Here is a 71,157-nt window from a genome sequence, read left to right as displayed (position 1 = left end):
TCTAACCCCAGCAGCTCCTGATCAACATTCCCATCTCTGTGTGTGGTCAGGGTGTGCTCTGTATAACCCCTGCTGCTCCTGGTCAACATTCCCATCTCTGTGTGGCCAGGATATGCACTGTATAATCCCAGTAGCTCCTGGTCAACATTCCTACCTCTGTGTGTGGTCAGGGTGTGCTCTGTATAACTCCTGCAGCTCCTGGTTAACATTCCCATTTCTGTGTGGCCAGGGTGTGCTCTGTATAACCCCTGCAGCTCCTGGTTAACATGGCCATTTCTGTGTGTGGCCAGTATGTGCTTTGTATAACTCCTGCATTTCCTGGTCAACATTCCCATCTCTGTGTGGCCAGGGTGTGCTCTGTATAACCCCTGCAGCTCCTGTTCAACATTCCCATCTGTGTGTGCCCATTGTGTGCTCTGTATAACTCCTGCAGCTCCTGGTCAACATTGCCATCTCTGTGTGGCCAGGTCGTGTTCTGTATAACTCCTGGTCAATATTCCCATTTCTGTGTGGCCAGGTTGTGCTCTGTATAACCCCTGCAGCTCCTGGACAACATTCCCATCTGTGTGTGTGTCCAGGGTGTGCTCTGTATAACACCTGCAGCTCCTGGTCAACATTCCCATCTCTGTGTGGCCAGGGTGTGTTCTGTATAACACCTGCAGCTCCTGGTCAACATTCCCATCTCTGTGTGGCCAGGGTGTGCTCTGTATAACCCCTGCAGCTCCTGGTCAACATTCCCATCGCTGTGTGGCCAGGGTGTGCTCTGTATAACCCCTGCGGCTCCTGGTCAACATTCCCATCTCTGTGTGGCCAGGGTGTGTTCTGTATAACCCCTGCAGCTCCTGGTCAACATTCCCATCTCTGTGTGGCCAGGGTGTGCTCTGAATAACTCCTGCAGCTCCTGGTCAACATGTCCTTCTCTGTGAGGCCAGGTGGCGCTCAGTATAACACCTGCAGCTCCTGGCCAACATTCCCATCAGTGTGTGCCCAGGGTGTGCTCTGTATAACTCCTGCAGCTCCTGGTCAACATTCCCATCTCTGTGTGGCCAGGGTGTGCTCAGTATAACCCCTGTAGCTCCTGGTCAACATTCCCATCTGTGTGTGCCCAGGGTGTGCTCTGTATAATCCCAGTAGCTCCTGGTCAACATTCCCATCTCTGTGTGTGGCCTTAAGTGCTTTGTATAACTCCTGCAGCTCCTGGTCAACATTCCCATCTCTGTGTGGCCAGGGTGTGCTCTGTATAACCCCTGCAGCTCCTGGTCAACATTGCCATCTCTGTGTGGCCAAGCTGTCCTCAGTATAACTCCTGCAGCTCCTGGTCGACATTCCCATCTCTGTGTGTCGATGGTGTGCTCTGTATAACCCCAGCAGCTCCTGGTCAACATTCCCATCTCTGTGTGGCCAGGGTGTGCTCTGTATAACCCCGCAGCTCCTGGTCAACATTCCCATCTCTGTGTGGCCAGGGTGTGCTCTGTATAACCCCTGCAGCTCCTGGTCAACATGTCCTTCTCTGTGTGGCCAGGGTGTGCTCTGTATAACCCCAGCAGCTCCTGGTCAACATTCCCATCTCTGTGTGGCCAGGGTGTGCTCTGTATAACCCCGCAGCTCCTGGTGAACATTCCCATTTCTGTGTGGCCAGGGTGTGCTCTGTATAACCCTAGCAGCTCCTGGTGAACATTTCCATCTCTGTGTGGCTTGGATGTGCACTGTATAATCCCAGTAGCTCCTGGTCAACATTCCCATCTCTGTGTGTGGTCAGGAGGTGCTCTGTATAACTCCTGCAGCTCCTGGTCAACATTCCCATCTCAGTGTGGCCAGGATGTGCTCTGTATACTCCTGCAGCTCCTGGTCAACATTCCCATCTCTGTGTGTGGTCAGGGTGTGCTCTGCATAACTCCTGCAGCTCCTGGTCAACATGTCCTTCTCTGTGAGGCCAGCTGGTGCTCTGTATAACCCCTGCAGCTCCTGGTCAACATTCCCATCTCTGTGTGTGTCCAGTGTGTGCTCTGTATAAACCCTGCAGCTCCTGGTCAACATTCCCATCTCTATGTGGCCAGGATGTGCTCTGTATATCCCCTGCAGCTCCTGGTCAACATTTCCATCTGTGTGATTGGCCAGGGTGTGCTCTGTATTACCCCTGCAACTCCTGGTCAACATTCCCGTCTCTGTGTGTCCCGGGTGTGCTCTGTTTAACCCCTGCAGCTCCTGGTCAACATTCACATCTCTGTGAGTCCAGGGTGTGCTCTGTTTAACCCCTGCAGCTCCTGGTCAACAATACCATCTCTGTGAGTCCAGGGTGTGCTCTGTTTAACCCCTGCAGCTCCTGGTAAACATTTCCATCTTTGTGTGGCCAGGGTATGCTCTCTATAACCCCTGCATCTCCTGGTCAACATTCCCATCTCTGTGTGGCCAGGGTGTGCTCTGTATAACCCCTGCAGCTCCTGGTCAACATTCCCATCTCTGTGTGGCCAGTGTGTGCACTGTATAACACCGGCAGCTCCTGGTGAACATTCTCATCTCTGTTTGGCCAGGGTGTGCTCTGTATACCCCCTGCAGCTCCTGGTCCACATTCCCATCTCTGTGTGGCCAGGTTGTGCTCTGTATAACCCCAGCAGCTCCTGGTCAACATTCCCATCTCTGTGTGGCCAGGGTGTGCACTGTATAACCCCTGCAGCTCCTGGTCAACATTCCCATCTCTGTGTGGCCAGGTTGTGCTCTGTATAACCCCAGCAGCTCCTGGTCAACATTCCCTTCTCTGTGTGGCCATGGTGTGCTCTGTATAACTCCTGCAGCTTCTGGTCAACATTCCCATCTCTGTGTGGCCAGGATGTGCTCTGTATACCCCTGCAGCTCCTGGTCAACATTCCCATCTCTGTGTGGCCAGGATGTGCTCTGTATACTCCTGCAGCTCCTGGTCAACATTCCCATCTCTGTGTGGCCAGGCTGTGCTCTGTATAACCCCTGCAGCTCCTGGTCAATTTTCCCATTTCTGTGTGGCCAGGGAGTGCTCTGTATAACCCCTGCAGCTCCTGGTCAACATTCCCATCTCTGTGTGGCCAGGATGTGCACTGTATAATTCCAGTAGCTCCTGGTCAACATTCCCATCTCTGTGTGTGGTCACGGGGTGCTCTGTATAACTCCTGCAGCTCGTGGTCAACATTCCCATCTCTGTGTGTGGTCACGGGGTGCTCTGTATAACTCCTGCAGCTCCTGGTCAACATGTCCTTCTCTGTGAGGCCAGCTGGCGCTCTGTATAACCCCTGCAGCTCCTGGTCAACATTCCCATCTCTGTGTGTGTCCAGGGTGTGCTCTGTATAACCCCTGCAGCTCCTGGTCAACATTCCCATCTCTATGTGGCCAGGATGTGCTCTGTATACCCCTGCAGCTCCTGGTCAACATTCCCATCTCTGTGTGGCCAGGATGTGCTCTGTATACTCCTGCAGCTCCTGGTCAACGTTCCCACCTCTGTGTGGCCAGGCTGTGCTCTGTATAACCCCTGCAGCTCCTGGTCAATATTCCCATTTCTGTGTGGCCAGGGTGTGCTCTGTATAACCCCTGCAGCTCCTGGTGAACATTCCCATCTCTGTGTGGCCAGGATGTGCACTGTATAATCCCAGTAGCTCCTGGTCAACATTCACATCTCTGTGTGTGGTCAGGGGGTGCTCTGTATAACTCCTGCAGCTCCTGGTCAACATTCCCATCTCTGTGTGGCCAGGATGTGCTCTGTATACTCCTGCAGCTCCTGGTCAACATTCCCATCTCTGTGTGTGGTCAGGGTGTGCTCTGTATAACTCCTGCAGCTCCTGGTCAACATTCCCATCTCTGTGTGGCCAGGATGTGCTCTGTATACTCCTGCAGCTCCTGGTCAACATTCCCATCTCTGTGTGTGGTCAGGGTGTGCTCTGCATAACTCCTGCAGCTCCTGGTCAACATTCCCATCTCTGTGTGGCCAGGGTGTGCTCTGTATAACCCCTGCAGCTCCTGGTTAACATTCCCATCTCTGTGTGTGGCCAGGATGTGCTCTGTATAACTCCTGCAGCTCCTGGTCAACATTCCCATCTCTGTGTGGCCAGGATGTGCTCTGTATACTCCTGCAGCTCCTGGTCAACATGTCCTTCTCGGTGAGGCCAGCTGGCGCTCTGTATAACCCCTGCAGCTCCTGGTCAACATTCCCATCTCTATGTGGCCAGGATGTGCTCTGTATTTCCCCTGCAGCTCCTGGTCAACATTCCCATCTGTGTGTGTGGCCAGGGTGTGCTTTGTATTACCCCTGCAACTCCTGGTCAACATTCCCATCACTGTGTGTCCAGGGTGTGCTCTGTGTAACCCCAGCAGCTCCTGGTCAACATTCCCATCTCTGTGTGGCCAGGATGTGCTCTGTATAACCCCTGCAGCTCCTGGTCAACATTCCCATCTCTGTGTGGCCAGGGTGCGCTCAGTATAACTCCTGCAGCTCCTGGTCGACATTCCCATCTCTGTGTGTCGAGGGTGTGCTCTGTATAACCATGGCAGCTCCTGGTCAACATTCCCATCTCTGTGATTCCAGGGTGTGAACTGTCTCACCCCTGCAGCTCCTGGTCAACATTCCCATCTCTGTTTGGCCAGGGTGTGCTCTGTTTAACCCCTGCAGCTCCTGGTAAACATTCCCATCTCTGTGAGGCCAGGGAGTGCTCTGTATAACTACTGCAGCTCATGGTGAACATTCCCATCTCAGTGTGGCCTGGGTGTGTTCTGTATAACCCCTGCAGCTCCTGGTCAACATTCCCATCTCTGTGTGGCCAGGGTGTGCTCTGTATAACCCCAGCAGCTCCTGGTCAACATTCCCATCTCTGTGTGGCCAGGGTGTGCTCTGTATAACCCCAGCAGCTCCTGGTCAACATTCTCATCTCTGTGTGTGGCCAGGGTGTGCTCTGTATAACCCCAGCAGCTTCTGGTCATCATTCTCAGCTCTGTGTGGCCAGGGTGTGCTCTGAGTAACCCCAGCAGCTCCTGGTCAACATTCCCATCTCTGTGTGGCCAGGCTGTGCTCAGTATAACTCCTGCAGCTCCTGGTCGACATTCCCATCTCTGTGTGTCGATGGTGTGCTCTGTATAACCCCAGCAGCTCCTGGTCAACATTCCCATCTCTATGTGGCCAGGGTGTGCTCTGTATAACCCCTGCAGCTCCTGGTCAACATTCCCATCTCTGTGTGGCCAGGGTGTGCTCTGTGTAACACCAGAAGCTCCTGGTCAACATTCCCATCTCTGTGTGTCCAGGGTGTACTCTGTATAACCCCTGCAGCTCCTGGTGAACATTCCCATCTCTGTGTGGCCAGGATGTGCACTGTATAACCCCAGCAGCTCCTGGTCAACATTCCCATCTCTGTGTGTGGCCAGGGTGTGCTCTGTATAACTCCTGCAGCTCCTGGTCAACAGTCCCATCTCTGTGTGGCCAGGATGTGCTCTGTATACCCCTGCAGCTCCTGGTCAACATTCCCATCTCTGTGTGGCCAGGATGTGCTCTGTATACTCCTGCAGCTCCTGGTCAACGTTCCCATCTCTGTGTGGCCAGGCTGTGCTCTGTATAACCCCTGCAGCTCCTGGTCAATATTCCCATTTCTGTGTGGCCAGGGTGTGCTCTGTATAACCCCTGCAGCTCCTGGTCAACATTCCCATCTCTGTGTGGCCAGAATGTGCACTGTATAATCCCAGTAGCTCCTGGTCAACATTCCCATCTCTGTGTGTGGTCAGGGGGTGCTCTGTATAACTCCTGCAGCTCCTGGTCAACATTCCCATCTCTGTGTGGCCAGGATGTGCTCTGTATACTCCTGCGGCTCCTGGTCAACATTCCCATCTCTGTGTGTGGTCAGGGTGTGCTCTGCATAACTCCTGCAGCTCCTGGTCAACATTCCCATCTCTGTGTGGCCAGGATGTGCTCTGTATACTCCTGCAGCTCCTGGTCAACATTCCCATCTCTGTGTGTGGTCAGGGTGTGCTCTGCATAACTCCTGCAGCTCCTGGTCAACATTCCCATCTCTGTGTGGCCAGGGTATGCTCTGTATAACCCCTGCAGCTCCTGGTTAACATTCCCATCTCTGTGTGTGGCCAGGATGTGCTCTGTATAACTCCTGCAGCTCCTGGTCAACATTCCCATCTCTGTGTGGCCAGGATGTGCTCTGTCTACTCCTGCAGCTCCTGGTCAACATGTCCTTCTCGGTGAGGCCAGCTGGCGCTCTGTATAACCCCTGCAGCTCCTGGTCAACATTCCCATCTCTATGTGGCCAGGATGTGCTCTGTATTTCCCCTGCAGCTCCTGGTCAACATTCCCATCTGTGTGTGTGGCCAGGGTGTACTCTGTATTACCCCTGCAACTCCTGGTCAACATTCCCATCACTGTGTGGCCAGGATGTGCTCTGTATAACCCCTGCAGCTCCTGGTCAACATTCCCATCTCTGTGTGGCCAGGGTGCGCTCAGTATAACTCCTGCAGCTCCTGGTCGATATTCCCATCTCTGTGAGTCGAGGGTGTGCTCTGTATAACCATGGCAGCTCCTGGTCAACATTCCCATCTCTGTGATTCCAGGGTGTGCACTGTATAACCCCTGCAGCTCCTGGTCAACATTCCCATCTCTGTGTGGCCAGGGTGTGCTCTGTTTAACCCCTGCAGCTCCTGGTAAACATTCCCATCTCTGTGTGGCCAGGGTATGCTCTCTATAACCCCTGCAGCTCCTGGTCAACATTCGCATCTCTGTGTGGCCAGGGTGTGCTCTGTATAACTACTGCAGCTCCTGGTGAACATTCCCATCTCAGTGTGGCCTGGGTGTGTTCTGTATAACCCCTGCAGCTCCTGGTCAACATTCCCATCTCTGTGTGGCCAGGGTGTGCTCTGTATAACCCCAGCAGCTCCTGGTCAACATTCTCATCTCTGTGTGTGGCCAGGGTGTGCTCTGAGTAAACCTAGCAGCTCCTGGTCAACATTCCCATCTCTGTGTGGCCAGGATGTGCACTGCATAACCCCAGCAGCTCCTGGTCAACATTCCCATCTCTGTGTGTGGTCAGGGTGTGCTCTGTATAACTCCTGCAGCTCCTGGTCAACATTCCCATCTCTGCTTGGCCAGGATGTGCTCTGTATACCCCTGCAGCTCCTGGTCAACATTCCCATCTCTGTGTGGCCAGGCTGTGCTCTGTATAACCCCTGCAGCTCCTGGTCAACATTCCCATATCTGTGTGGCAATGATGTGCACTGTATAACCCCTGCAGCTCCTGGTCAACATTCCCATATCTGTGTGGCCAGGTGTGCTCTGTATAACCCCAGCAACTCCAGGTCAACATTCCCATCTCTGTGTATCCAGGGTGTGCTCTGTATAACCCCAGCAGCTCCTGGTCAACATTCCCATCTCTGTGTGGCCAGGGTGTGCTCTGTATAACCCCTGCAGCTCCTGGTCAACATTCCCATCTCTGTGTGGCCAGGGTGTGCTCTGTATAATCCCTGCAGCTCCTGGTCAACATTCCCATCTCTGTGTGTCCATGGTTTGCTCTGTATAACCCTAGCAGCTCCTGGTCAACATTCCCATATCTGTGTGGGCAGGGTGTGCTCTGTATAACCCCAGCAGCTCCTGATCAACATTCCCATCTCTGTGTATCCAGGGTGTGCTCTGTATAACCCCTGCAGCTCCTGGTCAACATTCCCATCTCTGTGTGGCCAGGGTGTGCTCTGTTAACCCCTGCAGCTCCTGGTCAACATTCCCATCTCTGTGTGGCCCGGCTGTGCTCAGTATAACTCCTGCAGCTCCTGGTCGACATTCCCATCTCTGTGTGGCCAGGATGTGCACTGTATAACCCCAGCAGCTCCTGGTCAACATTCCCATCTCTGTGTGTGGCCAGGGTGTGCTCTGTATAACTCCTGCAGCTCCTGGTCAACAGTCCCATCTCTGTGTGGCCAGGATGTGCTCTGTATACCCCTGCAGCTCCTGGTCAACATTCCCATGTCTGTGTGGCCAGGATGTGCTCTGTATACTCCTGCAGCTCCTGGTCAACGTTCCCATCTCTGTGTGTCCAGGGTGTGCTCTGTATAACCCCTGCAGCTCCTGGTCAATATTCCCATTTCTGTGTGGCCAGGGTGTGCTCTGTATAACCCCTGCAGCTCCTGGCCAACATTCCCATCTCTGTGTGGCCAGGATGTGCACTGTATAATCCCAGTAGCTCCTGGTCAACATTCCTATCTCTGTGTGTGGTCAGGGGGTGCTCTGTATAAGTCCTGCAGCTCCTGGTCAACATTCCCATCTCTGTGTGGCCAGGATGTGCTCTGTATACTCCTGCAGCTCCTGGTCAACATTCCCATCTCTGTGTGTGGTCAGGGTGTGCTCTGTATAACTCCTGCAGCTCCTGGTCAACATTCCCATCTCTGTGTGGCCAGGATGTGCACTGCATAACCCCAGCAGCTCCTGGTCAACATTCCCATCTCTGTGTGTGGTCAGGGTGTGCTCTGTATAACTCCTGCAGCTCCTGGTCAACATTCCCATCTCTGCTTGGCCAGGATGTGCTCTGTATACCCCTGCAGCTCCTGGTCAACATTCCCATCTCTGTGTGGCCAGGGTGTGCTCTGTATAATCCCTGCAGCTCCTGGTCAACATTCCCATCTCTGTGTGTCCATGGTTTGCTCTGTATAACCCTAGCAGCTCCTGGTCAACATTCCCATATCTGTGTGGCTAGGGTGTGCTCTGTATAACCCCAGCAGCTCCTGGTCAACATTCCCATCTCTGTGTATCCAGGTTGTGCTCTGTATAACCCCAGCAGCTCCTGGTCAACATTCCCATCTCTGTGTGGCCAGGGTGTGCTCTGTTTAATCCCTGTAGCTCCTGGTCAACATTCCCATCTCTGTGTGTCCAGGGTGTGCTCTGTATAACCCCTGCAGCTCCTGGTCAACATTCCCATCTCTGTGTGGCCAGGGTGTGCTCTGTATAACCCCTGCAGCTCCTGGTCAACATTCCCATCTCTGTGTGGCCAGGATGTGCACTGTATAACCCTAGCAGCTCCTGGTCAACATTCCCATCTCTGTTTGGTCAGGGTGTGCTCTGTATAAACCCTGCAGCTCCTGGTCAACATTCCCATCTCTGTGTGGTCAGGGTGTGCTCTGTATAACTACTGCAGCTCCTGGTCAACATTCCCATCTCTGTTTGGCCCGGTTGTGCTCTGTATACCCCTGCAGCTCCTGTTCAACATTCTCATCTCTGTGTGGCCAGGGTGTGCTCTGTATAACCACAGCAACTCCTGGTCAACATTCCCATCTCTGTGTATCCAGAGTGTGCTCTGTATAACCCCTGCAGCTCCTGGTCAACATTCCCATCTCGTTTGTGCCCAGGGTGTGCTCTGTATAACCCCAGCAGCTCCTGGTCAACATTCCCATCTCTGTGTGGCCAGGGTGTGCTCTGTTTAACCCCTGCAGCTCCTGGTCAACATTCCCATCTCTGTGTGTCCAGGGTGTGCTCTGTATAACCCCTGCAGCTCCTGGTCAACATTCCCATCACTATTTGGCCAGGGTGTGCTCTGTATAACCCCTGCAGGTCTTGGTCAACATTCCCATCTCTGTGTGTCCAGGGTGTGCTCTGTATAACCCCTGCAGCTCCTGGTCAACATTCCCATCACTGTTTGGCCAGGGTGTGCTCTGTATAACCCCTGCAGGTCTTGGTCAACATTCCCATCTCTGTGTGACCAGGGTGTGCTCTGTATAACCCCTGCAGCTCCTGGTTAACATTCCCATCTCTGTGTGTATCCAGGGTGTGCTCTGTATAACCCCTGCAGCTCCTGGTTAACATTCCCATCTCTGTGTGTATCCAGGGTGTGCTCTGTATAACTCCTGCAGCTCCTGGTCAACATTCCCATCTCTGCTTGGCCAGGATGTGCTCTGTATACCCCTGCAGCTCCTGGTCAACATTCCCATCTCTGTGTGGCCAGGCTGTGCTCTGTATAACCCCTGTAGCTCCTGGTCAACATTCCCATCTCTGTGTGGCAAGGATATGCACTGTATAATCCTAGCAGCTCCTGGTCAACATTCCCATATCTGTGTGGCCAGGGTGTGCTCTGTATATCCCCAGCAACTCCTGGTCAACATTCCCATCTCTGTGTATCCAGGGTGTGCTCTGTATAACCCCAGCAGCTCCTGGTCAACATTCCCATCTCTGTGTGGCCAGGGTGTGCTCTGTTTAACCCCTGCAGCTCCTGGTCAACATTCCCATCTCTGTGTGTCCAGGGTGTGCTCTGTATAACCCCTGCAGCTCCTGGTCAACATTCCCATCTCTGTGTGGCCAGGGTGTGCTCTGTATAACCATGGCACTCCTGGTCAACATTCCCATCTCTGTGATTCCAGGGTGTGCACTGTATAACCCCTGCAGCTCCTGGTCAACATTCCCATCTCTGTGTGGCCAGGGTGTGCTCTGTTTAACCCCTGCAGCTCCTGGTAAACATTCCCATCTCTGTGAGGCCAGGGAGTGCTCTGTATAACTACTGCAGCTCATGGTGAACATTCCTATCTCAGTGTGGCCTGGGTGTGTTCTGTATAACCCCTGCAGCTCCTGGTCAACATTCCCATCTCTGTGTGGCCAGGGTGTGCTCTGTATAACCCCAGCAGCTCCTGGTCAACATTCCCATCTCTGTGTGGCCAGGGTGTGCTCTGTATAACCCCAGCAGCTCCTGGTCAACATTCTCATCTCTGTGTGTGGCCAGGGTGTGCTCTGTATAACCCCAGCAGCTTCTGGTCATCATTCTCATCTCTGTGTGGCCAGGGTGTGCTCTGAGTAACCCCAGCAGCTCCTGGTCAACATTCCCATCTCTGTGTGGCCAGGCTGTGCTTAGTATAACTCCTGCAGCTCCTGGTCGACATTCCCATCTCTGTGTGTCGATGGTGTGCTCTGTATAACCCCAGCAGCTCCTGGTCAACATTCCCATCTCTATGTGGCCAGGGTGTGCTCTGTATAACCCCTGCAGCTCCTGGTCAACATTCCCATCTCTGTGTGGCCAGGGTGTGCTCTGTGTAACACCAGAAGCTCCTGGTCAACATTCCCATCTCTGTGTGTCCAGGGTGTACTCTGTATAACCCCTGCAGCTCCTGGTGAACATTCCCATCTCTGTGTGGCCAGGATGTGCACTGTATAACCCCAGCAGCTCCTGGTCAACATTCCCATCTCTGTGTGTGGCCAGGGTGTGCTCTGTATAACTCCTGCAGCTCCTGGTCAACAGTCCCATCTCTGTGTGGCCAGGATGTGCTCTGTATACCCCTGTAGCTCCTGGTCAACATTCCCATCTCTGTGTGGCCAGGATGTGCTCTGTATACTCCTGCAGCTCCTGGTCAACGTTCCCATCTCTGTGTGGCCAGGCTGTGCTCTGTATAACCCCTGCAGCTCCTGGTCAATATTCCCATTTCTCTGTGGCCAGGGTGTGCTCTGTATAACCACTGCAGCTCCTGGTCAACATTCCCATCTCTGTGTGGCCAGGATGTGCACTGTATAATCCCAGTAGCTCCTGGTCAACATTCCCATCTCTGTGTGTGGTCAGGGGGTGCTCTGTATAACTCCTGCAGCTCCTGGTCAACATTCCCATCTCTGTGTGGCCAGGATGTCCTCTGTATACTCCTGCAGCTCCTGGTCAACATTCCCATCTCTGTGTGTGGTCAGGGTGTGCTCTGTATAACTCCTGCAGCTCCTGGTCAACATTCCCATCTCTGTGTGGCCAGGATGTGCTCTGTATACTCCTGCAGCTCCTGGTCAACATTCCCATCTCTGTGTGTGGTCAGGGTGTGCTCTGCATAACTCCTGCAGCTCCTGGTCAACATTCCCATCTCTGTGTGGCCAGGGTGTGCTCTGTATAACCCCTGCAGCTCCTAGTTAACATTCCCATCTCTGTGTGTGGCCAGGATGTGCTCTGTATAACTCCTGCAGCTCCTGGTCAACATTCCCATCTCTATGTGGCCAGGATGTGCTCTGTATTTCCCCTGCAGCTCCTGGTCAACATTCCCATCTGTGTGTGTGGCCAGGGTGTGCTCTGTATTACCCCTGCAACTCCTGGTCAACATTCCCATCACTGTGTGTCCAGGGTGTGCTCTGTGTAACCCCAGCAGCTCCTGGTCAACATTCCCATCTCTGTGTGGCCAGGATGTGCTCTGTATAACCCCTGCAGCTCCTGGTCAACATTCCCATCTCTGTGTGGCCAGGGTGCGCTCAGTATAACTCCTGCAGCTCCTGGTCAACATTCCCATCTCTGTGTGTCGAGGGTGTGCTCTGTATAACCATGGCAGCTCCTGGTCAACATTCCCATCCCTGTGATTCCAGGGTGTGCACTGTATAACCCCTGCAGCTCCTGGTCAACATTCCCATCTCTGTGTGGCCAGGGTGTGCTCTGTTTAACTCCTGCAGCTCCTGGTAAACATTCCCATCTCTGTGTGGCCAGGGTATGCTCTCTATAACCCCTGCAGCTCCTGGTCAACATTCCCATCTCTGTGTGGCCAGGGTGTGCACTGTAAAACCCCAGCAGCTCCTGGTCAACATTCGCATCTCTGTGTGGCCAGGGTGTGCTCTGTATAACTACTGCAGCTCCTGGTGAACATTCCCATCTCAGTGTGGCCTGGGTGTGTTCTGTATAACCCCTGCAGCTCCTGGTCAACATTCCCATCTCTGTGTGGCCAGGGTGTGCTCTGTATAACCCCAGCAGCTCCTGGTCAACATTCTCATCTCTGTGTGTGGCCAGGGTGTGCTCTGAGTAAACCTAGCAGCTCCTGGTCAACATTCCCATCTCTGTGTGGCCAGGATGTGCACTGCATAACCCCAGCAGCTCCTGGTCAACATTCCCATCTCTGTGTGTGGTCAGGGTGTGCTCTGTATAACTCCTGCAGCTCCTGGTCAACATTCCCATCTCTGCTTGGCCAGGATGTGCTCTGTATACCCCTGCAGCTCCTGGTCAACATTCCCATCTCTGTGTGGCCAGGCTGTGCTCTGTATAACCCCTGCAGCTCCTGGTCAACATTCCCATATCTGTGTGGCAAGGATGTGCACTGTATAACCCCTGCAGCTCCTGGTCAACATTCCCATATCTGTGTGGCCAGGTGTGCTCTGTATAACCCCAGCAACTCCAGGTCAACATTCCCATCTCTGTGTATCCAGGGTGTGCTCTGTATAACCCCAGCAGCTCCTGGTCAACATTCCCATCTCTGTGTGGCCAGGGTGTGCTCTGTATAACCCCTGCAGCTCCTGGTCAACATTCCCATCTCTGTGTGGCCAGGGTGTGCTCTGTATAATCCCTGCAGCTCCTGGTCAACATTCCCATCTCTGTGTGTCCATGGTTTGCTCTGTATAACCCTAGCAGCTCCTGGTCAACATTCCCATATCTGTGTGGCCAGGGTGTGCTCTGTATAACCCCAGCAGCTCCTGATCAACATTCCCATCTCTGTGTATCCAGGGTGTGCTCTGTATAACCCCTGCAGCTCCTGGTCAACATTCCCATCTCTGTGTGGCCAGGGTGTGCTCTGTTAACCCCTGCAGCTCCTGGTCAACATTCCCATCTCTGTGTGGCCAGGCTATGCTCAGTATGACTCCTGCAGCTCCTGGTCGACATTCCCATCTCTGTGTGGCCAGGATGTGCACTGTATAACCCCAGCAGCTCCTGGTCAACATTCCCATTTCTGTGTGTGGCCAGGGTGTGCTCTGGATAACTCCTGCAGCTCCTGGTCAATGTTCCCATCTCTGTGTGGACAGGCTGTGCTCTGTATAACCCCTGCAGCTCCTGGTCAATCTTCCCATTTCTGTGTGGCCAGGGTGTGCTCTGTATAACCCCTGCAGCTCCTGGCCAACATTCCCATCTCCGTGTGGCCAGGATGTGCACTGTATAATCCCAGTAGCTCCTGGTCAACATTCCCATCTCTGTGTGTGGTCAGGGGGTGCTCTGTATAAGTCCTGCAGCTCCTGGTCAACATTCCCATCTCTGTGTGGCCAGGATGTACTCTGTATACTCCTGCAGCTCCTGGTCAACATTCCCATCTCTGTGTGTGGTCAGGGTGTGCTCTGTATAACTCCTGCAGCTCCTGGTCAACATTCCCATCTCTGTGTGGCCAGGATGTGCTCTGTATACTCCTGCAGCTCCTGGTCAACATTCCCAGCTCTGTGTGTGGTCAGGGTGTGCTCTGCATAACTCCTGCAGCTCCACGTCTACATTCCCATCTCTGTGTGGCCAGGGTGTGCTCTGTATAACCCCTGCAGCTCCTGGTTAACATTCCCATCTCTGTGTGTGGCCAGGATGTGCTCTGTATAACTCCTGCAGCTCCTGGTCAACATTCCCATCTCTGTGTGGCCAGGATGTGCTCTGTATACTCCTGCAGCTCCTGGTCAACATGTCCTTCTCGGTGAGGCCAGCTGGCGCTTTGTATAACCCCTGCAGCTCCTGGTCAACATTCCCATCTCTGTGTGTGTCCAGGGTGTGCTCTGTATAACCCCTGCAGCTCCTGGTCAACATTCCCATCTCTATGTGGCCAGGATGTGCTCTGTATTTCCCCTGCAGCTCCTGGTCAACATTCCCATCTGTGTGTGTGGCCAGGGTGTGCTCTGTATTACCCCTGCAACTCCTGGTCAACATTCCCGTCTCTGTGTGTCCAGGGTGTGCTCTGTGTAACCCCAGCAGCTCCTGGTCAACATTCCCATCTTTGTGTGGCCAGGATGTGCTCTGTATAACCCCTGCAGCTCCTGGTCAACATTCCCATCTCTGTGTGGCCAGGGTGTGCTCAGTATAACTCCTGCAGCTCCTGGTCGACATTCCCATCTCTGTGTGTCGAGGTGTGCTCTGTATAACCCTAGCAGCTCCTGGTCAACATTCCCATCTCTGTGTGGCCAGGATGTGCACTGCATAACCCCAGCAGCTCCTGGTCAACAATCCCATCTCTGTGTGTGGTCAGGGTGTGCTCTGTATAACTCCTGCAGCTCCTGGTCAACATTCCCATCTCTGCTTGGCCAGGATGTGCTCTGTATACCCCTGCAGCTCCTGGTCAACATTCCCATCTCTGTGTGGCCAGGCTGTGCTCTGTATAACCCCTGCAGCTCCTGGTCAACATTCCCATATCTGTGTGGCCAGGGTGTGCTCTGTATAACCCCAGCAACTCCAGGTCAACATTCCCATCTCTGTGTATCCAGGGTGTGCTCTGTATAACCCCAGCAGCTCCTGGTCAACATTCCCATCTCTGTGTGGCCAGGGTGTGCTCTGTATAACCCCTGCAGCTCCTGGTCAACATTCCCATCTCTGTGTGGCCAGGGTGTGCTCTGTATAATCCCTGCAGCTCCTGGTCAACATTCCCATCTCTGTGTGTCCATGGTTTGCTCTGTATAACCCTAGCAGCTCCTGGTCAACATTCCCATATCTGTGTGGCCAGGGTGTGCTCTGTATAACCCCAGCAGCTCCTGGTCAACATTCCCATCTCTGTGTATCCAGGGTGTGCTCTGTATAACCCCTGCAGCTCCTCGTCAACATTCCCATCTCTGTGTGGCCAGGGTGTGCTCTGTATAACCCCTGCAGCTCCTGGTCAACATTCCCATCTCTGTGTGGCCAGGATGTGCTCTGTATAACCCCTGCAGCTCCTGGTCAACATTCCCATCTCTGTGTGGCCAGGGTGTGCTCAGTATAACTCCTGCAGCTCCTGGTCGACATTCCCATCTCTGTGTGTCGAGGGTGTGCTCTGTATAACCCTAGCAGCTCCTGGTCAACATTCCCATCTCTGTGTGGCCAGGATGTGCACTGCATAACCCCAGCAGCTCCTGGTCAACATTCCCATCTCTGTGTGTGGTCAGGGTGTGCTCTGTATAACTCCTGCAGCTCCTGGTCAACATTCCCATCTCTGCTTGGCCAGGATGTGCTCTGTATACCCCTGCAGCTCCTGGTCAACATTCCCATATCTGTGTGGCAAGGATGTGCACTGTATAACCCCTGCAGCTCCTGGTCAACATTCCCATATCTGTGTGGCCAGGGTGTGCTCTGTATAACCCCAGCAACTCCAGGTCAACATTCCCATCTCTGTGTGGCCAGGGTGTGCTCTGTATAACCCCTGCAGCTCCTGGTCAACATTCCCATCTCTGTGTTGCCAGGGTGTGCTCTGTATAATCCCTGCAGCTCCTGGTCAACATTCCCATCTCTGTGTGTCCATGGTTTGCTCTGTATAACCCTAGCAGCTCCTGGTCAACATTCCCATATCTGTGTGGCCAGGGTGTGCTCTGTATAACCCCAGCAGCTCCTGGTCAACATTCCCATCTCTGTGTGGCCAGGGTGTGCTCTGTTTAATCCCTGCAGCTCCTGGTCAACATTCCCATCTCTGTGTGTCCAGGGTGTGCTCTGTATAACCCCTGCAGCTCCTGGTCAACATTCCCATCTCTGTGTGGCCAGGGTGTGCTCTGTATAACCCCTGCAGCTCCTGGTCAACATTCCCATCTCTGTGTGGCCAGGATGTGCACTGTATAACCCTAGCAGCTCCTGGTCAACATTCCCATCTCTGTGTGGTCAGGGTGTGCTCTGTATAACTACTGCAGCTCCTGGTCAACATTCCCATCTCTGTTTGGCCAGGTTGTGCTCTGTATACCCCTGCAGCTCCTGCTCAACATTTCCATCTCTGTGTGACCAGGGTGTGCTCTGTATAACCCCTGCAGCTCCTGGTCAACATGTCCTTCTCTGTGTGTCCAGGGTGTGCTCTGCGTAACCCCAGTAGCTCCTGGTCAACATTCCCATCTCTGTGTGGCCAATGTGTTCACTGTATAACACCTGCAGCTCCTATTCAACATTCTCATCTCTGTGTGGCCAGGGTGTGCTCTGTATAACCCCAGCAGCTCCTGGTCAACATTCCCATCTCTGTGTGGCCAGGGTGTGCTCTGTTTAACCCCTGCAGATCCTGGTCAACATTCCCATCTCTGTGTGGCCAGGGTGTGCTCTTTTTAACCCCTGCAGCTCCTGCTCAACATTCCCATCTCTGTGTGGCCAGGCTGTGCTCTGTATAACCCCTGCAGCTCCTGGTCAACATTCCCATATCTGTGTGGCAAGGATGTGCACTGTATAACTCCTGCAGTTCCTGATCAACATTCCCATATCTGTGTGGCCAGGGGGTGCTCTGTATAACCCCAACAACTCCAGGTCAACATTCCCATCTCTGTGTATCCAGGGTGTGCTCTGTATAACCCCAGCAGCTCCTGGTCAACATTCCCATCTCTGTGTGGCCAGGGTGTGCTCTGTATAACCCCTGCAGCTCCTGGTCAACATTCCCATCTCTGTGTGGCCAGGGTGTGCTCTGTATAATCCCTGCAGCTCCTGGTCAACATTCCCATCTCTGTGTGTCCATGGTTTGCTCAGTATAATCCTAGCAGCTCCTGGTCAACATTCCCATATCTGTGTGGCCAGGGTGTGTTCTGTATAACCCCAGCAGCTCCTGGTCAACATTCCCATCTCTGTGTATCCAGGGTGTGCTCTGTTTAACCCCTGCAGCTCCTGGTCAACATTCCCATCTCTGTGTGGCCAGGGTGTGCTCTGTATAACCCCTGCAGCTCCTGGTCAACATTCCCATCTCTGTGTGGCCAGGATGTGCTCTGTATAACCCCTGCAGCTCCTGGTTAACATTCCCATCTCTGTGTGGCCAGGGTGTGCTCAGTATAACTCCTGCAGCTCCTGGTCGACATTCCCATCTCTGTGTGTCGAGGGTGTGCTCTGTATAACCCTAGCAGCTCCTGGTCAACATTCCCATCTCTGTGTGGCCAGGATGTGCACTGCATAACCCCAGCAGCTCCTGGTCAACATTCCCATCTCTGTGTGTGGTCAGGGTGTGCTCTGTATAACTCCTGCAGCTCCTGGTCAACATTCCCATCTCTGCTTGGCCAGGATGTGCTCTGTATACCCCTGCAGCTCCTGGTCAACATTCCCATCTCTGTGTGGCCAGGGTGTGCTCTGTATAATCCCTGCAGCTCCTGGTCAACATTCCCATCTCTGTGTGTCCATGGTTTGCTCTGTATAACCCTAGCAGCTCCTGGTCAACATTCCCATATCTGTGTGGCCAGGGTGTGCTCTGTATAACCCCAGCAGCTCCTGGTCAACATTCCCATCTCTGTGTGGCCAGGGTGTGCTCTGTTTAATCCCTGCAGCTCCTGGTCAACATTCCCATCTCTGTGTGTCCAGGGTGTGCTCTGTATAACCCCTGCAGCTCCTGGTCAACATTCCCATCTCTGTGTGGCCAGGGTGTGCTCTGTATAACCCCTGCAGCTCCTGGTCAACATTCCCATCTCTGTGTGGCCAGGATGTGCACTGTATAACCCTAGCAGCTCCTGGTCAACATTCCCATCTCTGTGTGGTCAGGGTGTGCTCTGTATAACTACTGCAGCTCCTGGTCAACATTCCCATCTCTGTTTGGCCAGGTTGTGCTCTGTATACCCCTGCAGCTCCTGCTCAACATTTCCATCTCTGTGTGACCAGGGTGTGCTCTGTATAACCCCTGCAGCTCCTGGTCAACATGTCCTTCTCTGTGTGTCCAGGGTGTGCTCTGCGTAACCCCAGTAGCTCCTGGTCAACATTCCCATCTCTGTGTGGCCAATGTGTTCACTGTATAACACCTGCAGCTCCTATTCAACATTCTCATCTCTGTGTGGCCAGGGTGTGCTCTGTATAACCCCAGCAGCTCCTGGTCAACATTCCCATATCTGTGTGGCAAGGATGTGCACTGTATAACTCCTGCAGTTCCTGATCAACATTCCCATATCTGTGTGGCCAGGGGGTGCTCTGTATAACCCCAACAACTCCAGGTCAACATTCCCATCTCTGTGTATCCAGGGTGTGCTCTGTATAACCCCAGCAGCTCCTGGTCAACATTCCCATCTCTGTGTGGCCAGGGTGTGCTCTGTATAACCCCTGCAGCTCCTGGTCAACATTCCCATCTCTGTGTGGCCAGGGTGTGCTCTGTATAATCCCTGCAGCTCCTGGTCAACATTCCCATCTCTGTGTGTCCATGGTTTGCTCAGTATAATCCTAGCAGCTCCTGGTCAACATTCCCATATCTGTGTGGCCAGGGTGTGTTCTGTATAACCCCAGCAGCTCCTGGTCAACATTCCCATCTCTGTGTATCCAGGGTGTGCTCTGTTTAACCCCTGCAGCTCCTGGTCAACATTCCCATCTCTGTGTGGCCAGGGTGTGCTCTGTATAACCCCTGCAGCTCCTGGTCAACATTCCCATCTCTGTGTGGCCAGGATGTGCTCTGTATAACCCCTGCAGCTCCTGGTTAACATTCCCATCTCTGTGTGGCCAGGGTGTGCTCAGTATAACTCCTGCAGCTCCTGGTCGACATTCCCATCTCTGTGTGTCGAGGGTGTGCTCTGTATAACCCTAGCAGCTCCTGGTCAACATTCCCATCTCTGTGTGGCCAGGATGTGCACTGCATAACCCCAGCAGCTCCTGGTCAACATTCCCATCTGTGTGTGTGGTCAGGGTGTGCTCTGTATAACTCCTGCAGCTCCTGGTCAACATTCCCATCTCTGCTTGGCCAGGATGTGCTCTGTATACCCCTGCAGCTCCTGGTCAACATTCCCATCTCTGTGTGGCCAGGGTGTGCTCTGTATAATCCCTGCAGCTCCTGGTCAACATTCCCATCTCTGTGTGTCCATGGTTTGCTCTGTATAACCCTAGCAGATCCTGGTCAACATTCCCATATCTGTGTGGCTAGGGTGTGCTCTGTATAACCCCAGCAGCTCCTGGTCAACATTCCCATCTCTGTGTATCCAGGCTGTGCTCTGTATAACCCCAGCAGCTCCTGGTCAACATTCCCATCTCTGTGTCGCCAGGGTGTGCTCTGTTTAATCCCTGTAGCTCCTGGTCAACATTCCCATCTCTGTGTGTCCAGGGTGTGCTCTGTATAACCCCTGCAGCTCCTGGTCAACATTCCCATCTCTGTGTGGCCAGGGTGTGCTCTATATAACCCCTGCAGCTCCTGGTCAACATTCCCATCTCTGTGTGGCCAGGATGTGCACTGTATAGCCCTAGCAGCTCCTGGTCAACATTCCCATTTCTGTTTGGTCAGGGTGTGCTCTGTATAAACCATGCAGCTCCTGGTCAACATTCCCATCTCTGTGTGGTCAGGGTGTGCTCTGTATAACTACTGCAGCTCCTGGTCAACATTCCCATCTCTGTTTGGCCCGGTTGTGCTCTGTATACCCCTGCAGCTCCTGGTCAACATTTCCATCTCTGTGTGTGGCCAGGGTGTGCTCTGTATAACCCCTGCAGCTCCTGGTCAACATTTCCATCTCTGTGTGTCCAATGTGTTCACTGTATAACACCTGCAGCTCCTGGTCAACATTCCCATCTCTGTGTGGCCAATGTGTTCACTGTATAACACCTGCAGCTCCTGGTCAACATTCCCATCTCTGTGTGGCCAGGATGTGCACTGTATAACCCTAGCAGCTCCTGGTCAACATTCCCATCTCTGTGTGGTCAGGGTGTGCTCTGTATAACTACTGCAGCTCCTGTTCAACATTCTCATCTCTGTGTGGCCAGGGTGTGCTCTGTATAACCACAGCAACTCCTGGTCAACATTCCCATCTCTGTGTATCCAGAGTGTGCTCTGTATAACCCCTGCAGCTCCTGGTCAACATTTCCATCACTGTTTGGCCAGGGTGTGCTCTGTATAACCCCAGCAGCTCCTGGTCAACATTCCCATCTCGTTTGTGCCCAGGGTGTGCTCTGTATAACCCCAGCAGCTCCTGGTCAACATTCCCATCTCTGTGTGGCCAGGGTGTGCTCTGTTTAACCCCTGCAGCTCCTGGTCAACATTCCCATCTCTGTGTGTCCAGGGTGTGCTCTGTATAACCCCTGCAGCTCCTGGTCAACATTCCCATCACTGTTTGGCCAGGGTGTGCTCTGTATAACCCCTGCAGGTCTTGGTCAACATTCCCATCTCTGTGTGACCAGGGTGTGCTCTGTATAACCCCTGCAGCTCCTGGTTAACATTCCCATCTCTGTGTGTATCCAGGGTGTGCTCTGTATAACCCCTGCAGCTCCTGGTTAACATTCCCATCTCTGTGTGTATCCAGGGTGTGCTCTGTATAACCCCTGCAGCTCCTGGTCAACATTCCAATCTCTGTGTGTGGTCAGGGTGTGCTCTGTATAACTCCTGCAGCTCCTGGTCAACATTCCCATCTCTGCTTGGCCAGGATGTGCTCTGTATACCCCTGCAGCTCCTGGTCAACATTCCCATCTCTGTGTGGCCAGGCTGTGCTCTGTATAACCCCTGTAGCTCCTGGTCAACATTCCCATCTCTGTGTGGCAAGGATATGCACTGTATAATCCTAGCAGCTCCTGGTCAACATTCCCATATCTGTGTGGCCAGGGTGTGCTCTGTATATCCCCAGCAACTCCTGGTCAACATTCCCATCTCTGTGTATCCAGGGTGTGCTCTGTATAACCCCAGCAGCTCCTGGTCAACATTCCCATCTCTGTGTGGCCAGGGTGTGCTCTGTTTAACCCCTGCAGCTCCTGGTCAACATTCCCATCTCTGTGTGTCCAGGGTGTGCTCTGCATAACCCCTGCAGCTCCTGGTCAACATTCCCATCTCTGTGTGGCCAGGGTGTGCTCTGTATAATCCCTGCAGCTCCTGGTCAACATTCCCATCTCTGCTTGGCCAGGATGTGCTCTGTATACCCCTGCAGCTCCTGGTCAACATTTCCATATCTGTGTGGCAAGGATGTGCACTGTATAACCCCTGCAGCTCCTGGTCAACATTCCCATATCTGTGTGGCCAGGGTGTGCTCTGTATAACCCCAGCAACTCCAGGTCAACATTCCCATCTCTGTGTGGCCAGGGTGTGCTCTGTATAACCCCTGCAGCTCCTGGTCAACATTCCCATCTCTGTGTTGCCAGGGTGTGCTCTGTATAATCCCTGCAGCTCCTGGTCAACATTCCCATCTCTGTGTGTCCATGGTTTGCTCTGTATAACCCTAGCAGCTCCTGGTCAACATTCCCATATCTGTGTGGCCAGGGTGTGCTCTGTATAACCCCAGCAGCTCCTGGTCAACATTCCCATCTCTGTGTGGCCAGGGTGTGCTCTGTTTAATCCCTGCAGCTCCTGGTCAACATTCCCATCTCTGTGTGTCCAGGGTGTGCTCTGTATAACCCCTGCAGCTCCTGGTCAACATTCCCATCTCTGTGTGGCCAGGGTGTGCTCTGTATAACCCCTGCAGCTCCTGGTCAACATTCCCATCTCTGTGTGGCCAGGATGTGCACTGTATAACCCTAGCAGCTCGTGGTCAACATTCCCATCTCTGTGTGGTCAGGGTGTGCTCTGTATAACTACTGCAGCTCCTGGTCAACATTCCCATCTCTGTTTGGCCAGGTTGTGCTCTGTATACCCCTGCAGCTCCTGCTCAACATTTCCATCTCTCTGTGTGTCCAGGGTGTGCTCTGTATAACCCCTGCAGCTCCTGGTCAACATGTCCTTCTCTGTGTGTCCAGGGTGTGCTCTGTATAACTCCTGCAGCTCCTGGTCAACATTTCCATCTCTGTGTGACCAGGGTGTGCTCTGTATAACCCCTGCAGCTCCTGGTCAACATGTCCTTCTCTGTGTGTCCAGGGTGTGATCTGCGTAACCCCAGTAGCTCCTGGTCAACATTCCCATCTCTGTGTGGCCAATGTGTTCACTGTATAACACCTGCAGCTCCTATTCAACATTCTCATCTCTGTGTGGCCAGGGTGTGCTCTGTATAACCACAGCAACTCCTGGTCAACATTCCCATCTCTGTGTATCCAGAGTGTGCTCTGTATAACCCCAGCAGCTCCTGGTCAACATTCCATTCTCTGTTTGGCCAGGTTGTGCTCTGTATACCCCTGCAGCTCCTGGTCAACATTTCCATCTCTGTGTGTGGCCAGGGTGTGCTCTGTATAACCCCTGCAGCTCCTGGTCAACATGTCCTTCTCTGTGTGTCCAGGGTGTGCTCTGCGTAACCCCAGTAGCTCCTGGTCAACATTCCCATCTCTGTGTGGCCAATGTGTTCACTGTATAACACCTGCAGCTCCTATTCAACATTCTCATCTCTGTGTGGCCAGGGTGTGCTCTGTATAACCCCAGCAGCTCCTGGTCAACATTCCCATCTCTGTGTGGCCAGGGTGTGCTCTGTATAACCCCTGCAGCTCCTGGTCAACATTCCCATCTCTGTGTGGCCAGGGTGTGCTCTGTATAATCCCTGCAGCTCCTGGTCAACATTCCCATCTCTGTGTGTCCATGGTTTGCTCTGTATAATCCTAGCAGCTCCTGGTCAACATTCCCATATCTGTGTGGCCAGGGTGTGTTCTGTATAACCCCAGCAGCTCCTGGTCAACATTCCCATCTCTGTGTATCCAGGGTGTGCTCTGTTTAACCCCTGCAGCTCCTGGTCAACATTCCCATCTCTGTGTGGCCAGGGTGTGCTCTGTATAACCCCTGCAGCTCCTGGTCAACATTCCCATCTCTGTGTGGCCAGGATGTGCTCTGTATAACCCCTGCAGCTCCTGGTTAACATTCCCATCTCTGTGTGGCCAGGGTGTGCTCAGTATAACTCCTGCAGCTCCTGGTCGACATTCCCATCTCTGTGTGTCGAGGGTGTGCTCTGTATAACCCTAGCAGCTCCTGGTCAACATTCCCATCTCTGTGTGGCCAGGATGTGCACTGCATAACCCCAGCAGCTCCTGGTCAACATTCCCATCTCCGTGTGTGGTCAGGGTGTGCTCTGTATAACTCCTGCAGCTCCTGGTCAACATTCCCATCTCTGCTTGGCCAGGATGTGCTCTGTATACCCCTGCAGCTCCTGGTCAACATTCCCATCTGTGTGTGGCCAGGGTGTGCTCTGTATAATCCCTGCAGCTCCTGGTCAACATTCCCATCTCTGTGTGTCCATGGTTTGCTCTGTATAACCCTAGCAGCTCCTGGTCAACATTCCCATATCTGTGTGGCTAGGGTGTGCTCTGTATAACCCCAGCAGCTCCTGGTCAACATTCCCATCTCTGTGTATCCAGGCTGTGCTCTGTATAACCCCAGCAGCTCCTGGTCAACATTCCCATCTCTGTGTGGCCAGGGTGTGCTCTGTTTAATCCCTGTAGCTCCTGGTCAACATTCCCATCTCTGTGTGTCCAGGGTGTGCTCTGTATAACCCCTGCAGCTCCTGGTCAACATTCCCATCTCTGTGTGGCCAGGGTGTGCTCTATATAACCCCTGCAGCTCCTGGTCAACATTCCCATCTCTGTGTGGCCAGGATGTGCACTGTATAACCCTAGCAGCTCCTGGTCAACATTCCCATCTCTGTTTGGTCAGGGTGTGCTCTGTATAAACCCTGCAGCTCCTGGTCAACATTCCCATCTCTGTGTGGTCAGGGTGTGCTCTGTATAACTACTGCAGCTCCTGGTCAACATTCCCATCTCTGTTTGGCCCGGTTGTGCTCTGTATACCCCTGCAGCTCCTGGTCAACATTTCCATCTCTGTGTGTGGCCAGGGTGTGCTCTGCATAACCCCTGCAGCTCCTGGTCAACATTCCCATCTCTGTGTGTCCAATGTGTTCACTGTATAACACCTGCAGCTCCTGGTCAACATTCCCATCTCTGTGTGGCCAATGTGTTCACTGTATAACACCTGCAGCTCCTGGTCAACATTCCCATCTCTGTGTGGCCAGGATGTGCACTGTATAACCCTAGCAGCTCCTGGTCAACATTCCCATCTCTGTGTGGTCAGGGTGTGCTCTGTATAACTACTGCAGCTCCTGTTCAACATTCTCATCTCTGTGTGGCCAGGGTGTGCTCTGTATAACCACAGCAACTCCTGGTCAACATTCCCATCTCTGTGTATCCAGAGTGTGCTCTGTATAACCCCTGCAGCTCCTGGTCAACATTCCCATCTCGTTTGTGCCCAGGGTGTGCTCTGTATAACCCCAGCAGCTCCTGGTCAACATTCCCATCTCTGTGTGGCCAGGGTGTGCTCTGTTTAACCCCTGCAGCTCCTGGTCAACATTCCCATCTCTGTGTGTCCAGGGTGTGCTCTGTATAACCCCTGCAGCTCCTGGTCAACATTCCCAACACTGTTTGGCCAGGGTGTGCTCTGTATAACCCCTGCAGGTCTTGGTCAACATTCCCATCTCTGTGTGACCAGGGTGTGCCCTGTATAACCCCTGCAGCTCCTGGTTAACATTCCCATCTCTGTGTGTATCCAGGGTGTGCTCTGTATAACCCCTGCAGCTCCTGGTTAACATTCCCATCTCTGTGTGTATCCAGGGTGTGCTCTGTATAACCCCTGCAGCTCCTGGTCAACATTCCAATCTCTGTGTGTGGTCAGGGTGTGCTCTGTATAACTCCTGCAGCTCCTGGTCAACATTCCCATCTCTGCTTGGCCAGGATGTGCTCTGTATACCCCTGCAGCTCCTGGTCAACATTCCCATCTCTGTGTGGCCAGGCTGTGCTCTGTATAACCCCTGTAGCTCCTGGTCAACATTCCCATCTCTGTGTGGCAAGGATATGCACTGTATAATCCTAGCAGCTCCTGGTCAACATTCCCATATCTGTGTGGCCAGGGTGTGCTCTGTATATCCCCAGCAACTCCTGGTCAACATTCCCATCTCTGTGTATCCAGGGTGTGCTCTGTATAACCCCAGCAGCTCCTGGTCAACATTCCCATCTCTGTGTGGCCAGGGTGTGCTCTGTTTAACCCCTGCAGCTCCTGGTCAACATTCCCATCTCTGTGTGTCCAGGGTGTGCTCTGTATAATCCCTGCAGCTCCTGGTCAACATTCCCATCTCTGTGTGTCCATGGTTTGCTCTGTATAACCCCTGCAGGTCTTGGTCAACATTCCCATCTCTGTGTGACCAGGGTGTGCTCTGTATAACCCCTGCAGCTCCTGGTTAACATTCCCATCTCTGTGTGTGGCCAGGATGTGCTTTGTATAACTCCTGCAGGTCCTGGTCAACATTCCCATATCTGAGTGGCCAGGGTGTGCTCTGTATAACCCCTGCAGCTCCTGGTCAACATTCGCACCTCTGTGTGGCCAGGGTGTGCTCTGTATAACCCCTGCAGCTCCTGGTCAACATTCCCATATCTGTGTGGCCAGGGTGTGCTCTGTATAACCCCAGCAGCTCCTGGTCAACATTCCCATCTCTGTTTGGCCAGGATGTGCTCTGTATAACTCCTGCAGCTCCAGGTCAACATTCCCATATCTGAGTGGCCAGGGTGTGCTCTGTATAACCCCTGCAGCTCCTATTCAACATTCCCATCTCTGAGTGGCCAGGATGTGCTCTGTATAACTCCTGCAGCTCCAGGTCAACATTCCCATATCTGAGTGGCCAGGGTGTGCTCTGTATATCCCCTGCAGCTCCTGGTCAACATTCCCATCTCTGTGTGCCCAGGGTGTGCTCAGTATAACTCCTGCAGCTACTGGTCGACATTCCCATATCTGTGTGGCCAGGGTGTGCTCTGATTAACTCCTGCAGCTCCTGGTCAACATTCCCATCTCTGTGTGGCCAGGGTGTGCTCTGTATAACCCCAGCAGATCCAGGTCAACATTCCCATCTCTGTGTGGCCAGGGTGTGCTCTGATTAACTCCTGCAGCTCCTGGTCAACATTCCCATCTCTGTGTGGCCAGGGTGTGCTCTGTATACCCCTGCAGCTCCTGGTCAACATTCCCAACTCTGTGTGGCAAAGGTGTGCTCTGTATAACCCCTGCAGCTCCTGGTCAACATTCCCATCTGTGTGTGGCTAGGGTGTGCTCTGTATAACTCCTGCAGCTCCTGGTGAACTATTCCTTCTCTGTGTGTCCAGGGTGTGCTCTGTATAACTCCTGCAGCTCCTGGTCAACATTCCCATCTCTGTGTGGCCAGGTTGTGCTCTGTATAACTCCTGCAGCTCCTGGTCAAAATTCCCATTTCTGTGTGTGGGCAGGGTGTGCTCTGTATAACCACTGCAGCTCCTGGTCAACATTCCCATCTCTGTGTGGCTAGGGTGTGCTCTGTATAACCCCTGCAGCTCCTGTTCAACATTCCCATCTCTGTGTGGCCAGGGTGTGCACTGTATACCCCTGCTCCTGGTCAACATTCCCTTCTCTGTGTGGCCAGGCTGTGCTCTGTATAACTCCTGCAGCTCCTGGTGAACATTCCCATCTCTGTGAGGCCAGGGTGTGCTCTGAATAACCCCTGCAGCTCCTGGTCAACATTCCCATCTCTGTGTGTGGCCAGGATGTGCTCTGTATACCCCTGCAGCTCCTGGTCAACATTCCCATCTCTGTGTGGCCAGGGTGTGCTCTGTATAACCACAGCAACTCCTGGTCAACATTCCCATCTCTGTGTATCCAGAGTGTGCTCTGTATAACCCCAGCAGCTCCTGGTCAACATTCCCATCTCTGTGTGGCCAGGGTGTGCTCTGTTTAACCCCTGCAGCTCCTGGTCAACATTCCCATCTCTGTGTGGCCAGGGTGTGCTCTGTATAACTCCTGCAGCTCCTGGTCAACATTCCCATCTCTGTGGCCAGGGTGTGCTCTGTATAACCCCTGCAGCTCCTGGTCAACATTCCCATCTCTGTGTGGCCAGGGTGTGCTCTGTATAACCCCTGCAGCTCCTGGTCAACATTCCCATCTCTGTGTGGCCAGGATGTGCACTGCATAACCCCAGCAGCTCCTGGTCAACATTCCCATCTCTGTGTGTGGTCAGGGTGTGCTCTGTATAACCCCTGCAGCTCCTGGTCAACATTCCCATCTCTGCTTGGCCAGGATGTGCTCTGTATACCCCTGCAGCTCCTGGTCAACATTCCCATATCTGTGTGGCAAGGATGTGCACTGTATAACCCCTGCAGCTCCTGGTCAACATTCCCATATCTGTGTGGCCAGGGTGTGCTCTGTATAACCCCAGCAACTCCAGGTCAACATTCCCATCTCTGTGTATCCAGGGTGTGCTCTGTATAACCCCAGCAGCTCCTGGTCAACATTCCCATCTCTGTGTGGCCAGGGTGTGCTCTGTATAACCCCTGCAGCTCCTGGTCAACATTCCCATCTCTGTGTGGCCAGGGTGTGCTCTGTATAATCCCTGCAGCTCCTGGTCAACATTCCCATCTCTGTGTGTTCATGGTTTGCTCTGTATAACCCTAGCAGCTCCTGGTCAACATTCCCATATCTGTGTGGCCAGGGTGTGCTCTGTATAACCCCAGCAGCTCCTGGTCAACATTCCCATCTCTGTGTGGCCAGGGTGAGCTCTGTATAACCCCAGCAGCTCCTGGTCAACATTCCCATCTCTGTGTGGTCAGGGTGTGCTCTGTATAACTACTGCAGCTCCTGGTCAACATTCCCATCTCTGTTTGGCCAGGTTGTGCTCTGTATACCCCTGCAGCTCCTGGTCAACATGTCCTTCTCTGTGTGTCCAGGGTGTGCTCTGCGTAACCCCAGTAGCTCCTGGTCAACATTCCCATCTCTGTGTGGCCAATGTGTTCACTGTATAACACCTGCAGCTCCTGGTCAACATTCCCATCTCTGTGTGGCCAGGATGTGCACTGTATAACCCTAGCAGCTCCTGGTCAACATTCCCATCTCTGTGTATCCAGGGTGTGCTCTGTATAACCCCAGCAGCTCCTGGTCAACATTCCCATCTCTGTGTGGCCAGGGTGTGCTCTGTATAACCCCTGCAGCTCCTGGTCAACATTCCCATCTCTGTGTGGCCAGGGTGTGCTCTGTATAATCCCTGCAGCTCCTGGTCAACATTCCCATCTCTGTGTGTTCATGGTTTGCTCTGTATAACCCTAGCAGCTCCTGGTCAACATTCCCATATCTGTGTGGCCAGGGTGTGCTCTGTATAACCCCAGCAGCTCCTGGTCAACATTCCCATCTCTGTGTGGCCAGGGTGAGCTCTGTATAACCCCAGCAGCTCCTGGTCAACATTCCCATCTCTGTGAGGTCAGGGTGTGCTCTGTATAACTACTGCAGCTCCTGGTCAACATTCCCATCTCTGTTTGGCCAGGTTGTGCTCTGTATACCCCTGCAGCTCCTGGTCAACATGTCCTTCTCTGTGTGTCCAGGGTGTGCTCTGCGTAACCCCAGTAGCTCCTGGTCAACATTCCCATCTCTGTGTGGCCAATGTGTTCACTGTATAACACCTGCAGCTCCTGGTCAACATTCCCATCTCTGTGTGGCCAGGATGTGCACTGTATAACCCTAGCAGCTCCTGGTCAACATAGCCAATCTCTGTGTGGCCAGGGTGTGCTCTGTATATCTCCTGCAGCTCCTGGTCAACATTCCCATCTCTGTGTGGCCAGGGTGTGCTCTGTATAACTCCTGCAGATCCTGGTCGACATTCCCATCTCTGTGTGTCGAGGGTGTGCTCTGTATAACCCCAGCAGCTCCAGGTCAACATTCTCATCTCTGTGTGGCCTGGGTGTGCTCTGTATAACCCCAGCAGCTCCTGGTCAACATTCACATCTCTGTGTGGCCAGGGCGTGCTCTGTTTAAACCCTGCAGCTCCTGGTCAACATTCCCATCTCTGTGTGGCCAGGGTGTGCTCTGTATAACCCCTGCAGCTCCTGGTCAACATTCCCAGCTCTCTGTGGCCAGGATGTGCACTGTATAACCCCAGCAGCTCCTGGTCAACATTCCCATCTCTATGTGTGGTCAGGGTGTGCTCTGTATAACTCCTGCAGCTCCTGGTTAACATTCCTATCTCTGTGTGGCCAGGATGTGCTCTGTATAACCCCTGCAGCTCCTGGTCAACATTCCCATCTCTGTGTGGCAAGGATATTCACTGCATAATCCTAGCATCTCCTGGTCAACATTCCCATCTCTGCTTGGACAGGATGTGCTCTGTATACCCCTGCAGCTCCTGGTCAACATTCCCATCTCTGTGTGGCCAGGCTGTGCTCTGTATAACCCCTGCAGCTCCTGGTCAACATTCCCATCTCTGTGTGGCAAGGATATTCACTGCATAATCCTAGCATCTCCTGGTCAACATTCCCATATCTGTGTCGCCAGGGTGTGCTCTGTATATCCCCAGCAACTCCTGGTCAACATTCCCATCTCTGTGTATCCAGGGTGTGCTCTGTATAACCCCAGCAGCTCCTGGTCAACATTCCCATCTCTGTGTGGCCAGGGTGTGCTCTGTTTAAAACCTGCAGCTCCTGGTCAACATTCCCATCTCTGTGTGTCCAGGGTGTGCTCTGTATAACCCCTGCAGCTCCTGGTCAACATTCCCATCTCTGTGTGGCCAGGGTGTGCACTGTATAACCCCTGCAGCTCCTGGTCAACATTCCCATCTCTGTGTGGCCAGGGTGTGCTCTGCATAACTCCTGCAGTTCCTGGTCAACATTCCCATCTGTGTGGCCAGGGTGTGCTCTGTATAACCCCTGCAGCTCCAGGTGAACATTCCCATCTCTGTGTGGCCAGGATGTGCTCTGTATGCTCCTGCAGCACCTGGTCAACATTCCCATCTCTGTGTGTCCAGGATGTGCTCTGTATACTCCTGCAGCTCCTGGTAAACATTCCCATCTCTGTGTGGCCAGGCTGTGCTCTGTATAACTCCTGCAGCTCCTGGTGAACATTCCCATCTCTGTGAGGCCATGGTGTGCTCTGAATAACCCCTGCAGCTCCTGGTCAACATTCCCATCTCTGTGTGGCCAGGGTGTGCTCTGTATAACCCCTGCAGCTCCTGGTCAACATTCCCATCTCTGTGTGGCCAGGATGTGCTCTGTATAACCCCTGCAGCTCCTGGTCAACATTCCCATCTCTGTGTGGCCAGGGTGTGCTCAGTATAACTCCTGCAGCTCCTGGTTGACATTCCCATCTCTGTGTGTCGAGTGTGTGCTCTGTATAACCCTAGCAGCGCCTGGTCAACATTCCCATCTCTGTGTGGCCAGGATGTGCACTGCATAACCCCAGCAGCTCCTGGTCAACATTCCCATCTCTGTGTGTGGTCAGGGTGTGCTCTGTATAACTCCTGCAGCTCCTGGTCAACATTCCCATCTCTGCTTGGCCAGGATGTGCTCTGTATACCCCTGCAGCTCCTGGTCAACATTCCCATATCTGTGTGGCAAGGATGTGCACTGTATAACCCCTGCAGCTCCTGGTCAACATTCCCATATCTGTGTGGCCAGGGTGTGCTCTGTATAACCCCAGCAACTCCAGGTCAACATTCCCATCTCTGTGTATCCAGGCTGTGCTCTGTATAACCCCAGCAGCTCCTGGTCAACATTCCCATCTCTGTGTGGCCAGGGTGTGCTCTGTATAACCCCTGCAGCTCCTGGTCAACATTCCCATCTCTGTGTGGCCAGGGTGTGCTCTGTATAATCCCTGCAGCTCCTGGTCAACATTCCCATCTCTGTGTGTCCATGGTTTGCTCTGTATAACCCCTGCAGCTCCTGGTCAACATCCCCATATCTGTGTGTCCAGGGTGTGCTCTGTATAACTCCTGCAGCTCCTGGTCAACATTCCCATCTCTGTGTATCCAGGCTGTGCTCTGTATAACCCCAGCAGCTCCTGGTCAACATTCCCATCTCTGTGTGGCCAGGGTGTGCTCTGTATAACCCCTGCAGCTCCTGGTCAACATTCCCATCTCTGTGTGGCCAGGGTGTGCTCTGTATAACCCCAGCAGCTCCTGGTCAACATTCCCATCTCTGTGTGGCCAGGGTGAGCTCTGTATAACCCCAGCAGCTCCTGGTCAACATTCCCATCTATGTGTGGTCAGGGTGTGCTCTGTATAACTACTGCAGCTCCTGGTCAACATTCCCATCTCTGTTTGGCCAGGTTGTGCTCTGTATACCCCTGCAGCTCATGGTCAACATGTCCTTCTCTGTGTGTCCAGGGTATGCTCTGCGTAACCCCAGTAGCTCCTGGTCAACATTCCCATCTCTGTGTGGCCAATGTGTTCACTGTATAACACCTGCAGCTCCTGGTCAACATTCCCATCTCTGTGTGGCCAGGATGTGCACTGTATAACCCTAGCAGCTCCTGGTCAACATTCCCATCTCTGTGTGGTCAGGGTGTGCTCTGTATAACTACTGCAGCTCCTGTTCAACATTCTCATCTCTGTGTGGCCAGGGTGTGCTCTGTATAACCACAGCAACTCCTGGTCAACATTCCCATCTCTGTGTATCCAGAGTGTGCTCTGTATAACCCCAGCAGCTCCTGGTCAACATTCCCATCTCTGTGTGGCCAGGGTGTGCTCTGTTTAACCCCTGCAGCTCCTGGTCAACATTCCCATCTCTGTGTGTCCAGGGTGTGCTCTGTATAACCACAGCAACTCCTGGTCAACATTCCCATCTCTGTGTATCCAGAGTGTGCTCTGTATAACCCCTGCAGCTCCTGGTCAACATTCCCATCACTGTTTGGCCAGGGTGTGCTCTGTATAATCCCTGCAGCTCCTGGTCAACATTCCCATCTCTGTGTGTCCATGGTTTGCTCTTTATAACCCCTGCAGGTCTTGGTCAACATTCCCATCTCTGTGTGTCCAGGGTGTGTCTGTATAACCCCTGCAGCTCCTGGTCAACATAGCCAATCTCTGTGTGGCCAGGGTGTGCTCTGTATATCTCCTGCAGCTCCTGGTCAACATTCCCATCTCTGTGTGGCCAGTGTGTGCTCTGTATAACTCCTGCAGATCCTGGTCGACATTCCCATCTCTGTGTGTCGAGGGTGTGCTCTGTATAACCCCAGCAGCTCCAGGTCAACATTCTCATCTCTGTGTGGCCTGGGTGTGCTCTGTATAACCCCAGCAGCTCCTGGTCAACATTCCCATCTCTGTGTGGCCAGGGCGTGCTCTGTTTAAACCCTGCAGCTCCTGGTCAACATTCCCATCTCTGTGTGGCCAGGGTGTGCTCTGTATAACCCCTGCAGCTCCTGGTCAACATTCCCAGCTCTCTGTGGCCAGGATGTGCACTGTATAACCCCAGCAGCTCCTGGTCAACATTCCCATCTCTGTGTGTGGTCAGGGTGTGCTCTGTATAACTCCTGCAGCTCCTGGTCAACATTCCCATCTCTGCTTGGCCAGGATGTGCTCTGTATACCCCTGCAGCTCCTGGTCAACATTCCCATCTCTGTGTGGCCAGGCTGTGCTCTGGAGAACCCCTGCAGCTCCTGGTCAACATTCACATCTCTGTGTGGCAAGGATATTCACTGTATAATCCTAGCAGCTCCTGGTCAACATTCCCATATCTGTGTCGCCAGGGTGTGCTCTGTATATCCCCAGCAACTCCTGGTCAACACTCCCATCTCTGTGTATCCAGGGTGTGCTCTGTATAACCCCAGCAGCTCCTGGTCAACATTCCCATCTCTGTGTGGCCAGGGTGTGCTCTGTTTAAACCCTGCAGCTCCTGGTCAACATTCCCATCTCTGTGTGTCCAGGGTGTGCTCTCTATAACCCCTGCAGCTCCTGGTCAACATTCCCATCTCTGTGTGGCCAGGGTGTGCTCTGTATAATCCCTGCAGCTCCTGGTCAACATTCCCATCTCTGTGTGTCCATGGTTTGCTCTGTATAACCCCTGCAGATCTTGGTCAACATTCCCATCTCTGTGTGACCAGGGTGTGCTCTGTATAACCCCTGCAGCTCCTGGTTAACATTCCCATCTCTGTGTGTGGCCAGGATGTGCTTTGTATAACTCCTGTATGTCCTGGTCAACATTCCCATATCTGAGTGGCCAGGGTGTGCTCTGTATAACCCCTGCAGCTCCTGGTCAACATTCCCACCTCTGTGTGGCCAGGGTGTGCTCTGTACAACCCCTGCAGCTCCTGCTCAACATTCCCATATCTGTGTGGCCAGGGTGTTCTCTGTATAACCCCAGCAGCTCCTGGTCAACATTCCCATCTCTGTTTGGCCAGGATGTGCTCTGTATAACTCCTGAAGCTCCAGGTCAACATTCCCATATCTGAGTGGCCAGGGTGTGCTCTGTATAACCCCTGCAGCTCCTATTCAACATTCCCATCTCTGAGTGGCCAGGACGTGCTCTGTATAACTCCTGCAGCTCCAGGTCAACATTCCCATATCTGAGTGGCCATGGTGTGCTCTGTATATCCCCTGCAGCTCCTGGTCAACATTCCCATCTCTGTGAACCCAGGGTGTGCTCAGTATAACTCCTGCAGCTACTGGTCGACATTCGCATATCTGTGTGGCCAGGGTGTGCTCTGATTAACTCCTGCAGCTTCTGGTCAACATTCCCATCTCTGTGTGGCCAGGGTGTGCTCTGTATAACCCCAGCAGCTCCTGGTCAACATTCCCATCTCTGTGTGGCCAGGGTGTGCTCTGATTAACTCCTGCAGCTCCTGGTCAACATTCCCATCTCTGTGTGGCCAGGGTGTGCTCTGTGTAACCCCTGCAGCTCCTGGTCAACATTCCCATCTCTGTGTGGCCAGGATGTGCTCTGTATAACTCCTGCAGCTCCTGGTCAACATTCCCATCTCTGTGTGGCCAGGGTGTGCTCTGTATAACTCCTGCAGCTCCTGGTCAACATTCCCATCTCTGTGTGGCTAGGGTGTGCTCTGTATAACCCCTGCAGCTCCTGTTCAACATTCCCATCTCTGTGTGGCCAGGGTGTGCTCTGCATAACTCCTGCAGTTCCTGGTCAAAATTCCCATCTGTGTGTCCAGGGTGTGCTCTGTATAACCCCTGCAGCTCCAGGTGAACATTCCCATCTCTGTGTGGCCAGGATGTGCTCTGTATACTCCTGCAGCACCTGGTCAACATTCCCATCTCTGTGTGTCCAGGATGTGCTCTGTATACTCCTGCAGCTCCTGGTCAACATTTCCATCTCTGTGTGGCCAGGGTGTGCTCTGTATAACCCCTGCAGCTCCTGGTTAACATTCCCATCTCTGTGTGTCCAGGATGTGCACTGTGTAACCCCTGCAGCTCCTGGTCAACATTCCCATCTCTGTGTGGCCAGGGTGTGCTCTGTATAACACCTGCAGCTCCTGGTCAACATTCCCATCTCTCTGTGGCCAGGGTGTGCTCTGTATAACCCCTGCAGCTCCTGGTCAACATTCCCATCTCTGAATGGCCAGGGTCTGCTCAGTATAACTCCTGCAGCTCCTGGTCAACATTCCCATCTCTGTGTGTGTCCAGGGTGTGCTCTGTATAACCCCTGCAGCTCCTGGTCAACATTCCCATCTCTATGTGGCCAGGATGTGCTCTGTATATCCCCTGCAGCTCCTGGTCAACATTCCCATCTGTGTGTGTGGCCAGGGTGTGCTCTGTATTACCCCTGCATCTCCTGGTCAACATTCCCATCTCTTTGTGGCCAGTGTGTGCACTGTATAACCCCTGCAGCTCATGGTCAAAATTCCCATCTCTGTTTGTGCCCAGGGTGTGCTCTGTATAACCCCAGCAGCTCCTGGTCAACATTCCCGTCTCTGTGTGTCCAGGGTGTGCTCTGTGTAACCCAATCAGCTCCTGGTCAACATTCCCATCTCTGTGTGGCCAGGGTGTGCTCTGTATAACCCCTGCAGCTCCTGGTCAACATTCCCATCTCTGTGATTCCAGGGTGTGCACTGTATAACCCCTGCAGCTCCTGGTCAACATTCCCATCTCTGTGTGTGGTCAGGGTGTGCTCTGTATAACTCCTGCAGCTCCTGGTCAACATTCCCATCTCTGCTTGGCCAGGATATGCTCTGTATACCCCTGCAGCTCCTGGTCAACATTCCCATATCTGTGTGGCAAGGATGTGCACTGTATAACCCCTGCAGCTCCTGGTCAACATTCCCATATCTGTGTGGCCAGGGTGTGCTCTGTATAAACCCTGCAGCTCCTGGTCAACATTCCCATCTCTGTGTGGCCAGGGTGTGCACTGCATAACCGCAGCAGCTCCTGGTCAACATTCGCATCTCTGTGTGGCCAGGGTGTGCTCTGTATAACTACTGCAGCTCCAGGTGAACATTCCCATCTCAGTGTGGCCTGGGTGTGTTCTGTATAACCCCTGCAGCTCCTGGTCAACATTCCCATCTCTGTGTGGCCAGGGTGTGCACTGTATAACCCCAGCAGCTCCTGGTCAACATTCCCATCTCTGTGTGGCCAGGGTGTGCTCTGTATAACCCCTGCAGCTCCTGGTCAACATTCCCATCTCTGTGTGGCCAGGGTGTGCTCTGTATAACCCCTGCAGCTCCTGGTCAACATTCCCATCTCTGTGTGGCCAGGGTGTGCTCTGTGGAACACCAGAAGCTCCTGGTCAACATTCCCATCTCGGTGTGTCCAGAGTGTACTCTGTATAACCCCTGCAGTTCCTGGTCAACATTCCCATCTCTGTGTGGCCAGGGTGTGCTCTGTGTAACCCCGCAGCTCCTGGTGAACATTCCCATCTCTGTGTGGCCAGGATGTGCACTGTATAACCCCAGCAGCCCTGGTCAACATTCCCATCTCTGTGTGTGGCCAGGGTGTGCTCTGTATAACTCCTGCAGCTCCTGGTCAACATTCTATTCTCTGTGTGGCCAGGATGTGCTCTGTGTACCCCTGCACCTCCTGGTCAACGTTCCCATACTGTATGGCCAGGCTGTGCTCTGTATAACCCCTGCAGCTCCTGGTCAATATTCCCATTTCTGTGTGGCCAGGGTGTGCTCTGTATAACCCCTGCAGCTCCTGGTCAACATTCCCATCTCTGTGTGGCCAGGATGTGCACTGTATAATCCCAGTAGCTCCTGGTCAACATTCCCATCTCTGTGTGTGGTCAGGGGGTGCTCTGTATAACTCCTGCAGCTCCTGGTCAACATTCCCATCTCTGTGTGGCCAGGATGTGCTCTGTATAACTCCTGCAGCTCCTGGTCAACATTCCCATCTCTGTGTAGCCAGGATGTGCTCTGTATACTCCTGCAGCTCCTGGTCAACATTCCCATCTCTGTGTGGCCAGGGTGTGCTCTGTATAACCCCTGCAGCTCCTGGTCAACATTCCCATCTCTGTGTGGCCAGGATGTGCTCTGTATACTCCTGCAGCTCCTGGTCAACATTCCCATCTCTGTGTGGCCAGGATGTGCTCTGTATAACTCCTGCAGCTCCTGGTCAACATTCCCATCTCTGTGTGGCCAGGATGTGCTCTGTATAACTCCTGCAGATCCTGGTCAACATTCCCATCTCTGTGTGGCCAGGATGTGCTCTGTATACTCCTGCAGCTCCTGGTCAACATTCCCATCTCTGTGTGTGGTCAGGGTGTGCTCTGTATAACTCCTGCAGCTCCTGCTCAACATTCCCATCTCTGTGTGGCCAGGATGTGCTCTGTATACTCCTGCAGCTCCTGGTCAACATTCCCATCTCTGTGTGTGGTCAGGGTGTGCTCTGCATAACTCCTGCAGCTCCTGGTCAACATTCCCATCTCTGTGTGGCCAGGGTGTGCTCTGTATAACCCCTGCAGCTCCTGGTTAACATTCCCATCTCTGTGTGTGGCCAGGATGTGCTCTGTATAACTCCTGCAGCTCCTGGTCAACATTCCCATCTCTGTGTGGCCAGGATGTGCTCTGTATAACCCCTGCAGCTCCTGGTTAACATTCCCATCTCTGTGTGTGGCCAGGATGTGCTCTGTATAACTCCTGCAGCTCCTGGTCAACATTCCCATCTCTGTGTGGCCAGGATGTGCTCTGTATACTCCTGCAGCTCCTGGTCAACATGTCCTTCTCGGTGAAGCCAGCTGGCGCTCTGTATAACCCCTTGAGCTCCTGGTCAACATTCCCATCTCTGTGTGAGTCCAGGGTGTGCTCTGTATAACCCCTGCAGCTCCTGGTCAACATTCCCATCTCTATGTGGCCAGGATGTGCTCTGTATTTCCCCTGCAGCTCCTGGTCAACATTCCCATCAGTGTGTGTGGCCAGGGTGTGCTCTGTATTACCCCTGCAACTCCTGGTCAACATTCCCGTCTCTGTGTGTCCAGGGTGTGCTCTGTGTAACCCCAGCAGCTCCTGGTCAACATTCCCATCTCTGTGTGGCCAGGGTGTGCTCTGTATAACCCCTGCAGCTCCTGGTCAACATTCACATCTCTGTGAGTCCAGGGTGTGCTCTGTTTAACCCCTGCAGCTCCTGGTCAACAATCCCATCTGTGTGTGGCCAGGGTGTGCTCTGTATAACCCCTGCAGCTCCAAGTCAATATTCCCATCTCTGTGTGGCCAGGATGTGCACTGTATAACCCCAGCAGCTCCTGGTCAACATTCCCATCTCTGTGTGTGGCCAGGGTGTGCTCTGTATAACTCCTGCAGCTTCTGGTCAACATTCCCATCTATGTGTGGCCAGGATGTGCTCTGTATAACTCCTGCAGCTCCTGGTCAACATTCCAATCTCTGTGTGGCCAGGGTGTGCTCTGTATAACTCCTGCAGCTCCTGGTCAACATTCCCATCTCTGTGTGGCTAGGGTGTGCTCTGTATAACCCCTGCAGCTCCTGTTCAACATTCCCATCTCTGTGTGGCCAGGGTGTGCTCTGCATAACTCCTGCAGTTCCTGGTCAAAATTCCCATCTGTGTGTCCAGGGTGTGCTCTGTATAACCCCTGCAGCTCCAGGTGAACATTCCCATCTCTGTGTGGCCAGGATGTGCTCTGTATACTCCTGCAGCACCTGGTCAACATTCCCATCTCTGTGTGTCCAGGATGTGCTCTGTATACTCCTGCAGCTCCTGGTCAACATTTCCATCTCTGTGTGGCCAGGGTGTGCTCTGTATAACCCCTGCAGCTCCTGGTTAACATTCCCATCTCTGTGTGTCCAGGATGTGCACTGTGTAACACCTGCAGCTCCTGGTCAACATTCCCATCTCTGTGTGGCCAGGGTGTGCTCTGTATAACACCTGCAGCTCCTGGTCAACATTCCCATCTCTGTGTGGCCAGGGTGTGCTCTGTATAACCCCTGCAGCTCCTGGTCAACATTCCCATCTCTGAATGGCCAGGGTCTGCTCAGTATAACTCCTGCAGCTCCTGGTCAACATTCCCATCTCTGTGTGTGTCCAGGGTGTGCTCTGTATAACCCCTGCAGCTCCTGGTCAACATTCCCATCTCTATGTGCCCAGGATGTGCTCTGTATATCCCCTGCAGCTCCTGGTCAACATTCCCATCTGTGTGTGTGGCCAGGGTGTGCTCTGTATTACCCCTGCATCTCCTGGTCAACATTCCCATCTCTTTGTGGCCAGGGTGTGCACTGTATAACCCCTGCAGCTCATGGTCAAAATTCCCATCTCTGTTTGTGCCCAGGGTGTGCTCTGTATAACCCCAGCAGCTCCTGGTCAACATTCCCGTCTCTGTGTGTCCAGGGTGTGCTCTGTGTAACCCCATCAGCTCCTGGTCAACATTCCCATCTCTGTGTGGCCAGGGTGTGCTCTGTATAACCCCTGCAGCTCCTGGTCAACATTCCCATCTCTGTGATTCCAGGGTGTGCACTGTATAACCCCTGCAGCTCCTGGTCAACATTCCCATCTCTGTGTGTGGTCAGGGTGTGCTCTGTATAACTCCTGCAGCTCCTGGTCAACATTCCCATCTCTGCTTGGCCAGGAAGTGCTCTGTATACCCCTGCAGCTCCTGGTCAACATTCCCATATCTGTGTGGCAAGGATGTGCACTGTATAACCCCTGCAGCTCCTGGTCAACATTCCCATATCTGTGTGGCCAGGGTGTGCTCTGTATAAACCCTGCAGCTCCTGGTCAACATTCGCATCTCTGTGTGGCCAGGGTGTGCTCTGTATAACTACTGCAGCTCCAGGTGAACATTCCCATCTCAGTGTGGCCTGGGTGTGTTCTGTATAACCCCTGCAGCTCCTGGTCAACATTCCCATCTCTGTGTGGCCAGGGTGTGCACTGTATAACCCCAGCAGCTCCTGGTCAACATTCCCATCTCTGTGTGGCCAGGGTGTGCTCTGTATAACCCCTGCAGCTCCTGGTCAACATTCCCATCTCTGTGTGGCCAGGGTGTGCTCTGTATAACCCCTGCAGCTCCTGGTCAACATTCCCATCTCTGTGTGGCCAGGGTGTGCTCTGTGGAACACCAGAAGCTCCTGGTCAACATTCCCATCTCGGTGTGTCCAGGGTGTACTCTGTATAACCCCTGCAGTTCCTGGTCAACATTCCCATCTCTGTGTGGCCAGGGTGTGCTCTGTATAACCCCGCAGCTCCTGGTGAACATTCCCATCTCTGTGTGGCCAGGATGTGCACTGTATAACCCCAGCAGCCCTGGTCAACATTCCCATCTCTGTGTGTGGCCAGGGTGTGCTCTGTATAACTCCTGCAGCTCCTGGTCAACATTCTATTCTCTGTGTGGCCAGGATGTGCTCTGTATACCCCTGCAGCTCCTGGTCAACGTTCCCATACTGTATGGCCAGGCTGTGCTCTGTATAACCCCTGCAGCTCCTGGTCAATATTCCCATTTCTGTGTGGCCAGGGTGTGCTCTGTATAACCCCTGCAGCTCCTGGTCAACATTCCCATCTCTGTGTGGCCAGGATGTGCACTGTATAATCCCAGTAGCTCCTGGTCAACATTCCCATCTCTGTGTGTGGTCAGGGGGTGCTCTGTATAACTCCTGCAGCTCCTGGTCAACATTCCCATCTCTGTGTGGCCAGGATGTGCTCTGTATAACTCCTGCAGCTCCTGGTCAACATTCCCATCTCTGTGTAGCCAGGATGTGCTCTGTATACTCCTGCAGCTCCTGGTCAACATTCCCATCTCTGTGTGGCCAGGGTGTGCTCTGTATAACCCCTGCAGCTCCTGGTCAACATTCCCATCTCTGTGTGGCCAGGATGTGCTCTGTATACTCCTGCAGCTCCTGGTCAACATTCCCATCTCTGTGTGGCCAGGATGTGCTCTGTCTCACTCCTGCAGCTCCTGGTCAACATTCCCATCTCTGTGTGGCCAGGATGTGCTCTGTATAACTCCTGCAGCTCCTGGTCAACATTCCCATCTCTGTGTGGCCAGGATGTGCTCTGTATACTCCTGCAGCTCCTGGTCAACATTCCCATCTCTGTGTGTGGTCAGGGTGTGCTCTGTATAACTCCTGCAGCTCCTGCTCAACATTCCCATCTCTGTGTGGCCAGGATGTGCTCTGTATACTCCTGCAGCTCCTGGTCAACATTCCCATCTCTGTGTGTGGTCAGGGTGTGCTCTGCATAACTCCTGCAGCTCCTGGTCAACATTCCCATCTCTGTGTGGCCAGGGTGTGCTCTGTATAACCCCTGCAGCTCCTGGTTAACATTCCCATCTCTGTGTGTGGCCAGGATGTGCTCTGTATAACTCCTGCAGCTCCTGGTCAACATTCCCATCTCTGTGTGGCCAGGATGTGCTCTGTATAACCCCTGCAGCTCCTGGTTAACATTCCCATCTCTGTGTGTGGCCAGGATGTGCTCTGTATAACTCCTGCAGCTCCTGGTCAACATTCCCATCTCTGTGTGGCCAGGATGTGCTCTGTATACTCCTGCAGCTCCTGGTCAACATGTCCTTCTCGGTGAAGCCAGCTGGCGCTCTGTATAACCCCTGCAGCTCCTGGTCAACATTCCCATCTCTGTGTGTGTCCAGGGTGTGCTCTGTATAACCCCTGCAGCTCCTGGTCAACATTCCCATCTCTATGTGGCCAGGATGTGCTCTGTATTTCCCCTGCAGCTCCTGGTCAACATTCCCATCAGTGTGTGTGGCCAGGGTGTGCTCTGTATTACCCCTGCAACTCCTGGTCAACATTCCCGTCTCTGTGTGTCCAGGGTGTGCTCTGTGTAACCCCAGCAGCTCCTGGTCAACATTCCCATCTCTGTGTGGCCAGGGTGTGCTCTGTATAACCCCTGCAGCTCCTGGTCAACATTCACATCTCTGTGAGTCCAGGGTGTGCTCTGTTTAACCCCTGCAGCTCCTGGTCAACAATCCCATCTGTGTGTGGCCAGGGTGTGCTCTGTATAACCCCTGCAGCTCCTAGTCAATATTCCCATCTCTGTGTGGCCAGGATGTGCACTGTATAACCCCAGCAGCTCCTGGTCAACATTCCCATCTCTGTGTGTGGCCAGGGTGTGCTCTGTATAACTCCTGCAGCTTCTGGTCAACATTCCCATCTATGTGTGGCCAGGATGTACTCTGTATACCCCTGCAGCTCCTGGTCAACATTCCCATTTCTGTGTGGCCAGGGTGTGCTCTGTATAACCCCTGCAGCTCCTGGTCAACATTCCCATCTCTGTGTGGCCAGGATGTGCACTGTATAATCCCAGTAGCTCCTGGTCAACATTCCCATCTCTGTATGTGGTCAGGGGGTGCTCTGTATAACTCCTGCAGCTCCTGATCAACATTCCCATCTCTGTGTGGCCAGGATGTGCTCTGTATAACTCCTGCAGCTCCAGGTCAACATTCCCATCTCTGTGTGGCCAGGATGTGCTCTTTATACTCCTGCAGCTCCTGGTCAACATTCCCATCTCTTCGCATGCCCAGGGTGTGCTCTGCATAACTCCTGCAGCTCCTGGTCAACATTCCCATCTCTGTGTGGCCAGGATGTGCACTGTATAACCCCTGCAGCTCATGGTCAATATTCCCATCTCTGTTTGTGCCCAGGGTGTGCTCTGTATAACCCCAGCAGCTCCTGGTCAACATTCCCGTCTCTGTGTGTCCAGGGTGTGCTCTGTGTAACCCCAGCAGCTCCTGGTCAACATTCCCATCTCTGTGTGGCCTGGGTGTGCTCTGGATAACCCCTGCAGCTCCTGGTCAACATTCCCATCTCTGTGAGTCCAGGGTGTGCTCTGTATAACCCCAGCAGCTCCTGGTCAACATTCCCATCTCTGTGTGGCCAGTGTGTGCTCTGTTTAACCCCTGCAGCTCCTGGTCAACATTCCCATCTATGTGTGGCCAGGGTATGCTCTGTATAAACCCTGCAGCTCCTGGTCAACATTCTCATCTCTGTGAGTCCAGGGTGTGCTCTGTATAACCCCAGCAGCTCCTGGTCAACATTCCCATCTCTGTGTGGCCAGTGTGTGCACTGTATAACCCCAGCAGCTCCTGGTCAACATTCGCATCTCTGTGTGGCCAGGATGTGCACTGTATAACCCCAGCAGCTCCTGGTCAACATTCCCATCTCTGTGTGTGGCCAGGGTGTGCTCTGTAAAACCCCTGCAGCTCCTGGTCAACATTCCCATCTCTGTGTGGCCAGGATGTGCTCTGTATACTCCTGCAGCTCCTGGTCAACATTTCCATCTCTGTGTGGCCAGGATGTGCTCTGTATACTCCTGCAGCTCCTGGTCAACATTCCCATCTCTGTGTGGCCAGGCTGTGCTCTGTATAACCCCTGCAGCTCCTGTTCAATATTCCCATTTCTGTGTGGCCAGGGTGTGCTCTGTATAACCCCGACAGCTCCTGGTCAACATTCCCATCTTTGTGTGGCCAGGATGTGCACTGTATAATCCCAGTAGCTCCTGGTCAAAATTCCCATCTCTGTGTGTGGTCAGGGGGTGCTCTGTATAACTCCTGCAGCTCCTCGTCAACCTTCCCATCTCTGTGTGGCCAGAGTGTGCTCTGTATAACCCCTGCAGCTCCTGGTCAACATTCCCATCTCTGTGTGGCCAGGGTGGGTGCTGTATAACTCCTGCAGCTCCTGGTCAACATTCCCATCTCTGTGTGGCCAGTGTGTGCTCTGTTTAACCCCTACAGCTCCTGGTCAACATTCCCATCTATGTGTGGCCAGGGTGTGCTCTGTATAAACCCTGCAGCTCCTGGTCAACATTCACATCTCTGTGAGTCCAGGGTGTGCTCTGTATAACCCCAGCAGCTCCTGGTCAACATTCCCATCTCTGTGTGGCCAGTGTGTGCTCTGTTTAACCCCTGCAGCTCCTGGTAAACATTCCCATCTCTGTGTGGCCAGGGTATGCTCTCTATAACCCCTGCAGCTCCTGGTCAACATTCCCATCTATGTGTGGCCAGGGTGTGCTCTGTATAAACCCTGCAGCTCCTGGTCAACATTCCCATCTCTGTGTGGCCAGGGTGTGCACTGTATTACCCCAGCAGCTCCTGGTCAACATTCGCATCTCTGTGTGGCCAGGATGTGCACTGTATAACCCCAGCAGCTCCTGGTCAACATTCCCATCTCTGTGTGGCCAGGATGTGCTCTGTATACTCCTGCAGCTCCTGGTCAACATTTCCATCTCTGTGTGGCCAGGATGTGCTCTGTATACTCCTGCAGCTCCTGGTCAACATTCCCATCTCTGTGTGGCCAGGCTGTGCTCTGTATAACCCCTGCAGCTCCTGTTCAATATTCCCATTTCTGTGTGGCCAGGGTGTGCTCTGTATAACCCCGACAGCTCCTGGTCAACATTCACATCTCTGTGAGTCCAGGGTGTGCTCTGTTTAACCCCTGCAGCTCCTGGTCAACAATCCCATCTGTGTGTGGCCAGGGTGTGCTCTGTATAACCCCTGCAGCTCCTGGTCAACATTCCCATCTCTGTGTGGCCAGGGTGTGCTCTGTCTCACCCCAGCAGCTCCTGGTCAACATTCCCATCTCTGTGTGGCCAGGGTGTGCTCTGTATAACCCCTGCAGCTCCTGGTCAACATTCCCATCTCTGTGTGGCCAGTGTGTGCACTGTATAACACCGGCAGCTCCTGGTCAACATTCCCATCTCTGTGTGGCCAGGGTGTGCTCTGTATAACTCCTGCAGCTCCTGGTGAATATTCCCATCTCTGTGTGGCCAGGATGTGCTCTGTATAACTCCTGCAGCTTCTGGTCAACATTCCCATCTATGTGTGGCCAGGATGTACTCTGTATACCCCTGCAGCTCCTGGTCAACATTCCCATCTCTGTGTGGCCAGGATGTGCTCTGTATACTCCTGCAGCTCCTGGTCAACATTCCCATCTCTGTGTGGCCAGGATGTGCACTGTATAATCCCAGTAGCTCCTGGTCAACATTCCCATCTCTGTATGTGGTCAGGGGGTGCTCTGTATAACTCCTGCAGCTCCTGATCAACATTCCCATTTGTGTGGCCAGGATGTGCTCTGTATACTCCTGCATCTCCTGGTCAACATTCCCATCTCTGTGTGTGGTCAGGGTGTGCTCTGTATAACTCCTGCAGCTCCTGGTCAACATTCCCATCTCTGTGTGGCCAGGATGTGCTCTTTATACTCCTGCAGCTCCTGGTCAACATTCCCATCTCTTCGCGTGCCCAGGGTGTGCTCTGCATAACTCCTGCAGCTCCTGGTCAACATTCCCATCTCTGTGTGGCCAGGGTATGCTCTGTATAACCCCTGCAGCTCCTGGTTAACATTCCCATCTCTGTGTGTGGCCAGGATGTGCTCTGTATAACTCCTGCAGCTCCTGGTCAACATTCCCATCTCTGTGTGGCCAGGATGTGCTCTGTATAACTCCTGCAGCTCCTGGTCAACATTCCCATCTCTGTGTGGCCAGGATGTGCACTGTATAACCCCTGCAGCTCATCGTCAATATTCCCATCTCTGTTTGTGCCCAGGGTGTGCTCTGTATAACCCCAGCAGCTCCTGGTCAACATTCCCGTCTCTGTGTGTCCAGGGTGTGCTCTGTGTAAACCCAGCAGCTCCTGGTCAACATTCCCATCTCTGTGTGGCCAGGGTGTGCACTGTATAACCCCAGCAGCTCCTGGTCAACATTCGCATCTCTGTGTGGCCAGGATGTGCACTGTATAACCCCAGCAGCTCCTGGTCAACATTCCCATCTCTGTGTGTGGCCAGGGTGTGCTCTGTATAACCCCTGCAGCTCCTGGTCAACATTCCCATCTCTGTGTGGCCAGGATGTGCTCTGTATACTCCTGCAGCTCCTGGTCAACATTTCCATCTCTGTGTGGCCAGGATGTGCTCTGTATACTCCTGCAGCTCCTGGTCAACATTCCCATCTCTGTGTGGCCAGGCTGTGCTCTGTATAACCCCTGCAGCTCCTGTTCAATATTCCCATTTCTGTGTGGCCAGGGTGTGCTCTGTATAACCCCGACAGCTCCTGGTCAACATTCCCATCTTTGTGTGGCCAGGATGTGCACTGTATAATCCCAGTAGCTCCTGGTCAAAATTCCCATCTCTGTGTGTGGTCAGGGGGTGCTCTGTATAACTCCTGCAGCTCCTCGTCAACCTTCCCATCTCTGTGTGGCCAGAGTGTGCTCTGTATAATCCCTGCAGCTCCTGGTCAACATTCCCATCTCTGTGTGGCCAGGGTAGGCGCTGTATAACTCCTGCAGCTCCTGGTCAACATTCCCATCTCTGTGTGACCAGGGTGTGATCTGTATAACCCCTGCAGCTCCTGGTCAACATTCCCATCTCTGTGTGGCGAGGGTGTGCTCTGTATAACCCCTGCAGCTCCTGGTAAACATTCCCATCTCTGTGTGGCAAGGTGTGCTCTGTATAACTCCTGCAGCTCCTGGCCAACATTCCCATCTCTGTGGGGCCAGGGTGTGGCTGTATAACTCCTGCAGCTCCTGGTCAACATTCCCATCTCTGTGTGGCCAAGGTGTGCTCTGTATAACCCCTGCAGTTCCTGGTCAACATTCCCATCTCTGTGGCCAGGGTGTGCTCTGTATAACACCTGCAGCTCCTGGTCAACATTCCCATCTGTGTGTCCAGGGTGTGCTCTGCATAACCCCTGCAGCTCCTGGTCAACATTCCCATCTCTGTGTGGCCAGGGTGTGCTCTGTGGAACACCAGAAGCTCCTGGTCAACATTCCCATCCCTGTGTGTCCAGGGTGTACTCTGTATAACCCCTGCAGTTCCTGGTCAACATTCCCATCTCTGTGTGGCCAGGGTGTGCTCTGTATAACCCCGCAGCTCCTGGTGAACATTCCCATCTCTGTGTGGCCAGGATGTGCACTGTATAACCCCAGCAGCTCCTGGTCAACATTCCCATCTCTGTGTGTGGCCAGGGTGTGCTCTGTATAACTCCTGCAGCTCCTGGTCAACAGTCCCATCGCTGTGTGGCCAGGATGTGCTCTGTATACCCCTGCAGCTCCTGGTCAACATTCCCTTCTCTGTGTGGCCAGGATGTGCTCTGTATACTCCTGCAGCTCCTGGTCAACGTTCCCATACTGTGTGGCCAGGCTGTGCTCTGTATAACCCCTGCAGCTCCTGGTCAATATTCCCATTTCTGTGTGGCCAGGGTGTGCTCTGTATAACCCCTGCAGCTCCTGGTCAACATTCCCATCTCTGTGTGGCCAGGATGTGCACTGTATAATCCCAGTAGCTCCTGGTCAACATTCCCATCTCTGTGTGTGGTCAGGGGGTGCTCTGTATAACTCCTGCAGCTCCTGGTCAACATTCCCATCTTTGTGTGGCCAGGATGTGCTCTGTATAACTCCTGCAGCTCCTGGTCAACATTCCCATCTCTGTGTGGCCAGGATGTGCTCTGTATACTCCTGCAGCTCCTGGTCAACATTCCCATCTCTGTGTGGCCAGGGTGTGCTCTGTATAACCCCTGCAGCTCCTGGTCAACATTCCCATCTCTGTGTGGCCAGGATGTGCTCTGTATACTCCTGTAGCTCCTGGTCAACATTCCCATCTCTGTGTGGCCAGGATGTGCTCTGTATAACTCCTGCAGCTCCTGGTCAACATTCCCATCTCTGTGTGGCCAGGATGTGCTCTGTATAACTCCTGCAGCTCCTGGTCAACATTCCCATCTCTGTGTGGCCAGGATGTGCTCTGTATACTCCTGCAGCTCCTGGTCAACATTCCCATCTCTGTGTGTGGTCAGGGTGTGCTCTGTATACCTCCTGCAGCTCCTGCTCAACATTCCCATCTCTGTGTGGCCAGGATGTGCTCTGTATACTCCTGCAGCTCCTGGTCAACATTCCCATCCTGTGGCCAGGGTGTGCTCTGTATAACCCCTGCAGCTCCTGGTCAACATTCCCATCTCTGTGTGGCCAGTGTGTGCTCTGTATAACCCCTGCAGCTCCTGGTCAACATTCCCATCTCAGTGTGGGCAGAGTGTGCTCTGTATAACCCCTGCAGCTCCTGGTGAATATTCCCATCTCTGTGTGGCCAGGATGTGCACTGTATAACCCCAGCAGCTCCTGGTCAACATTCCCATCTCTGTGTGTGGCCAGGGTGTGCTCTGTATAACTCCTGCAGCTTCTTGTCAACATTCCCATCTATGTGTGGCCAGGATGTACTCTTTATACTCCTGCAGCTCCTGGTCAACGTTCCCATCTCTGTGTGGCCAGGCTGTGCTCTGTATAACCCCTGCAGCTCCTGGTCAATATTCCCATTTCTGTGTGGCCAGGGTGTGCTCTGTATAACCCCTGCAGCTCCTGGTCAACATTCCCATCTCTGTGTGGCCAGGATGTGCACTGTATAATCCCAGTAGCTCCTGGTCAACATTCCCATCTCTGTATGTGGTCAGGGGGTGCTCTGTATAACTCCTGCAGCTCCTGATCAACATTCCCATCTCTGTGTGGCCAGGATGTGCTCTGTATACTCCTGCAGCTCCTGGTCAACATTCCCATCTCTGTGTGTGGTCAGGGTGTGCTCTGTATAACTCCTGCAGCTCCTGGTCAACATTCCCATCTCTGTGTGGCCAGGATGTGCTCTTTATACTCCTGCAGCTCCTGGTCAACATTCCCATCTCTTCGCGTGCCCAGGGTGTGCTCTGTATAACCCCTGCAGCTCCTGGTTAACATTCCCATCTCTGTGTGTGGCCAGGATGTGCTCTGTATAACTCCTGCAGCTCCTGGTCAACATTCCCATCTCTGTGTGGCCAGGATGTGCTCTGTATAACTCCTGCAGCTCCTGGTCAACATTCCCATCTCTGTGTGGCCAGGATGTGCACCGTATAACCCCTGCAGCTCATGGTTAACATTCCCATCTCTGTTTGTGCCCAGGGTGTGCTCTGTATAACCCCAGCAGCTCCTGGTCAACATTCCCGTCTCTGTGTGTCCAGGGTGTGCTCTGTGTAACCCAAGCAGCTCCTGGTCAACATTCCCATCTCTGTGTGGCCTGGGTGTGCTCTGGATAACCCCTGCAGCTCCTGGTTAACATTCACATCTCTGTGAGTCCAGGGTGTGCTCTGTATAACTCCGGCAGCTCCTGGTCAACATTCCCATCTCTGTGTGGCCAGTGTGTGCTCTGTTTAACCCCTGCAGCTCCTGGTAAACATTCCCATCTCTGTGTGGCCAGGGTATGCTCTCTATAACCCCTGCAGCTCCTGGTCAACATTCCCATCTATGTGTGGCCAGGGTGTGCTCTGTATAAACCCTGCAGCTCCTGGTCAACATTCCCATCTCTGTGTGGCCAGTGTGTGCTCTGTTTGACCCCTGCAGCTCCTGGTAAACATTCCCATCTCTGTGAGTCCAGGGTGTGCTCTGTATAACCCCAGCAGCTCCTGGTCAACATTCCCATCTCTGTGTGGCCAGTGTGTGCTCTGTTTAACCCCTGCAGCTCCTGGTAAACATTCCCATCTCTGTGTGGCCAGGGTATGCTCTCTATAACCCCTGCAGCTCCTGGTCAACATTCCCATCTATGTGTGGCCAGGGTGTGCTCTGTATAAACCCTGCAGCTCCTGGTCAACATTCCCATCTCTGTGTGGCCAGGGTGTGCACTGTATAACCCCAGCAGCTCCTGGTCAACATTCGCATCTCTGTGTGGCCAGGATGTGCACTGTATAACCCCAGCAGCTCCTGGTCAACATTCCCATCTCTGTGTGTGGCCAGGGTGTGCTCTGTATAACCCCTGCAGCTCCTGGTCAACATTCCCATCTCTGTGTGGCCAGGATGTGCTCTGTATACTCCTGCAGCTCCTGGTCAACATTCCCATCTCTGTGTGGCCAGGATGTGCTCTGTATACTCCTGCAGCTCCTGGTCAACATTCCCATCTCTGTGTGGCCAGGCTGTGCTCTGTATAACCCCTGCAGCTCCTGTTCAATATTCCCATTTCTGTGTGGCCAGGGTGTGCTCTGTATAACCCCTACAGCTCCTGGTCAACATTCCAATCCTTGTGTGGCCAGGATGTGCACTGTATAATCCCAGTAGCTCCTGGTCAAAATTCCCATCTTTGTGTGTGGTCAGGGGGTGCTCTGTATAACTCCTGCAGCTCCTGGTCAACCTTCCCATCTCTGTGTGGCCAGAGTGTGCTCTGTATAACCCCTGCAGCTCCTGGTCAACATTCCCATCTCTGTGTGGCCAGGGTGGGCGCTGTATAACTCCTGCAGCTCCTGGTCAACATTCCCATCTCTGTGTGGCCAGGGTGTGCTCTGTATAACCCCTGCAGCTCCTGGACAACATTCCCATCTCTGTGTGGCCAGGGTGTGCTCTGTATAACCCCTGCAGCTCCTGGTAAACATTCCCATCTCTGTGTGGCCAGGTGTGCTCTGTATAACTCCTGCAGCTCCTGGCCAACATTCCCATCTCTGTGGGGCCAGGGTGTGGCTGTATAACTCCTGCAGCTCCTGGTCAACATTCCCATCTCTGTGTGGCCAAGGTGTGCTCTGTATAACCCCTGCAGTTCCTGGTCAACATTCCCATCTCTGTGGCCAGGGTGTGCTCTGTATAACACCTGCAGCTCCTGGTCAACATTCCCATCTGTGTGTCCAGGGTGTGCTCTGCATAACCCCTGCAGCTCCTGGTCAACATTCCCATCTCTGTGTGGCCAGTGTGTGCTCTGTATAACCCCTGCAGCTCCTGGTCAACATTCCCATCTCTGTGAGGCCAGGGTGAGCTCTGTATAACCCCTGCAGCTCCTGATCAACATTCACATCTCTGTGTGGCCAGGGTGTGCTCTGTATAACTCCTGCAGCTCCTGGTCAACATTCCCATTTCTGTGTGTGGGCAGGGTGTGCTCTGTATAACCCCTGCAGCTCCTGGTCAACATTCCCATCTCTGTGTGGCCAGGGTGTGCTCTGTATAACCCATGCAGCTCCTGGTAAACATTCCCATCTCTGTGTGGCCAGGTGTGCTCTGTATAACTCCTGCAGCTCCTGGCCAACATTCCCATCTCTGTGGGGCCAGGGTGTGGCTGGAAAACTCCTGCAGCTCCTGGTCAACATTCCCATCTCTGTGGCCAGGGTGTGCTCTGTATAACACCTGCAGCTCCTGGTCAACATTCCCATCTCTGTGTGTCCAGGGTGTGCTCTGCATAACCCCTGCAGCTCCTGGTCATCATTCCCATCTCTGTGTGGCCAGTGTGTGCTCTGTATAACCCCTGCTCCTGGTCAACATTCCCATCTCTGTGTGGCCAGGGTGTGCTCTGTATAACCCCTGCTCCTGGTCAACATTCCCATCTCTGTGTGGCCAGGGTGTGCTCTGTATAACCCCTGCTCCTGGTCAACATTCCCTTCTCTGTGTGGCCAGGGTGTGCTCTGTATTACCCCTGTTCCTGGTCAACATTCCCACCTCTGTGTGTGGCCAGGGTGTGCTCGGTATAACCCCTGCTCCTGGTCAACATTCCCTTCTCTGTGTGGCCAGGGTGTGCTCTGTATAACCCCTGCTCCTGGTCAACATTCCCTTCTCTGTGTGGCCAGGGTGTGCTCTGTATTACCCCTGTTCCTGGTCAACATTCCCACCTCTGTGTGTGGCCAGGGTGTGCTCGGTATAACCCCTGCAGCTCCTGGTCAGCATTCCCACCTCTGTGTGGTCAGGGTGTTCTCTGTATAACCCCTGCAACTCCTGGTCAACATTCCCATCTGTGTGGCCAGGGTGTGCTCTGTTAACCCCTGCTCCTGGTCAACATTCCCATCACTGTGTGATCAGGGTGTGCTCTGTCTAACCCCAGCAGCTCCTGGTCAACATTCCCATCTGTCTGTGGCCAGGGTGTGCTCTGTATAACCCCAGCAGCTCCTGGTCAACATTCCCATCTCTGTGTGGCCAGTGTGGGATCGGTATAACCCCTGCAACTCCTGGTCAACATTCCCATCTGTGTGGTCAGGATGTTCTCTGTATTACCCCTGCAACACCTGGTCAACATTCCCATCTGTGTGGCCAGGGTCGCTCTGTATACCCCTGCTCCTTGTCAACATTCCCATCACTGTGTGGCAAGGGTGTGCTCTGTCTAACCCAAGCAGCTGCTGGTCAACATTCCCATCTGTATGTGGCCTGGGTGTGCTCTGTATACCCCTGCTCCTGGTCAACATTCCCAACACTGTGTGGTCAGGATGTTCTCTGTATAACCCCTGCAACTCCTGGTCTACATTCCCATCACTGTGTGGTCAGGATGTTCTCTGTATAACCCCTGCATCTCCTGGTCAAGATTCCCATCTCTGTGTAGCCACAATGTGCTCTGTCTAACCCCTGCAGCTCCTGGTCAACATTCCCATCTCCGTATGGCCAGGATGTGCTCTGCATAATCCCTGCTCCTGGTCAACATTCCCACCTCTGCGTGGTCAGGGTGTTCTCTGTATAACCCCTGCAACTCCTGGTCAACATTCCCATCTGTGTGGCCAGGGTGTGCTCTGTTAACCCCTGCTCCGAGTCACCATTCCCATCACTGTGTGATCAGGGTGTGCTCTGTCTAACCCCAGCAGCTCCTGGTCAACAATTCCATCTCTGTGTGCGTTCAGGGGGTGCTCTGTATAACTCCTGCAGCTCCTGGTCAACCTTCCCATCTCTGTGTGGCCAGGGTGTGCTCTGTATTACCCCTGCAGCTCCTGGTCAACATTTCCATCTCTGTGAGGCCAGGGTGTGCTCTGTATAACACCTGCAGCTCCTGGTCAACATTCCCACCTCTGTGTGGCCAGGCTGTGCTCTGTATAACTCCTGCAGCTCCTGGTCAACATGTCCTTCTCAGTGAGGCCAGGTGGCGCTCTGTATAACCCCTGCAGCTCCTGGTCAACATTCCCATCTCTGTGAGGCCAGGGTGTGCTTTGTATAACTCCTGCAGGTCCTGGTCAACATTCCCATCTCTGTGTGGCCAGGTTGTGCTCTGTATAACTCCTGCAGCTCCTGGTCAACTTTCCCATTTCTGTGTGTGGGCAGTTTGTGCTCTGTATAACCCCTGCAGCTCCTGGTCAACATTCCCATCTCTGTGTGGCCAGAGTGTGCTCTGTATAACTCCTGCAGCTCCTGGTCAACATTCCCATCTGTGTGTGACCAGGGTGTGCACTGTATAACCCCTGCAGCTCCTGGTCAACATCCCCATCTCTGTGTGGCCAGGGTGTGCTCTGTATAACCCCTGCAGCTCCTGGTTAACATTCCCATCTCTGTGTGTGGCCAGGATCTGCTCTGTATAACTCCTGCAGCTCCTGGTCAACATTCCCATCACTGTGTGGCCAGGGTGTGCTCTGTATAACCCCTGCAGCTCCTGGTAAACATTCCCATCTCTGTGTGGCCAGGATGTGGCTGTATAACTCCTGCAGCTCCTGGCCAACATTCCCATCTCTGTGGGGCCAGGGTGTGCTCTGTATAACCCCAGCAGCTCCTGGTCAACATTCCCATCTCTGTGTGGCCAGTGTGGGATCGGTATAACCCCTGCAACTCCTGGTCAACATTCCCATCTGTGTGGTCAGGATGTTCTCTGTATTACCCCTGCAACACCTGGTCAACATTCCCATCTGTGTGGCCAGGGTCGCTCTGTATACCCCTGCTCCTTGTCAACATTCCCATCACTGTGTGGCAAGGGTGTGCTCTGTCTAACCCAAGCAGCTGCTGGTCAACATTCCCATCTGTATGTGGCCTGGGTGTGCTCTGTATACCCCTGCTCCTGGTCAACATTCCCAACACTGTGTGGTCAGGATGTTCTCTGTATAACCCCTGCAACTCCTGGTCTACATTCCCATCACTGTGTGGTCAGGATGTTCTCTGTATAACCCCTGCATCTCCTGGTCAAGATTCCCATCTCTGTGTAGCCACAATGTGCTCTGTCTAACCCCTGCAGCTCCTGGTCAACATTCCCATCTCCGTATGGCCAGGATGTGCTCTGCATAATCCCTGCTCCTGGTCAACATTCCCACCTCTGCGTGGTCAGGGTGTTCTCTGTATAACCCCTGCAACTCCTGGTCAACATTCCCATCTGTGTGGCCAGGGTGTGCTCTGTTAACCCCTGCTCCGAGTCACCATTCCCATCACTGTGTGATCAGGGTGTGCTCTGTCTAACCCCAGCAGCTCCTGGTCAACAATTCCATCTCTGTGTGCGTTCAGGGGGTGCTCTGTATAACTCCTGCAGCTCCTGGTCAACCTTCCCATCTGTGTGGCCAGGGTGTGCTCTGTATTACCCCTGCAGCTCCTGGTCAACATTTCCATCTCTGTGAGGCCAGGGTGTGCTCTGTATAACACCTGCAGCTCCTGGTCAACATTCCCACCTCTGTGTGGCCAGGCTGTGCTCTGTATAACTCCTGCAGCTCCTGGTCAACATGTCCTTCTCAGTGAGGCCAGGTGGCGCTCTGTATAACCCCTGCAGCTCCTGGTCAACATTCCCATCTCTGTGAGGCCAGGGTGTGCTTTGTATAACTCCTGCAGGTCCTGGTCAACATTCCCATCTCTGTGTGGCCAGGTTGTGCTCTGTATAACTCCTGCAGCTCCTGGTCAACTTTCCCATTTCTGTGTGTGGGCAGGTTGTGCTCTGTATAACCCCTGCAGCTCCTGGTCAACATTCCCATCTCTGTGTGGCCAGAGTGTGCTCTGTATAACTCCTGCAGCTCCTGGTCAACATTCCCATCTGTGTGTGGCCAGGGTGTGCACTGTATAACCCCTGCAGCTCCAGGTCAACATCCCCATCTCTGTGTGGCCAGGGTGTGCTCTGTATAACCCCTGCAGCTCCTGGTTAACATTCCCATCTCTGTGTGTGGCCAGGATCTGCTCTGTATAACTCCTGCAGCTCCTGGTCAACATTCCCATCACTGTGTGGCCAGGGTGTGCTCTGTATAACCCCTGCAGCTCCTGGTAAACATTCCCATCTCTGTGTGGCCAGGATGTGGCTGTATAACTCCTGCAGCTCCTGGCCAACATTCCCATCTCTGTGGGGCCAGGGTGTACTCTGTATAACTCCTGCAGCTCCTGGCCAACATTCCCATCTCTGTGGGGCCAGGGTGTGGCTGTATAACTCCTGCAGCTCCTGGCCAACATTCCCATCTCTGTGGGGCCAGGGTGTACTCTGTATAACACCTGCAGCTCCTGGTCAACATTCCCATATCTGTGTGTCCAGGGTGTGCTCTGCATAACCCCTGCAGCTCCTGGTCAACATTCCCATCTCTGTGTGGCCAGTGTGTGCTCTGTATAACCCCTGCAGCTCCTGGTCAACATTCCCATCTCTGTGTGGCCAGTGTGTGCTCTGTATAACTCCTGCAGCTCCTGGCCAACATTCCCATCTCTGTGGGGCCAGGGTGTACTCTGTATAACACCTGCAGCTCCTGGTCAACATTCCCATCTCTGTGTGGCCAGGGTGTGCTCTGTATAACCCCTGCTCCTGGTCAACATTCCCTTCTCTGTGTGGCCAGGGTGTGCTATGTATAACCCCTGTTCCTGGTCAACATTCCCACCTCTGTATGTGGCCAGGGTGTGCTCTGTATAACCCCTGCAGCTCCTGGTCAGCATTCCCACCTCTGTGTGGTCAGGGTGTTCTCTGTATAACCCCTGCAACTCCTGGTCAACATTCCCATCTGTGTGGCCAGGGTGTGCTCTGTTAACCCCTGCTCCTGGTCAAAATTCCCATCACTGTGTGATCAGGGTGTGCTTTGTCTAACCCCAGCAGCTCCTGGTCAACATTCCCATCTGTGTGTGGCCAGGGTGTGCTCTGTATAACCCCTGCAGCTCCTGGTCAACATTCCCATCTCTGTGTGGCCAGTTTGGGATCTGTATAACCCCTGCAACTCCTGGTCAACATTCCCATCTGTGTGGTCAGGATGTTCTCTGTATAACCTGTGCAACTCCTGGTCAACATTCCCATCTGTGTGGCCAGGGTGTGCTCTGTTAACCCGTGCTTCTGGTCAACATTCCCATCACTGTGTGATCAGGGTGTGCTCTGTCTAACCCCAGCACCTCCTGGTCAACATTCCCATCTCTGTGTGGCCAGTGTGGGATCTGTATAACCCCTGCAGCTCCTGGTCAACATTCCCATCTCTGTGTGGCCAGGGTGTGCTCTGTATAACCCTAGCAGCTCCTGGTCAACATTCTCATCTCTGTGTGTGGCCAGGGTGTGCTCTGTGTAACACCAGAAGCTCCTGGTCAACATTCCCATCTCTGTGTGGCCAGTGTGTGCTCTGTATAACACCTGCAGCTCCTGGTCAACCTTCTCATCTCTGTGTGGCCAGGGTGTGCTCTGTATAACCCCTGCAGCTCCTGGTCAACATTCCCATCTCTGTGTGGCCAGGGTGTGCTCTGTATAACCCCTTGCAGCTCCTGGTGAACATTCCCATCTCTGTGTGACCAGGATGTGCACTGTATAACCCCAGCAACTCCTGGTCAACATTTCCATCTCTGTGTGTGGCCAGGGTGTGCTCTGTATAACCCCTGCAGCTCCTGGTCAACATTCCCATCTCTGTGTGGCCAAGATGTGCTCTGTATACTCCTGCAGCTCCTGGTCAACATTCCCATCTCTGTGTGGCCAGGATGTGCTCTGTATACTCCTGCAGCTCCTGGTCAACATTCCCATCTCTGTGTGGCCAGGCTGTGCTCTGTAAACCCCTGCAGCTCCTGGTCAATATTCCCATTTCTGTGTGGCCAGGGTGTGCTCTGTATAACCCCTACAGCTCCTGGTCAACATTCCCATCTCTGTGTGGCCAGGATGTGCACTGTATAATCCCAGTAGCTCCTGGTCAACATTCCCATCTCTGTGTGTGGTCAGGGGGTGCTCTGTATAACTCCTGTAGCTCCTCGTCAACCTTCCTATCTCTGTGTGGCCAGGGTGTGCTCTGTATAACCCCTGCAGCTCCTGGTCAACATTCCCATCTCTGTGTGGCCAGGGTGGGCGCTGTATAACTCCTGCAGCTCCTGGTAAACATTCCCATCTCTGTGTGGCCAGGGTGTGCTCTGTATAACCCCTGCAGCTCCTGGTCAACATTCCCATCTCTGTGAGGCCAGGGTGTGCTCTGTATAACACCTGCAGCTCCTGGTAAACATTCCCATCTCTGTGTGGCCAGGGTGAGCTCTGTATAACTCCTGCAGCTCCTGGTCAACATGTCCTTCCCAGTGAGGCCAGGTGGCGCTCTGCATAACTCCAGCAGCTCCTGGTCAACATTCCCATCTCTGTGTGGCCAGGTTGTGCTCTGTATAACTCCTGCAGCTCCTGGTCAACATTCCCATTTCTGTGTGTGGGCAGGGTGTGCTCTGTATAACCCCTGCAGCTCCTGGTCAACATTCCCATCTCTGTGTGGCCAGGGTGTGCTCTGTATAACCCCTGCAGCTCCTGGTAAACATTCCCATCTCTGTGTGGCCAGGTGTGCTCTGTATAAGTCCTGCAGCTCCTGGCCAACATTCCCATCTCTGTGGGGCCAGGGTGTGGCTGTATAACTCCTGCAGCTCCTGGTCAACATTCCCATCTCTGTGTGGCCAAGGTGTGCTCTGTATAACCCCTGCAGTTCCTGGTCAACATTCCCATCTCTGTGGCCAGGGTGTGCTCTGTATAACACCTGCAGCTCCTGGTCAACATTCCCATCTCTGTGTGTCCAGGGTGTGCTCTGCATAACCCCTGCAGCTCCTGGTCAACATTCCCATCTCTGTGTGGCCAGTGTGTGCTCTGTATAACCCCTGCAGCTCCTGGTCAACATTCCCATCTCTGTGTGGCCAGGGTGTGCTCTGTATAACCCCTGTTCCTGGTCAACATTCCCACCTCTGTGTGTGGCCAGGGTGTGCTCTGTATAACCCCTGCAGCTCCTGGTCAGCATTCCCACCTCTGTGTGGTCAGGGTGTTCTCTGTATAACCCCTGCAACTCCTGGTCAACATTCCCATCTGTGTGGCCAGGGTGTGCTCTGTTAACCCCTGCTCCTGGTCAACATTCCCATCACTGTGTGATCAGGGCGTGCTCTGTCTAACCCCAGCAGCGCCTGGTCAACATTCCCATCTTTGTGTGGCCAGGGTGTGCTCTGTATAACCCCTGCAGCTCCTGATCAACATTCCCATCTCTGTGTGGCCAGTGTGGGATCTGTATAACCCCTGCAACTCCTGGTAAACATTCCCATCTGTGTGGTCAGGATGTTCTCTGTATAACCCCTGCAACACCTGGTCAACATTCCCATCTGTGTGGCCAGGGTCGCTCTGTATACCCCTGCTCCTGGTCAACATTCCCATCACTGTGTGGCAAGGGTGTGCTCTGTCTAACCCAAGCAGCTCCTGGTCAACATTCCCATCTGTGTGTGGCCTGGGTGTGCTCTGTATACCCCTGCTCCTGGTCAACATTCCCAACATTGTGTGGCCAGTGTGGGATCTGTATAACCCCTGCAGCTCCTGGTCAACATTCCCATCTCTGTGTGGCCAGGGTGTGCTCTGTATAACCCTAGCAGCTCCTGGTCAACATTCTCATCTCTGTGTGTGGCCAGGGTGTGCTCTGTGTAACACCAGAAGCTCCTGGTCAACATTCCCATCTCTGTGTGGCCAGTGTGTGCTCTGTATAACACCTGCAGCTCCTGGTCAACCTTCTCATCTCTGTGTGGCCAGGGTGTGCTCTGTACAACCCCTGCAGCTCCTGGTCAACATTCCCATCTCTGTGTGGCCAGGGTGTGCTCTGTATAACCCCTGCAGCTCCTGGTGAACATTCCCATCTCTGTGTGACCAGGATGTGCACTGTATAACCCCAGCAACTCCTGGTCAACATTTCCATCTCTGTGTGTGGCCAGGGTGTGCTCTGTATAACCCCTGCAGCTCCTGGTCAACATTCCCATCTCTGTGTGGCCAAGATGTGCTCTGTATACTCCTGCAGCTCCTGGTCAACATTCCCATCTCTGTGTGGCCAGGATGTGCTCTGTATACTCCTGCAGCTCCTGGTCAACATTCCCATCTCTGTGTGGCCAGGCTGTGCTCTGTAAACCCCTGCAGCTCCTGGTCAATATTCCCATTTCTGTGTGGCCAGGGTGTGCTCTGTATAACCCCTACAGCTCCTGGTCAACATTCCCATCTCTGTGTGGCCAGGATGTGCACTGTATAATCCCAGTAGCTCCTGGTCAACATTCCCATCTCTGTGTGTGGTCAGGGGGTGCTCTGTATAACTCCTGTAGCTCCTCGTCAACCTTCCTATCTCTGTGTGGCCAGGGTGTGCTCTGTATAACCCCTGCAGCTCCTGGTCAACATTCCCATCTCTGTGTGGCCAGGGTGGGCGCTGTATAACTCCTGCAGCTCCTGGTAAACATTCCCATCTCTGTGTGGCCAGGGTGTGCTCTGTATAACCCCTGCAGCTCCTGGTCAACATTCCCATCTCTGTGAGGCCAGGGTGTGCTCTGTATAACACCTGCAGCTCCTGGTAAACATTCCCATCTCTGTGTGGCCAGGGTGAGCTCTGTATAACTCCTGCAGCTCCTGGTCAACATGTCCTTCCCAGTGAGGCCAGGTGGCGCTCTGCATAACTCCAGCAGCTCCTGGTCAACATTCCCATCTCTGTGTGGCCAGGTTGTGCTCTGTATAACTCCTGCAGCTCCTGGTCAACATTCCCATTTCTGTGTGTGGGCAGGGTGTGCTCTGTATAACCCCTGCAGCTCCTGGTCAACATTCCCACCTCTGTGTGGTCAGGTTGTTCTCTGTATAACCCCTGCAACTCCTGGTCAACATTCCCATCTGTGTGGCCAGGGTGTGCTCTGTTAACCCCTGCTCCTAGTCAACATTCCCATCACTGTGTGATCAGGGTGTGCTCTGTCTAACCCCAGCAGCTCCTGGTCAACATTTCCATCTCTGTGTGTGCGCAGGGGGTGCTCTGTATAACTCCTGCAGCTCCTGGTCAACCTTCCCATCTCTGTGTGGCCAGGGTGTGCTCTGTATAACCCCTGCAGCTCCTGGTCAACATTCCCATCTCTGTGTGGCCAGGGTCTGCTCTGTATAACCCCTACAGCTCCTGGTCAACATTCCCATCTCTGTGTGGCCAGGGTGTGCTCTGTATAACCCCTGCAGCTCCTGGTCAACATTCCCATCTGTGTGTGGCCAGGTTGTGCTCTGTATAACTCCTGCAGCTCCTGGTCAATATTCCTATTTCTGTGTGCCAGGGTGTGCTCTGTATAATACCTGCAGCTCCTGGTCAACATTCCCATCTGTGTGTGGCCAGGGTGTGCTCTGTATAGCTCCTGCAGCTCCTGGTCAACATTCCCATCTGTGTGTGCCCAGGGTGTGCTCTGTATAACCCCTGCAGCTCCTGGTCAACATTCCCATCTCTGTGTGCCCAGGGTGTGCTCTGTATAACCCCTGCAGCTCCTGGTCAACATTCCCATCTCTGTGTGTGTCCAGGGTGTGCTCTGTATAACCCCTGCAGCTCCTGGTCAACATTCCCATCTCTGTGTGGCCAGGATGTGCTCTGTATAACTCCAGCAGCACCTGGTCAACATTTCCATCTCTGTGTGGCCAGAGTGTGCTCTGTATAACCCCAGCAGCTCCTGGTCAACATTCCAGTCTCTGTGTGGCCAGGATGTGCTCTGTATAACCCCTGCAGCTCCTGGTAAACATTCCCATCTCTGTGTGGCCAGGGTGTGGCTGTATAACTCCTGCAGCTCCTGGCCAACATTCCCATCTCTGTGGGGCCAGGGTGTGGCTGTATAACTCCTGCAGCTCCTGGCCAACATTCCCATCTCTGTGGGGCCAGGGTGTTCTCTGTATAACACCTGCAGCTCCTGGTGAACATTCCCATCTCTGTGTGTCCAGTGTGTGCTCTGTATAACCCCTGCAGCTCCTGGTCAACATTCCCATCTCTGTGTGGCCAGGGTATGCTCTGTATAACCCCTGCAGGTCCTGGTCAACATTCCCTTCTCTGTGTGGCCAGGGTGTGCTCTGTCTAACCCCTGTTCCTGGTCAACATTCCCACCTCTGTGTGTGGCCAGGGTGTGCTCTGTATAACCCCTGCAGCTCCTGGTCAGCATTCCCACCTCTGTGTGGTCAGGGTGTTCTCTGTATAACCCCTGCAACTCCTGGTCAACATTCCCATCTGTGTGGACAGGGTGTGCTCTGTTAACCACAGCAGCTCCTGGTCAACATTCCCATCTGTGTGTGGCCAGGGTGTGCTCTGTATAACCCCTGCAGCTCCTGGTCAACATTCCCATCTCTGTGTGGCCAGTGTGGGATCTGTATAACCCCTGCAACTCCTGGTCAACATTCCCATCTGTGTGGTCAGGATGTTCTCTGTATAACCCCTGCAACTCCTGGTCAACATTCCCATCTGTGTGGCCAGGGACGCTCTGTATACCCCTGCTCCTGGTCAACATTCCCATCACTGTGTGGCCAGGGTGTGCTCTGTCTCACCCAAGCAGCTCCTGGTCAACATTCCCATCTGTGTGTGGCCAGGGTGTGCTCTGTATACCCCTGCTCCTGGTCAACATTCCCATCACTGTGTGGTCAGGATGTGCTCTGTATAACACCTGCAACTCCTGGTCTACATTCCCATCACTGTGTGGTCAGGATGTTCTCTGTATAACCCCTGCATCTCCTGGTCAAGATTCCCATCTCTGTGTGGCCACGATGTGCTCTGTCTAACCCCTGCAGCTCCTGGTCAACATTCCCATCTCCGTATGGCCAGGATGTGCTCTTCATAATTCCTGCTCCTGGTCAACATTCCCACCTCTGTGTGGTCAGGTTGTTCTCTGTATAACCCCTGCAACTCCTGGTCAACATTCCCATCTGTGTGGCCAGGGTGTGCTCTGTTAACCCCTGCTCCTAGTCAACATTCCCATCACTGTGTGATCAGGGTGTGCTCTGTATAACCCCAGCAGCTCCTGGTCAACATTTCCATCTCTGTGTGTGCTCAGGGGGTGCTCTGTATAACTCCTGCAGCTCCTGGTCAACATCCCCATCTCTGTGTGGCCAAGGTGTGCTCTGTATAAACCCTGCAGCTCCTGGTCAACATTCCCATCTCTGTGTGCCCAGGGTGTGCTCTGTATAACTCCTGCAGCTCCTGGTCAACATTCCCATCTCTGTGTGGCCAGGGTGTGCTCTGTATAACCCCTGCAGCTCCTGGTCAACATTCCCATCTGTGTGTGGCCAGGTTGTGCTCTGTATATCTCCTGCAGCTCCTGGTCAATATTCCCATTTCTGTGTGCCAGGGTGTGCTCTGTATAATACCTGCAGCTCCTGGTCAACATTCCCATCTGTGTGTGGCCAGGGTGTGCTCTGTATAGCTCCTGCAGCTCCTGGTCAACATTCCCATCTGTGTGTGCCCAGGGTGTGCTCTGTATAACCCCTGCAGCTCCTGGTCAACATTCCCATCTCTGTGTGCCCAGGGTGTGCTCTGTATAACCCCTGCAGCTCCTGGTCAACATTCTCAGCTTTGTGTTCCCAGGGTATGCTCTGTATAACTCCTGCAGCTCCTGGTCAACATTCCCATCTCTGTGTGGCCAGGTTGTGCTCTGTATAACTCCTGCAGCACCTGGTCAACATTCCCATCTCTGTGTGTGTCCAGGGTGTGCTCTGTATAACCCCTGCAGCTCCTGGTCAACATTCTCAGCTTTGTGTTCCCAGGGTATGCTCTGTATAACTCCTGCAGCTCCTGGTCAACATTCCCATCTCTGTGTGGCCAGGTTGTGCTCTGTATAACTCCTGCAGCACCTGGTCAACATTCCCATTTCTGTGTGTGGGTAGGGTGTGCTCTGTATAACCCCTGCAGCTCCTGGTCAACATTCGCATCTCTGTGTGGCCAGAGTGTGCTCTGTATAACTCCTGCAGCTCCTGGTCAACATTCCCATCTCTGTGTGGCCAAGGTGTGCTCTGTATAAACCCTGCAGCTCCTGGTCAACATTCCCATCTCTGTGTGGCCAGGGTGTGCTCTGTATAACCCTTGCAGCTCCTGGTCAACATTCCCATCTGTGTGTGGCCAGGTTGTGCTCTGTATAACTCCTGCAGCTCCTGGTCAATATTCCCATTTCTGTGTGCCAGGGTGTGCTCTGTATAATACCTGCAGCTCCTGGTCAACATTCCCATCTGTGTGTGGCCAGGGTGTGCTCTGTATAGCTCCTGCAGCTCCTGGTCAACATTCCCATCTGTGTGTGCCCAGGGTGTGCTCTGTATAACCCCTGCAGCTCCTGGTCAACATTCCCATCTCTGTGTGCCCAGGGTGTGCTCTGTATTACCCCTGCAGCTCCTGGTCAACATTCCCATCTCTGTGTATGTCCAGGGTGTGCTCTGTATAACCCCTGCAGCTCCTGGTCAACATTCCCATCTCTGTGTGGCCAGGATGTGCTCTGTATAACCCCAGCATCACCTGGTCAACATTTCCATCTCTGTGTGGCCAGAGTGTGCTCTGTATAACCCCAGCAGCTCCTGGTCAACATTCCAGTCTCTGTGTGGCCAGGATGTGCTCTGTATAACCCCTGCAGCTCCTGGTCAACATTCCCATCTCTGTGTGGCCAGGGTGTGCTCTGTATAACTCCTGCAGCTCCTGGCCAACATTCCCATCTCTGTGGGGCCAGGGTGTGGCTGTATAACTCCTTCAGCTCCTGGCCAACATTCCCATCTCTGTGGGGCCAGGGTGTTCTCTGGATACCCCTGCAGCTCCTGGTCAACATTCCCATCTCTGTGTGGCCAGTGTGTGCTCTGTATAACCCCTGCAGCTCCTGGTCAACATTCCCATCTCTGTGTGGCCAGGATGTGCTCTGTATAACCCCTGCAAGTCCTGGTCAACATTCCCTTCTCTGTGTGGTCAGGGTGTGCTCTGTATAACCCCTGTTCCTGGTCAACATTCCCACCTCTGTGTGTGGCCAGGGTGTGCTCTGTATAACCCCTGCAGCTCCTGGTCAGCATTCCCACCTCTGTGTGGTCAGGGTGTTCTCTGTATAACCCCTGCAACTCCTGGTCAACATTCCCATCTGTGTGGCCAGGGTGTGCTCTGTTAACCCCTGCTCCTGGTCAACATTCCCATCACTGTATGATCAGAGTGTGCTCTGTCTAACCCCAGCAGCTCCTGGTCAACATTCCCATCTGTGTGTGGCCAGGGTGTGCTCTGTATAACCCCTGCAGCTCCTGGTCAACATTCCCATCTCTGTGTGGCCAGTGTGGGATCTGTATAACCCCTGCAACTCCTGGTCAACATTCCCATCTGTGTGGTCAGGATGTTCTCTGTATAACCCCTGCAACTCCTGGTCAACATTCCCATCTGTGTGGCCAGGGTCGCTCTGTATACCCCTGCTCCTGGTCAACATTCCCATCACTGTGTGGCCAGGGTGTGCTCTGTCTCACCCAAGCAGCTCCTGGTCAACATTCCCATCTGTGTGTGGCCAGGGTGTGCTCTGTATACCCCTGCTCCTGGTCAACATTCCCATCACTGTGTGGTCAGGATGTGCTCTGTATAACACCTGCAACTCCTGGTCTACATTCCCATCACTGTGTGGTCAGGATGTTCTCTGTATAACCCCTGCATCTCCTGGTCAAGATTCCCTTCTCTGTGTGGCCACGATGTGCTCTGTCTAACCCCTGCAGCTCCTGGTCAACATTCCCATCTCCGTATGGCCAGGATGTGCTCTGCATAATTCCTGCTCCTGGTCAACATTCCCACCTCTGTGTGATCTGGTTGTTCTCTGTATAACCCCTGCAACTCCTGGTCAACATTCCCATCTGTGTGGCCAGGGTGTGCTCTGTTAACCCCTGCTCCTAGTCAACATTCCCATCACTGTGTGATCAGGGTGTGCTCTGTCTAACCCCAGCAGCTCCTGGTCAACATTTCCATCTCTGTGTGTGCTCAGGGGGTGCTCTGTATAACTCCTGCAGCTCCTGGTCAACCTTCCCATCTCTGTGTGGCCAGGGTGTGCTCTGTATAACCCTTGCAGCTCCTGGTTAACATTCCCATCTCTGTGTGTTGCCACGATGTGCTCTGTATAACTCCTGCAGCTCCTGGTCAACATTCCCATCTCTGTGTGGCCAGGGTGTGCTCTGTATAACCCCTGCAGCTCCTGGTCAACATTCTCAGCTTTGTGTTCCCAGGGTATGCTCTGTATAACTCCTGCAGCTCCTGGTCAACATTCCCATCTCTGTGTGGCCAGGTTGTGCTCTGTATAACTCCTGCAGCACCTGGTCAACATTCCCATTTCTGTGTGTGGGCAGGGTGTGCTCTGTATAACCCCTGCAGCTCCTGGTCAACATTCGCATCTCTGTGTGGCCAGAGTGTGCTCTGTATAACTCCTGCAGCTCCTGGTCAACATTCCCATCTCTGTGTGGCCAAGGTGTGCTCTGTATGAACCCTGCAGCTCCTGGTCAACATTCCCATCTCTGTGTGGCCAGAGTGTGCTCTGTATAACTCCTGCAGCTCCTGGTCAACATTCCCATCTCTGTGTGGCCAAGGTGTGCTCTGTATAAACCCTGCAGCTCCTGGTCAACATTCCCATCTCTGTGTGGCCAGGGTGTGCTCTGTATAACCCTTGCAGCTCCTGGTCAACATTCCCATCTGTGTGTGGCCAGGTTGTGCTCTGTATAACTCCTGCAGCTCCTGGTCAATATTCCCATTTCTGTGTGCCAGGGTGTGCTCTGTATAATACCTGCAGCTCCTGGTCAACATTCCCATCTGTGTGTGGCCAGGGTGTGCTCTGTATAGCTCCTGCAGCTCCTGGTCAACATTCCCATCTGTGTGTGCCCAGGGTGTGCTCTGTATAACCCCTGCAGCTCCTGGTCAACATTCCCATCTCTGTGTGCCCAGGGTGTGCTCTGTATAACCCCTGCAGCTCCTGGTCAACATTCCCATCTCTGTGTGTGTCCAGGGTGTGCTCTGTATAACCCCTGCAGCTCCTGGTCAACATTCCCATCTCTGTGTGGCCAGGATGTGCTCTGTATAACCCCAGCATCACCTGGTCAACATTTCCATCTCTGTGTGGCCAGAGTGTGCTCTGTATAACCCCAGCAGCTCCTGGTCAACATTCCAGTCTCTGTGTGGCCAGGATGTGCTCTGTATAACCCCTGCAGCTCCTGGTCAACATTCCCATCTCTGTGTGGCCAGGGTGTGCTCTGTATAACTCCTGCAGCTCCTGGCCAACATTCCCATCTCTGTGGGGCCAGGGTGTGGCTGTATAACTCCTTCAGCTCCTGGCCAACATTCCCATCTCTGTGGGGCCAGGGTGTTCTCTGGATACCCCTGCAGCTCCTGGTCAACATTCCCATCTCTGTGTGGCCAGTGTGTGCTCTGTATAACCCCTGCAGCTCCTGGTCAACATTCCCATCTCTGTGTGGCCAGGATGTGCTCTGTATAACCCCTGCAGGTCCTGGTCAACATTCCCTTCTCTGTGTGGCCAGGGTGTGCTCTGTATAACCCCTGTTCCTGGTCAACATTCCCACCTCTGTGTGTGGCCAGGGTGTGCTCTGTATAACCCCTGCAGCTCCTGGTCAACATTCCCATCTGTGTGGCCAGGGTGTGCTCTGTTAACCCCTGCTCCTGGTCAACATTCCCATCACTGTATGATCAGAGTGTGCTCTGTTTAACCCCAGCAGCTCCTGGTCAACATTCCCATCTGTGTGTGGCCAGGGTGTGCTCTGTATAACCCCTGCAGCTCCTGGTCAACATTCCCATCTCTGTGTGGCCAGTGTGGGATCTGTATAACCCCTGCAACTCCTGGTCAACATTCCCATCTGTGTGGTCAGGATGTTCTCTGTATAACCCCTGCAACTCCTGGTCAACATCCCCATCTGTGTGGCCAGGGTCGCTCTGTATACCCCTGCTCCTGGTCAACATTCCCATCACTGTGTGGCCAGGGTGTGCTCTGTCTCACCCAAGCAGCTCCTGGTCAACATTGCCATCTGTGTGTGGCCAGGGTGTGCTCTGTATACCCCTGCTCCTGGTCAACATTCCCATCACTGTGTGGTCAGGATGTGCTCTGTATAACACCTGCAACTCCTGGTCTACATTCCCATCACTGTGTGGTCAGGATGTTCTCTGTATAACCCCTGCATCTCCTGGTCAAGATTCCCTTCTCTGTGTGGCCACGATGTGCTCTGTCTAACCCCTGCAGCTCCTGGTCAACATTCCCATCTCCGTATGGCCAGGATGTGCTCTGCATAATTCCTGCTCCTGGTCAACATTCCCACCTCTGTGTGGTCAGGTTGTTCTCTGTATAACCCCTGCAACTCCTGGTCAACATTCCCATCTGTGTGGCCAGGGTGTGCTCTGTTAACCCCTGCTCCTAGTCAACATTCCCATCACTGTGTGATCAGGGTGTGCTCTGTCTAACCCCAGCAGCTCCTGGTCAACATTTCCATCTCTGTGTGTGCTCAGGGGGTGCTCTGTATAACTCCTGCAGCTCCTGGTCAACCTTCCCATCTCTGTGTGGCCAGGGTGTGCTCTGTATAACCCTTGCAGCTCCTGGTTAACATTCCCATCTCTGTGTGTTGCCACGATGTGCTCTGTATAACTCCTGCAGCTCCTGGTCAACATTCCCATCTCTGTGTGGCCAGGGTGTGCTCTGTATAACCCCTGCAGCTCCTGGTCAACATTCTCAGCTTTGTGTTCCCAGGGTATGCTCTGTATAACTCCTGCAGCTCCTGGTCAACATTCCCATCTCTGTGTGGCCAGGTTGTGCTCTGTATAACTCCTGCAGCACCTGGTCAACATTCCCATTTCTGTGTGTGGGCAGGGTGTGCTCTGTATAACCCCTGCAGCTCCTGGTCAACATTCGCATCTCTGTGTGGCCAGAGTGTGCTCTGTATAACTCCTGCAGCTCCTGGTCAACATTCCCATCTCTGTGTGGCCAAGGTGTGCTCTGTATGAACCCTGCAGCTCCTGGTCAACATTCCCATCTCTGTGTGGCCAGGGTGTGCTCTGTATAACTCCTGCAGCTCCTGGTCAACATTCCCATCTCTGTGTGGCCAGGGTGTGCTCTGTATAACCCCTGCAGCTCCTGGTCAACATTCCCATCTGTGTGTGGCCAGGTTGTGCTCTGTATAACTCCTGCAGCTCCTGGTCAATATTCCCATTTCTGTGTGCCAGGGTGTGCTCTGTATAATACCTGCAGCTCCTGGTCAACATTCCCATCTGTGTGTGGCCAGGGTGTGCTCTGTATAGCTCCTGCAGCTCCTGGTCAACATTCCCATCTGTGTGTGCCCAGGGTGTGCTCTGTATAACCCCTGCAGCTCCTGGTCAACATTCGCATCTCTGTGTGCCCAGGGTGTGCTCTGTATAACCCCTGCAGCTCCTGGTCAACATTCCCATCTCTGTGTGGCCAGGATGTGCTCTGTATAACCCCAGCAGCACCTGGTCAACATTTCCATCTCTGTGTGGACAGAGTGTGCTCTGTATAACCCCAGCAGCTCCTGGTCAACATTCCAGTCTCTGTGTGGCCAGGATGTGCTCTGTATAACCCCTGCAGCTCCTGGTCAACATTCCCATCTCTGTGTGGCCAGGGCGTGCTCTGTATAACCCCTGCAGCTCCTGGTAAACATTCCCATCTCTGTGTGGCCAGGGTGTGGCTGTATAACTCCTGCAGCTCCTGGCCAACATTCCCATCTCTGTGGGGCCAGGGTGTGGCTGTATAACTCCTGCAGCTCCTGGCCAACATTCCCATCTCTGTGTGGCCAGTGTGTGCTCTGTATAACCCCTGCAGCTCCTGGTCAACATTCCCATCTCTGTGTGGCCAGGATGTGCTCTGTATAACCCCTGCAGGTCCTGGTCAACATTCCCTTCTCTGTGTGGCCAGGGTGTGCTCTGTATAACCCCTGTTCCTGGTCAACATTCCCACCTCTGTGTGTGGCCAGGGTGTGCTCTGTATAACCCCTGCAGCTCCTGGTCAGCATTCCCACCTCTGTGTGGTCAGGGTGTTCTCTGTATAACCCCTGCAACTCCTGGTCAACATTCCCATCTGTGTGGCCAGGGTGTGCTCTGTTAACCCCTGCTACTGGTCAACATTCCCATCACTGTGTGATCAGGGTGTGCTCTGTCTAACGCCAGCAGCTCCTGGTCAACATTCCCATCTGTATGTGGCCAGGGTGTGCTCTGTATAACCCCTGCAGCTCCTGGTCAACATTCCCATCTCTGTGTGGCCAGTGTGGGATCTGTATAACCCCTGCAACTCCTGGTCAACATTCCCATCTGTGTGGTTAGGATGTTCTCTGTATAACCCCTGCAACTCCTGGTCAACATTCCCATCTGTGTGGCCAGGGTCGCTCTGTATACCCCTGCTCCTGGTCAACATTCCCATCACTGTGTGGCCAGGGTGTGCTCTGTCTCACCCAAGCAGCTCCTGGTCAACATTCCCATCTGTGTGTGGCCAGGGTGTGCTCTGTATACCCCTGCTCCTGGTCAACATTCCCCATCACTGTGTGGTCAGCATGTGCTCTGTATAACACCTGCAACTCCTGGTCTACATTCCCATCACTGTGTGGCCAGAGTGTGCTCTGTATAACTCCTGCAGCTCCTGGTCAACATTCCCATCTCTGTGTGGCCAAGGTGTGCTCTGTATGAACCCTGCAGCTCCTGGTCAACATTCCCATCTCTGTGTGGCCAGAGTGTGCTCTGTATAACTCCTGCAGCTCCTGGTCAACATTCCCATCTCTGTGTGGCCAAGGTGTGCTCTGTATAAACCCTGCAGCTCCTGGTCAACATTCCCATCTCTGTGTGGCCAGGGTGTGCTCTGTATAACCCTTGCAGCTCCTGGTCAACATTCCCATCTGTGTGTGGCCAGGTTGTGCTCTGTATAACTCCTGCAGCTCCTGGTCAATATTCCCATTTCTGTGTGCCAGGGTGTGCTCTGTATAATACCTGCAGCTCCTGGTCAACATTCCCATCTGTGTGTGGCCAGGGTGTGCTCTGTATAGCTCCTGCAGCTCCTGGTCAACATTCCCATCTGTGTGTGCCCAGGGTGTGCTCTGTATAACCCCTGCAGCTCCTGGTCAACATTCCCATCTCTGTGTGCCCAGGGTGTGCTCTGTATAACCCCTGCAGCTCCTGGTCAACATTCCCATCTCTGTGTGTGTCCAGGGTGTGCTCTGTATAACCCCTGCAGCTCCTGGTCAACATTCCCATCTCTGTGTGGCCAGGATGTGCTCTGTATAACCCCAGCATCACCTGGTCAACATTTCCATCTCTGTGTGGCCAGAGTGTGCTCTGTATAACCCCAGCAGCTCCTGGTCAACATTCCAGTCTCTGTGTGGCCAGGATGTGCTCTGTATAACCCCTGCAGCTCCTGGTCAACATTCCCATCTCTGTGTGGCCAGGGTGTGCTCTGTATAACTCCTGCAGCTCCTGGCCAACATTCCCATCTCTGTGGGGCCAGGGTGTGGCTGTATAACTCCTTCAGCTCCTGGCCAACATTCCCATCTCTGTGGGGCCAGGGTGTTCTCTGGATACCCCTGCAGCTCCTGGTCAACATTCCCATCTCTGTGTGGCCAGTGTGTGCTCTGTATAACCCCTGCAGCTCCTGGTCAACATTCCCATCTCTGTGTGGCCAGGATGTGCTCTGTATAACCCCTGCAGGTCCTGGTCAACATTCCCTTCTCTGTGTGGCCAGGGTGTGCTCTGTATAACCCCTGTTCCTGGTCAACATTCCCACCTCTGTGTGTGGCCAGGGTGTGCTCTGTATAACCCCTGCAGCTCCTGGTCAACATTCCCATCTGTGTGGCCAGGGTGTGCTCTGTTAACCCCTGCTCCTGGTCAACATTCCCATCACTGTATGATCAGAGTGTGCTCTGTTTAACCCCAGCAGCTCCTGGTCAACATTCCCATCTGTGTGTGGCCAGGGTGTGCTCTGTATAACCCCTGCAGCTCCTGGTCAACATTCCCATCTCTGTGTGGCCAGTGTGGGATCTGTATAACCCCTGCAACTCCTGGTCAACATTCCCATCTGTGTGGTCAGGATGTTCTCTGTATAACCCCTGCAACTCCTGGTCAACATCCCCATCTGTGTGGCCAGGGTCGCTCTGTATACCCCTGCTCCTGGTCAACATTCCCATCACTGTGTGGCCAGGGTGTGCTCTGTCTCACCCAAGCAGCTCCTGGTCAACATTGCCATCTGTGTGTGGCCAGGGTGTGCTCTGTATACCCCTGCTCCTGGTCAACATTCCCATCACTGTGTGGTCAGGATGTGCTCTGTATAACACCTGCAACTCCTGGTCTACATTCCCATCACTGTGTGGTCAGGATGTTCTCTGTATAACCCCTGCATCTCCTGGTCAAGATTCCCTTCTCTGTGTGGCCACGATGTGCTCTGTCTAACCCCTGCAGCTCCTGGTCAACATTCCCATCTCCGTATGGCCAGGATGTGCTCTGCATAATTCCTGCTCCTGGTCAACATTCCCACCTCTGTGTGGTCAGGTTGTTCTCTGTAT

The sequence above is a fragment of the Scyliorhinus torazame genome, unplaced genomic scaffold (assembly GCF_047496885.1).
Source record: "Scyliorhinus torazame isolate Kashiwa2021f unplaced genomic scaffold, sScyTor2.1 scaffold_39, whole genome shotgun sequence".
Lineage (NCBI taxonomy): Eukaryota > Metazoa > Chordata > Chondrichthyes > Carcharhiniformes > Scyliorhinidae > Scyliorhinus > Scyliorhinus torazame.
The sequence above is the reverse complement of the archived record's forward strand: the minus strand, read 5'-3'. Positions refer to the sequence as shown.